This window comes from Felis catus, chromosome X (assembly GCF_018350175.1).
Source record: "Felis catus isolate Fca126 chromosome X, F.catus_Fca126_mat1.0, whole genome shotgun sequence".
Classification (NCBI taxonomy): domain Eukaryota; kingdom Metazoa; phylum Chordata; class Mammalia; order Carnivora; family Felidae; genus Felis; species Felis catus.
In genome coordinates, this window is record NC_058386.1 from 115,468,039 (window position 1) to 115,540,127 (window position 72,089).

The following is a 72,089-nucleotide window of genomic DNA, read 5'->3' on the forward strand; positions in this document are numbered from 1 at the left end:
ATCTACTTGTTTCTAATAAAATACCAGTTAGTGCCAGAGTGGAGCTAGGACGCAGTCTTTCCCAAGTTGCCTTGTCCTCAGTTGGCTTGTCCTAGCCGGCTACCAGAGGTGGTCACCTTTGGCTACCACCATGCAATTCAGACTTCTAGCACAATGATTCCTTTGGCAAGAAGAGGCATGGGTATTCTGATGCCGAAAGCAATCTTCGGCGCCCCCATCACAGTTTATTTCTACCCCTGACTAGTTATGTATCAACCTGTGCACTTAATTCTGGAATTCTAGAAGGGAAGACTCACATCTACAAAATCGTGCCAAACCCAGGCAAACTGTGATTGGCAACAGAAGGCAAAGTACTGCCGGCACATGTGGGTAAAGAGAGAATACCGTTTGGAGAACTGAGGGTAGTGGTGGCATCTGAGCTGATCATCCTTCAAGGATGAGAGTCACTCAGGGTGTGGTGACAATCCTATTTCATTTGGCATTTTGGCTTCCTGAGGCTTGATCATCTCACCAGAGCAAGAAGTTTGATTTTTGAGACACAGAGCTGCTAAGAGCTATGCTTTAAGAAGAATGCTCTTGAAGGTGAAGTACACTGGGGAAAGGGTAAGACTGGAGAAATCTTTTTCTGTTAACCCTCCAATCCTATCATACCCACTATCCCAATATGCCTCCATTTGGCTTACTTTCCGGACAAGTAAAAAAATCATAGCACTTAGACTCTGTTCCAACTAGCATCTGATTTTTGATTAGATGCTCACATTAGAACGTTCTTCAAGATTCTCATTTACCTGGATCCTGTGAGTCCAAGAGGAAAGATACAATCATGTAATATTAAAAAAAAGTATCAGGAAGATCAAAGTTCCTGGTTCGAGACTTCATCTTCCTCATCTATAAATATATTAACAATGTACAAAAGAATTATTGAAAATACAGTTCATGTAGATTTTCTGGGTGTGGAGTTCCTACTGTTTTTTGTTTGTGCTTTATTTGGATATTTTTTGGCATCTGTGGTTTGCTCTTTGTTATTAGATTTAATGGAGGTGAACAAAGGGTGGACAACCCAAAGAGATAATTACAGACATCTGTTATTCTGATTTGGGGAATCATTCTTGACATATCCCTTCCTCATATCAGAAGAAAAGCCTGAGCACAGGAAAAGCAAGATGTAAATTTGGCTTCTTCCCCCCAGGAGGAATAAGGTACTGCCCTCTAGCCTCCATTTCTATTTATAAAACATTGGAAAAAGTGTGACATTTGTTTAGAGACTGTTTCTGCAGTTTCTGTTGCCTGGCTCATTGTCTCAGCATCTCTTTCCTTCTCGGGAACATCTCCATCTTCTTGGAAGGAAACTGCTTCTTCCTCCCAGTCAAACCCAATAGTCCTAGTAGAGCATCCAAGTGTCCTTGGTCACAGAGGCAGGCACACAAGAGAGAACAGGGACATTAGGGCAGTCAGGAGGCAGTTGAGGTCTCAGTTCCAGCTGTTCTGACACCAGACATACCCTCTCATTTGGTTATGTGAACCACTGACATTCCCGTTTTGTATAATGTTAGACTTGAGTTTGTTATTTATACGAAGAATCTCACTCTCGGAAGAAGAAAACACTCTTAATCTGTTCACTCCTTTCCATTCCTACTGCCCAGTTAATATTCCTACGACCTCGTGTTTCTACTGTTAAAATAGTTTCCTGCCAAGCCTCCCCATGTTCACTGAAAAAGTGAATATTTAATTGTATTTCATTTTATTGCAGGTTTATCTTCATGGATGTGTGTCCCATACAGATGCATAAAGCCCCATTCTTAGAAGGGCCTTGTTCTTGGTTTAATGCTCTGCTGTTGGTATCTTAAAATTCTTAATTTTATCTTTGATCTTGTTTTCTGTACGTGGAGGGTGATGGGGCAATGAAGCTTGTACATGAGGAAGGGAGATGTGCTAGGCGTGAGCTCAGAACTACAGGCTCAGTGGGAGGTAGGCAGCGTGCTCGCCAAGCAGTTGGCATGGCCGCCTAGTGCAGTCCAGGGTGCCATGGATCCTCAGCAGGGTGACAGCTGGAACCTGAGCTCCTACTGGGGGCAGTGATGGTGGCGGCGGCAGCAGAAGCAGTAACGGTGATGGCAGCAGATGTGAATCAGGGAGAGAGGTATTCTACAGGGGTGAAGTGTGGGGACCAGAGGTGGGAGCTCAATTTGCCTATCTGTCCTCATAACCTGTCACTGTAGCATGTGCACAGATATTAATTCTCTGGCCTGAATGCCAGGACAGGAGTTGCCTGTGCTTAAGCAGCACATGTGAATAAATTATCATAGAATAAAAGCAGTTAGATATGTATTGTAGTAAACATTTCAGGAACTTATTAGAATTCTTCAAGGAGTTTAGAATTTCTGGTTTTGAAAACTGCAACACTGCAAAGCAAATATCCACAGGCTTGGAAATAGAAATCAAATTTATAGAACATATTTCACAGAAAAGAATATTTCCTTATGAAGACTTGGATCTTAATGTTTCGGTTTCTCTGGCTGAACAGTGAGGAATACAGTGATCTAGGGCGAAAATCCACAAAGTGTAAGTGTTTCCAGAGGGAAGATACTAAGATAACGAAAGGCCTGGACCGGTGCTGAAGAACAGTACTTTTTGCAAAGATGATGATGATGGAAATGTTCTCTTTATCAGTGCTTTCCAGTACAGTAGCTACTAGCCAAGTGTGGCTATCGAGCACTTGAAATGTGGCTAATATGACGGATGAAGTAAATATTTTAAATTTCAATTTCAATAGCTACAGGTGGCTAGTGCTAATGTAATGAACAGTAAAGGTCTAGACACCATGATATATGGGAATCTCCTGAAAAAAATAAATGTTTACTTTGCATAAGAAAGACTGGAGGAGAACATGTTGACTATTTGCAAACATCTGAAGGTTTGTCATGTGGTTGCTTGGGCAGCCTCATTGTGATTTCACAAAGCAGAAATAGAACTCATGAATAAATGGTTACACAGGGACCAGTTACTGACATTATATAAAGAACTTTCTAACAACCAGTGTGTCTAAAAACTTTAATGGGTGACTAGACTAGATGCCCCCTTCAAGGTCCCTTTCCTATGCTGTGAATCAATGATTATAAGATCTAAAGGTTGGGAATGATGTATTATGGAGAGAATTTCTTTCCAGCCAGATATCCATGTAATACTAAGGTCATTTAGGACACCCAGACTAGGTGGCCTTGTCTATTTTTCTATTAAATTCTGGGTGAAATATATTCTGTCAATCTCTGAGATTAATAGTTCTATTTTCTACTCACTGTTTTTGAGAAAATTCCATTACTAAAGTAATTTGTGGGGAAAAAGAACTAACTTTTCAAGACCTTTTCCTTGAGGCTATCAACATATACATTCCATGATTCCTTAACTTCCCAGTCTTCGTAGGTATCTAAGATTATGTCTCTAAAACATTGACAGGTAAACATTAAGAACGATGCAATTCCTAGGTTAGATAATAGTTGATGCGAATTACTTGAAGTAAGAGTGTAGTCTGACTAGATGGAAGCAGTTACCATAATCAATTTCTATGTTTACGTTTGTACAATCATGTCTTTTGTGGGATACTCAACTTAGGAAAAATTATAAAGTAAAATAATTACACATTTTATTTAACAATTAAAAGGCATCAACAAATCAAATGATTCAACAAGAAATATTTTACAGTGCATACTCTGATCCAAGCAATTGCAGACACTGGATATAGTGGGAGACGTGGCATGGTCTTTACACTCATAGAGCTTATAGTCCAGTGGAGGAGATAGATGAGTAAACTATCAATTACAGCTTGGAAATCAATGCTATGATGAGAGGGGGGCACAAAAGGGGTACGGGAGCATAGAGATGGGTGCCTAAACTAGCCTGGACTTGAGAAGGTGTGGGATGGGAACAGGATATGTTATTGAATGCTTTTCCGTATCGGTTTGGGTATGATTTTTCTCATTTAATCTGTCAATGCGGCATGCTTGTTCTAGACTTATCTGCCCTTACATCCATCCCTCACTTGTCCTCTGCCTTACGGTACACACAGGCTGAATCCTTGGGCTGGTCAACAAATGCTACCTGGGTTCTGCCAAAGGCAGACCAACAGAAGATTAGAAGGTAGGAGGATGGAGCAGCCAGAGTTTTCTCCTCCTTCCTCTGCATCAGCTGGTTTCCTCTTTAATGGCTACATATTTTCCACGGCTCCAGCCCCGTCAGGAGCCCCATGGCTCCAGATCCTGTTGAACCCAACACCAAGGCTCCAGAAACACTATCTCCTCTTCTCATTGTTCTTCCAGCCTAGAAGTGGGAATGACTTCTTTATGTTGCTGGTTATTGGATTCCTCGGATTGCCCCTGTTTAGCTTCGTCATCACTTATGTAACTAATTCCCTGAATTAAATCATTTCTGTGTTAAATGTCTACTATGGTTTCTGTTTTCCTGGATGATTCTTGACTGTTACATGTGTGGCCAATTATAGTGATAGATTTTCTAGTATTAAACTTCATCACATTCCTGGGACAAGGTCAATTCTTTTACCTGCCATTAAATAGGTTTCAGTTTCTCCTATAATTAATAACTAAAAGAAAACAAAACCCAAAATACCCTTGGATATTGAAACCTGCTCTAAATACCATTCTATGTCTCTCATCCTTTTCATATCCTACTCAAAAAGTTTTTACACTGCCTACTTTTTGTATATATTGAAAAAATTCCAATAATGCAATAGGGTGATATATTTAATTTACCTGTGTGATGCAGCCCAAGTGCTCCTCAGAGGGAAATATTATAGCATGAAATAAATGTCTTAGAAAAAAAATATTTAAAACATGTAAACCATTCAAGAAGCTAGGGAATCAACAGCATTAAAGCAAAAGAAATAAAGGGTAGGAAATAGTGAAGATAAATGCATAAATAACAGAATAGAAAATAGAGCCCCAAAACAAAGCCAGTTCTTTGGAAACTCTTATAAAATTAGACAAGTTTTGTAAATATCAGTTACTGAAGAGAAAGGCAGAAATAAACAATAGAACTTAAATTGTACAAAATATAGATGCAGAGGAGATTTAAATATTATAAAAGAACACAGCAAATATCTTTCCCTCAGGATAACCAAATGGTGGACAAGGGACAGCTTCTACATATAGAGGTATTTCAGTTAATAAGCTACGAAAGAATGAGAGAATGATCATTTTTCAACCCCTAAGGATTAATGGATAAACACGATGACCATTGATGACCCAGCATCAGCACAAGGACAAACAGCATCATGTACCTCCTAATGGAAGTGAACAGCATCACCTATGGAGTAGTCTTGCAAAACGAAAGACAAAAATTCAAAAAACATCTGCTCAAGCTTCTACTTCTAATTAGCAATGTAAAGAAATACAGGGCGCAAAGGAACACAGTCTCAAAGGACACCGAAGTGTTAGAGTCTGCAAAATCCAGACTACGGGAACCAGGACAAAACAGAAGACCTGTATTGTTACTGTGTAACAATAAAAATTGCAGCAAAAAAGAGGTGATGTGTAGGTGATATATAGACCTATAGACTAAAATGATTTAGGGGAAAAATGATCCTATTGGGGCACCAATTCAAGGAAACAGATTTTTAAAAAAGTATGTAAGGCCTTCAGTTAAGTGTGAGAGATAACTGGGTGTTTGATATCAATGACTTGTTTAATTTTGGGGTATTGTATTGGGTTTATATTTTGTAAGAGAGTCCTTATCTTTTAAAAATGCATCCTGAAATACTTAGAGAAGGAATGGTATGATGTCTTGGATTTGCTTCACATTATTCTAGCAACAGACATTGGGGGTGGGGGTCGGGGTAGGTGGGGGTATAATTTAGAACCAGATTGGCCATGCATTGGTGACTGTCGATGTTGAGTATCTGGCATATTGGGTATAGTATACTATTCTCTTTACTGATGTGTAGGTTTTAGGACTTCTGTAAGAAAGGTTTTATTATAAATATGCCATTCAATTTGAAACCTTAGTGAAATAGACTGCTTTTTAGGGAAACAATGGCCAAATTGGTTCACAAAGAAACAGAGAATTCTAACAAGTGCTACAGACTGAAACTATTCAAAGATCAGGCAACCCTTACATACTCCAGGTCAGGCAGTCTTGAAGGCCAGTTCTAGCAAATGGTCAGGGAGAAGTAATTCACTATCTCATGCAATCTCTTCTAAAGCACCCAAAATGATGGGCAATTATTCAACTACTTCTCCCAGGCTAGCTCTCCTTGATTCAAAAGCCAGATGAGGGCTCCCCATGAACATAACACGCGAGCTAAGCTCGCTCACATAGCAGTAAATATCTTAAACAGATTAATAGCATATTCAGCATAGCAGTGAATTAAATGAATAAACTGTGTCTTAGGAGCGAAAACATGATTTAACATTAGAAAATACTTTCCATTGTAATTCCCTACATTAACAAATTAAAGGAGTATATTCGTTTGCTAGGGCTGTCATAACAAATTACCACAGGCTGGGTGGCTTAAACAATAGGACTTCATTTCCTTATAATTCTGGAGCCTAAAAGTCCAAGATCAATGTGATGGCAGGGTTGGTTGCTTCTGAGGCCTCTTTTCTTGGCTTGCAGTTGGCTGTTTTCTCCCTGTGCCTTCAAATAATCTTTCCTTTATGCGTCATCTAAAGGATGACCTAACTTCTTCTCATGAGGACACCAGTCATGCTGAATTTGGGCTCACCCATATGACCTTGTTTTTACCTTAATTACCTCTTTAAAGGCGAGATCTCCAAATTCAGTCAAATGCTGAGTTACTAGGATTTAGGAACTCAACATACGAATTTTGGGGTATGTAATTCAGTCCATAACAGGAGAAAAGAAAACATTATTACATCAGTGGGTACAGAAATAAAAAACTTAGAAATTCAGCACAAGTTCATGGGAATTTTTTTTTTAAATCTTTTAGCAAGCTAAGATTACAAGGGAACTTCCCTTTCCTAAAATCTACAGCAAACATGCTTTCGTGTGAAATGTTAGAAGCATTTCCAGTAAGGTCTCAGAAAAGATAGAGGTATATGCTATCACCTCTACTGTTCAAAACTACACTGAAATGCAAAACCATAGCTGTGGATATATAAGTACGGAGTATGAATACTGAAAAGAAAGATACTATTTGGCGATATGATCACTTATGTAGAAAATTCTAAGGAATAAGCATGTGGAATATTCAAACGAATACGAAACCTCAGAAAGATAGTATAAGTTCACTCCAACAAACAGCCAGAGCCTTGTCACACAAAAACAGTAACTAATTAGAACATGTGATAGAAGACATCCCAACAGCCACAGGATCCAAAAATTACCTTAAACGAATCATCACAAAAATGTATGAGATCTTTACGGAAACAACTATAAAAGTTTACTGATAGATTCCGGTAAAATAAGTCCCAAACAAACAGAGAAGTATAGCATATTCATTGGTGGAATACACATCATAGTAAAGATGTCAATTCGTATTTACAGACTTAGCGTCTTACCTGTAGATGTCAAGATGACTACAGAGCTCGGGCTGCTGTCTTCTCCCAGAATGAAGCCCAGAAAACTACGGAAGGGAGGATAAAAACAAATATCAACAATAAAATCGAAACAACCAAACATGAGAAACCCCTGGGGGAGACTGAGGACTGTGTTGAATAGGTACTTATGTTTGGGGTGAGGAAGTTCTGGGCCTAAGCTGGGGAGACTTCGTAGCTTGTAATAACAGAAGGCAGATGGCAGGACAGGGAGGAGCAAACCTTTTCAACTTCTGCTCCTGCTTCATTGCAGAAATCTGAGACCGTGCCTCAGGGCACAAATGCCAGTAGCCCCCCCGGGGGGGGGCAATGTCAAGACGGCAGGGAAGATGGGGTTCACTGAGGCACTATGACTCCAGTCTCCTAATAATCATCTGAAACCATGCTAATGAGTAAGGACTCATCTTCAAAAAAATTAGTTTAGCAGAATATAAAGTATGAACTAAAAACGGAATAGTCAGTATCACAATGAATCACCCATAGTAAGGATAAGTATTTTTTCATGAAAAAAATATTACATAAACACTTTGGATAGATGAACAATGTATAATATATTTCTCGCTATGAATGACAGTTATAAAAAAAGAAAATCACTGCACTGGACAATGCAATAGCCTGGAACCTGAAACCATTCTCAAAGAGTTGCTGGCAGGCAGGGGCGATTTCTAATTTCCCTCATGGTATTTAACTGAGAAGCCAGGACACAAGGTGAGGACCCTTAAGAGAGAACTAAGGGGCCCACCCATTCCAGAACAGAGGGTATCCCACAGAATCCTGCTTTACTGCTGATGTGAGTCCTGGGAGACTCCGAGCAGGGGTCCCAGGCTGAGCAGCCCCCTCATTTCCAGCTTGAGGGTCTCGGGAAGGTGGAGGCCTTGGTCTGAGGGTGGCAGACATAGGTCAGCGAAGGCAGGAGTCCAGATCTCGCCAGGTGACAAGGTGAGGTCCTGAAGGAGGATTTGAGGGCCAGAAGAAGCCTGCCCTGTCTCTGTGGTTAGCCCTGGGATGCTCCAGGGCATGGTCACTGGATGTGCTCAGAAGGGAGCAGATGGTCTCCGCCAGACATCAAGGTGAGGACCCTGAGGGAGGACTACATAGCTTGGCCCCAAATAGAGGAAGCACCACAGAATCTAGTCCTTGACCTGCTTTCAGCCCTGGGAGGCCCTAGAGCTTGGTGGCCAAACGCGGTGTCTCCTGATGCCCCTACTAGGGCATCAGGGAAAAGTGAGAACCTTGATGTGAGGGGCCCAGCTTCATGTCAGGAGAAGGGAGGGGACCCAGGTTCTGCTAGGCATCCCGAGGATCTGGAGGGAGGACTGAGAAGACTACGTCCCCAGACCCAGGGCGACACACAGAAAGCCGCCCATGGTATCAGAATGGGAGGTTCCCGGCAGGTCGGGCAGGCAGAAGCGCTGCCTCCCTGACTTCCTCTTTCGAGAGAGGGAGTCTCAGGGAAATGGCCTTGGACTGAAGGCCGCATCAGGTCCGCAAAAGGGCTGACAGGCAAGCCCTATCAGTAGTAAATGTAAATACCTTGGACATGTCCCAGGGTATGTCTACAGCCTCAGATGGGAGGGTGGTGGCAGGGAGCTTACCCTGCGCCCGGCGTCAACGCTCCATCGCCCTGGAGCAGATGGCCATCGGTGCTTCCTCGCGTCCACCTTGAAGTTCTCGGGAAGGGGAGGGGCTTGTGCTGCAGCCAATGAGCTCAGCTCCAGAGAGGAGAGCGGCTCAGCCAGAGCCCAGAGCCAAGGCGAGGACCCCGAGCTAGGACTGAGGGGTTTTTCACCCCAGACATCGGGTCCTGGTCTCGGACGACCTGTGCGGTCATCCAGGGGAGACCCCAGGCAGGGTTCCCGTACGTGGCGCGGCTGGCCTTCCGTCTTGGGCGCGTGAGGGGCGTGAGGCTCGGCCTGACCGGAGCCCACTGCGGTCAGAAAAGAGAGGAATCGCGGGCTGCGCCAAGCTCGGAGGTGAGGACCCTGAGGGAGAGGCGGGAGGCTTCCCCCCCCCCCCCCCCCGCCCCGCGTAGGGAGCGGGGCCAGGCTGGGCCCTGCCAGTGCCGTTAGTTGTGGAAAGCCCCGAGCACGTGTGGTGGGCTGTGGCGTTTGGCGACCTTGGTCTTGGGCGTCTGGGGGACGCGAGGCTTCGTCTGGGGGGGCCCGACTCAGGTTCGGGGAGGGACGAGTGCCAGCCCTTGCCAGCGATGGATACGGACCCCGCGGGAGGAGTGAGGCGAGACCCCACCACAGATCACGGGGGCCCCCACTCCCATCCGGCTCTTACTATCGACCCTGAAAAGACGGGGCAAGGTCCCCGGATGTTCTGCTTCGCGACTTGTATCTGGGGAACCTGAGGGGCGGGGCTTCAGAGCAGCTAGGCGGGAGGCGCGGAGGCACCGCCCACTCGCGCATACGGAGCGTCTAGCCACGCCCCGCCCCTGCGGTCATCCCGGGGAGACCCCAGGCAGGGTCACCGTACGAGGCGCGGCTGGCCTTGCGTCTTGGGCGCGTGAGGGGCGTGAGGCTCGGCCTGACCGGAGCCCACTCCGGTCAGAAGAGAGAGGAATCGCGGGCTGCGCCAAGCTCGGAGGTGAGGACCCTGAGGGAGAGGCGGGAGGCTTCCCCCCCCCCCCGCCCCCGCGTAGGAAGGGGGTCAGGCTGGGCCCCACCGGTGCCGTTAGTTGTGGAAAGCCCCGAGCACGTGTGGTGGGCTGTGGCGTTTGGCGACCTTGGTCTTGGGCGTCTGGGGGACGCGAGGCTTGGCCTGGGGGTTGCGGACTTAGGGCACAGGGGGAGGAGGCCTGGGCTCTGCGAGGCTGCAGGGTGAGGAGTGAGGCGAGGGAGGGGGAGACGGCCCAGGGCCCTCCGAGCCAGCCGTCCTGGGGAAGCCCCAAAGTCGGATGGGCAGATACGGCGGGCGGTGATGTGCATTTTGGGGGTGCGGGGCCCCCCGACTCAGGGGCCAGCAGAGGGCCGGCCGCCGGGCAGCGGGTGAGGACCCGGGGCGGGCGGGGGGCCCGCACCTTCCCCCGCGGGGTCTGCGCGCCGGGGGCCTGTTCGCGGGGCGGGGGGACGCGGCCCCGGCCCGACAGGCGGCGAGGGGACGACGCTCCCGCCACGGAGTGCGTGTGCCGCCCCTGCCCGCGGCCCCGCGCGGGGCCCCGGATGTGGGGCGGCTGAGGGATGGGCGGCTCTTTGTGCCGAGGTGGCTGCGGCTCGGTAGTAGGCGAAGCCCGGGCCCCTGGCGGGCTTCGAGGGGCAGACCCGGGGGCAAGTGATCGGACCGTCCAGTGTGGACGCCGGGGGAGGGGCGCAGGGGGCCCAGAACCCCCTGCGCCTCCCGTCAGCCCCGAGGAGCCGGGCTGGACCGTGGAGCCCAGGTGGCGGTCCTTTACCGCCCCCCCCCGCCCCGGCTGCCGTCCCTGGCATCTCTAGGGGACAGTGGCCAGGGCTGAGGGACTGTCCCCAGGTCAGCAGGAGGGAGGGGATGCGGACCCTGTCAGGAGTAAATGTGACTATTTGCAGGCTTCGTGATGGGCCCCACTCAGTCCCCGCAGAGGGAGGACTCGGGCATCGGTGGTCAGATGGGGTGTCCCCTCCCTTCTAACAGGGAGTGGCGGGGCCTGTGTCACGGAAGTGAGGCCTTGTCTGAGGGAGCATTCTGAGTGCTTGAGGGAGCACAGAGGCGATGGCCCCCCTGCAGAGCAGAGGGGATTCGGCTCCTGCTGGGAGCCCTGGGAGACCCAGGGCAGGGGTGGCAGGATGGGGCTTCTATTTAGTTTTGCTTGAAGGTTGTCAGGGGAATGAAGGCGTAGGCCTGAAGGGGCAAGGGCAACTTCGCGGAGGGAGGAGTCCCAGGGCCCAGCGGGAGTCAGGTCAAGGACTCAGGGCACCCCCTTCCCCAGAGCAGACGGGACCCAGTGCTGTTCTGCCCTTGCTGGCAACACGGGAGCACCAGGGCGGTGGCTACTGGATGTGGCCGCCCCTCAGTATTTTCTGGTGCGGGGTCTCAGGGAGGTCGAAGACCTTGATCTGATGGGTGTAGCCCAAGGGCAGCAGGAAGAGTACTGCCCTCTGCCAGGTATCAAAGTGAGGACTCGGAGGGAGGATTTAGAGTATCTCTCATCCTGCAGAAAGGTGTCACAGAAACAGCCCTGCTGTCAGCCGTGGGAGGCCACACAGCAGGGTTGCCAAACGCAGCGTTTCCCGATTTCCACTTTGGAAGTCTGAGGGAAGTGGGGCTTTTTCTGAGGGTTGTAACATCAGGTTACTAGAGGGTACAGTCCCAGGCCCTGCCAGTCATTAACAAGAAGACTATGAGGGAGGATGGAGAGGACCTTCCACCTCAGATAGATGGGGTCTTGGCCTGCCTTGAAAATACCCCAAGAGAGGGGAGGCCTCAGCCCTGTCCCACCCCTCGTGTCCACCCCAGGAGTCCACAGGCAAGGTTGGCCAGATGTGGCATTTCCTTACGTTGTCTGGGGGAGTGTCTTACAGAGGTGAGGACCTTGGTCTCAGGAGGGGTGACGCAGCAGTTCAGAAGAGGAGGATTCCCAGGCCCTGTCAGGAGTCAATGTAAGGATCCTTGGTGTGAAGCCTGAAAGCCCCTCTCCTTGAAAAGAAGGACCCACAGAATCACAGCCCTGGGACGATCTGAGCAGGAGTAGCCAGGTGGGAGGAACTCTCACTTCTGCCACAGACCCTACCAGGAGTCAAGGGGATAGAGTGTCTTACAGAGGTGAGGTCTTGGTTGGAGGGGGAGACTTTAGGTCAGCGGAGGGTAGGACAGGCCTTGCTGGGAGTACAGATGAATACCTCGAGGGAGGATTGGGTGTCTTCCCCACACTGGAACAGACCCCCGGCAGGAGTGGCTGGATTTGGTGTCTTTTTACTTTTGTTTGGAGTATCCCAGGAAGGTGAGGAGCTTGGCCTGAGCTGGTGACATCAGCAGAGGGAAGAGTTCCAGGATCTGTGACGAGTCAAGGTAAGGTAAGGATCTTGAAGGAAGACTAAGAGTGCCCCCCAACCCAGACAGAAAGAGCCTCACGGAAACTCTACCTTGTCACCATTTATCCACTCTGGGAGGATCTGAGTAGGAATGCCCAGATGTGTTATACCCTCACTTCCTGCATGGGGGGGTGGAGGGGGTCTCTGGAAAGTGAGGCCTTGGTCTGAGAGGGTGATTTCAGAGGAAGTGAGCCCAGGCCCTACCAGGAAGAAAGAACACCCTGAGGAAAGACAGAGGGAAACCCCCTGCATCTGGGGCAGATGAGGCCTCGCCCCTGATGTCAGCAAGACCCTGGGAAAGTGTGGCTTGCTGTGATGTCTCTTCACTTTTGTTTTGAGGGACTTGGAACTGAGGTCCTTAGTCTGAGTGTGAAGGCAGGGGAACTGAAGAAGCCACATCAGATCAGAAGAGGGAGGAGTCCCAAGCTCTGCTAGGAGTTAAGGTAAGGGCCTTTGGTGAGGAACAAAAGTACTTCCCACCCCAGAAAGAAGAGATCCCATACGGTCTGGCTTTCTCCTATTCTCAGCCCTAGGATGACCCAAGCAGGGTTGCCTGTGCCCTCACTTTCTCCAAGGTGAGGGAGGTGTCGCAGAGAGGCGAGGTTATAGTCTAAGGGAGTGATGTTAAGTCAGCAGCAGGTAGTCTGGGCCATGCCAAGAGTAGCGATGAATGCCATGAGGAAGGATTGAGGTTAGCCTTACCACAGAACAGATGGGGACCAGCCCTTGCTGTCAGCACTGGAAGGACCTAGCCAAGGCGACAAGAGATGTTGCCTCTTCATTCTTGTGCAGGGCTTCTCAGGGAGGTGAGAACGTTGCTCTGAGGAGGAGCCACGTCAGGTCAGCAGAGGGAGGTGGCCCCGTTACTGCCAGGATTTAAGATAGGGACCCTGAGTGAGGACTGAAGGCACACCCAGCCCTGCCTGCCCCTGCTGTCTGCTCTGGGAGGCTCCAGCCAGAGTGAACAGATGTGGTGTGCCGCCACTCTCTTGGTGGTCTCAGGGAGGTGAAGGCTTGTTCTGAAGGGACCAGACTCAGGACAGCAGAGGGAGGAGTCACAGGCCCTATCAAGCATCAAACTGAGGAACGAGGGTAACACTCGCCTAGGAGGGAGGGATTCCCACAGACTTTGGCCAGCCTTTGCTGTCACCCAGGGAGGCCTTGGGCTCATAAGGTCAAATGTGTTCCTCTTTCATTTCCTTCTCATTGGTCTCAGGAAGGTGAGTTCCTGTGCGGAAAATTTTGCCTGAGGCTGGCAGAGGCAGGGAAGTCGGGGAGGGTTTGGCCAAGGTCAGGAGGCCAAGGTTGGGCAGGTCTTGTTAGGGAAAAGGTGAGAACCTTAGTGAGCACAGGGGGGGTCATCCACTGCAGGACAGTAGGGACCTCACAGAGCCTGTTCGGGGCTCCGGGAACAATGAGGTGAGGTCTTGGTGTGAGACACATGTCCTCAGTTCAGCAGAGCAGAGGAGGCCCAGGCAGTGCTAGGAGCCAAGGTGAGGTACACATCCTGAATGTCTATCAAGGACCCGCCTGTGTCAGAACAGAAGGGACCCCCCAGTGCTCGACTCCACCTGCCCAGTGTTGGCTCTGGAAGCCTTGAGCTGTGCCGGCTGGCTGCACCCTCAGGAATTTTCTCACATCCTCCTACAGGTTTCTAGGGGACGAACTGTCCAGGAAGACAGGAGCCCTGTGAGGCCCCAGAGCATCCCCCCGCCCCCGCCCCCAAAAGAGCCTGTAAGTTGGCCTTTGTCAGAGCTGCCAAGGATGTGTTTCTCTACTGAGACTGTTGATCCTCTCCCTCTGTCTCCAGGCCTGTGGCACCCTATCTCCCACCATCCCGCTCACACTTCTACTTGTTGCTGACAACCGGAGTCATGATGCTTCGCTCTCCAAAGCGTCCGCGGCTCACATTGGAACCAGACTTTCAGGCCCAAAATGAGATACAGGACCTGGCGGTGGCCGGTGTTCTCACAGCTGAGGAGGAGGATGAGGAGACTTCCTCCTCTTGCTCTTTCAATTTCTCCTATCCCTCCACCTCCTCCTCCCTGCCTTCCTCTCCTGTGATCCCGGTTTCCAAAGAGGAGAAGGAGGTGGAGGAGGAGGAGCCTGAGAAGGAGCCCGCCACAACATTGAGTCCTCCCCACAACCCTCAGAGCCCATGCTTCTTCTCCGTATCACGGAGCACATCAGAAGGAGGCTCCAATAGCCAAAAAGAAGAAGATACATGTTTCCCGCAGACCTCAATAGACACCGAATCTTCGCCCACAGACCCACTAGATGAGAAGGTAGCTGATTTAGTGAATTTCATGATCCTTAAGTACCGATTGCAGGAGCCTGTCACACAGGCAGAAATGCTGATGGTTATCATGAAAAGGTACAGGAAACATTTCCCTGTGATCTTTAAGAAAGCTTCTAAGTTTATGGAGGTGATCTTTGGCATTGATATGTGTGAGATGGACATTTCTGTCCCCTCCTATATCTTTGTCAACTCACTGGACCTCACTAGTGTTGAGGTGTCTAGTGACACCCACGGCATGCCTAAGAACGGTCTCCTGATAATCATCCTGGGTGTGATCTTCATAGAGGGCAATTGCATCCCTGAGGAAGACCTCTGGGATTTCCTGAATATTATGGGAGTGTATCCTGGGAGGGAGCATTTCATTTATGGGGAGCCCAGGAAGCTCATCACCATAGATTGGGTATATGAGAATTACCTAGAATACCAGCAGGTGCCTGACAGCAATCCTCCACGCTATGAATTCCTGTGGGGTCCCAGGGCCCATGCTGAAATCACCAAGGTGAAAGTTCTAGAATTTTTGGCTAAGATCAAAGGGATTGACCCCCTTTCCTTCTCATTTTGGTATGAGGAGGCTTTAAAATACGAGAAAGAGAGGGCTCGGGCCAGAATTGGATCTGGGGAAAGCACTACTGCTATGTTCATTGCACAGCATTGATCAGCAGTTCCGCCCCAACTGAAGAGGGAGCCCGAATATTCACTCTCTATTTGAAGGGGGCAGTCCTGGCTCTGAGTAGAGGGTCAGGGTCAAACTGGGGAGAACACAGTGTGCAACAACTTTGTGTTCCTGTTCTGCATAGATGATTTGGAAGTTTATCTTTTTTTACCTTTTGGTGTTTTTCAAATGCTGTTTCTTTTACTGGAAGGTTTTTTAGCTTTAGAATCTAAGTGTGTGAATGAATTTGTCACATATCTGTTGATGTTTCTCAGATTTAAGAATATGACTTTTGATATTTTACAAAATAAAATATCAAAATATCAAATATCACAATATCAAATATTGTGATCTGGGACAAGATAACAACACTGGAATGGAAATTTCCTTGGAAATGTGAAAGAAAATGGGGAAAAAATGGAATGTAAAAGGTGGTTCATTTTTGGATTCCCTTAACCACTAATTTATTGTTCTGTAAAATTAAAAGACATATACCTGGACTTGCTTGGCTTACTGAAGAAAGTAGGCATAATCTTAATAAATCTTATTAAATGAAAGATCCTGCTTACTGGCTCATTTATTTGCCAAATGTTAATTGGGTATTTTCTCCTTAGAAAGCACTGTATTGATAGTGGAAGTCACGCCCCTAATCATAAAACGGTAGGGGCTAGGAGCAGCAATCACCAGGAAGATGGTGAGATGTCTTCCAATACGTGAAGAACATGCGAAAACAAGGAGCGAGGAGGTGAGACTCCAGATGCAAGCAGTCAAGTAGAAATGCCCTGAGCCAAGGCAGTTTAGGAACCGTAGTTCCTCCTGTGTGTGGTAGCAGGGGCCGGACTCTCCGGTGGTGTGTCCTAGAGGTGACAGAAAAGCCTGGAATAGGAAACTGCCTAGTAGTCAATTTTGTATCATGGAGAAGTCAGAGGGAAATCTCCATCCGGGGCAGGTATGGAAGATGGCCTGAGCTCTTGTCCCAGTGCGGTTAGCACAGTGCAGTGACTAGGTGTTCTATCCATCGTCTGCGATGATTTCCTGAGCATAGGGTAATAGTCCCTTGAGGTGGTACCCAGAAGCCACTTGGCTGCCACTCTTCCCTGGCCTGAGAGAACCAGAGCCTACACCATTAAAATAACATTAAAGGTAGGTTTTATTTTTTAAAAATGTATTTATGTGTTGTATTTTGGAGTGTGCACGAGCAGGGGAGAGGCTCAGAGGGAGAGGGAGAGAGAGAATCTTCAGCAGAATCCGCGCTCAGCATGGGGCACGACGCAGGGCTCGATCCCACAAGCGTGGGATCATGACCTGAGCTGACATCAAGACTCAGATGCCCAACTGACTGAACCTCGCAAGTGCCCCTAAAGGTAGGTTATCTTGAGTGTAATTAAGCCAAATCTAAGCATATTTCGGTTTTGGGGGAGAGTGAAATGAAGGAAAATAGTGTTTTGGATGGATGAACAGCAAGAAGGGAAGAAAGGAGTTGGTCTTTGATTCAAAGTTTGGGAACTTGAGTTCTATCAGCTGAGAAAGGCTAACCCATAACCAAATTAATATATCCCCTAAGAGAAAAAATGTAATGAATTTTATCTGTGAAGCTGCACTTTTGCCTGATTTGATATTCTGTCTCCTATGGAGCTGTGTATCGTCTGAGATGTCCTGTATAAACACAAAATCCCAGAGGAGGGGCAGTAGGGTCTGGGGACAAAATAATATTAGAAATAGCTGCCATTTGTTAAAGATCCAATAAATGCCAGGCACCGTGCCAGCTACTTTCCTTCACATACATTCCAGCAGCCTTGCTTCATTGTCAAACCCATTTGACAGATGATGAATCGAAGGCTCATAGTGATCAGTAATATCCCCAAGATTATACCCAGCCCAGTGATGGAGCTGGGACCATAACTCTGGTCTGAGTTTATTTAGGGCCCACATTGTTTCCACTCCCCATAACCTGAGGCAGGTTTTCTGTTCCACGCCATTTCTCTTAGTACTTCATAATGGTTCTCAGGTGGCAAAAGAGGGACGATGTGACAAGGTACTAAAAGCAGGCCCCTAAAGAAGGAAGAGGAAATGAGAATAAAACATAATTTGGGAACTGATGGAGCTTCACTTATCTAGGGGACTCCTGCTCTGATCCCTCTGATACCTTCATAGCTGATTCTACCCAGGTCCTGGCATTTGTGTCCAGTCCCAGCAATTCCCTGAATTACAGCACCTTCCTCTGGGTCGTCCCATGTGTCCTCCCATTCAACTCTGAACCCTGGCCTACTGCCCAGCTTTTCACTGTCTCCTCTGACGGCTGTGCTCTGCTCCCAGTGGACACCCCTGGACCATCTGCCTTGCCCCTACCATAGGACATTCCTACCCCTGCAGAAGTCCCCTGGTTGTCCCAAACCACTCTGGAGCCCTGACTGCAACAGCCCCATGGACATAAAAGTTTGATTTTGACAAGTGTTGTTTAGATCCATCTGTAGTAAATTGCATGGTGACCGCCCCCCCCCCCCCCCCCCCCGCCAAAGATATATCCAAGCCCTGATCTCCTATCGAATTCCCCCTCTATCTGAAAGTGGAGCATTCCTATGATAACGTGGAGGAAAGACTACCATTAATTATATGGAAAACTTTTTTAGCATTCCCAGACCCCCAAAATCACCTCTCCTAGGCTTTTCTGATACCTTAGGACACATCTTGCTAGTAGATGCACAGAATAAATCAAGGTAAAGTACAGATGCTCAAAGACAACTTCAAAGTTATGGCAGATTGAGGCTGAGACGCTGAGTGTAGTTGCTGGGGGAAGGAGCTGGGGAGCACTGCCCTCTCTGCTCGGGGTGTGTACCTCCCCTGCAAGGGTTCGCTGCAGGACAAATGCTGGCATCTAGTTTTGCTTTTCACCTTTTTTTTTTTTTCTTAAAAGATTCTTTGGATTTCTTTCAGGTAGTAGAAACGGGTACTGACCTAGATCTTTCATGACAGTGAAGTGGCAGAGTGTGAACTTTTGAACAACGGGGCACACCTGTATGTGTGTATGTGGCCTTATTTGGAAGTAGCGGTTTTGCAAACGTGAATGCCTTTTAGGAATCTTGAGTTGTGATTCTCTTGGACTTAGGGTGGGCCCTAAAAACAGCGGCATGATAACGGACAGGAGAGTGAGATTTAAGCACACAGAGGACATGGAGGAGGGGCTGTGAAGAATGGAATCTGAAACTAGACTGAAGCATCTGGAAGGAAAGAATGTCAAGGATGGCTGGCAGTTGTCAGAAGCAAGGAGAGAGTCAGGAGACAGAGTTCTTCCTCCCAAGTCTGCAGAAGGAGCCCCCTTGCTGACACCTTCATCTTGGACTGTTAGCCCCCAGAACTACGAAAGAATACATTTCTGTTGTTTGAAGCCAGCCAGTTTGGGGTACATTTTTATGACAGCCCTAGGATCATCCCCGCTGGGTGTATTTAAAAACCTGTCAAAGTGTTTTCCCAATAGGCTTGTGAGTGGAGTCTGATGTGACACATAATCTACCGGTTATCGGGATATAACTCTGAAGTCAGAGTTTTTTTTAAAAAATGTTTATCATAGGAGAGGGGCAGAGAGAGAGGGAGAGAGAGAATCCCGAGCAGGCCCCCTACTGTCAGTGCAGAGCCCAGTGCGGGGCTCGATCCCACAAACCAGGAGATCATAACCTGAGCCGAAATCAAGAGTCAGACGCTTAACTGACTGAGCCACACAGGCGCCCCTGAAGTCAGATTACTTTTGAAACCACCATGATATTTGCGGTAAGATTTTAATGGGCTGCCTGTTTCTGACATTGTCCACTGAACACATACACAGATGAATAAGTTTACCCACGTGGTTAAAACCCAAAGCCTCAAAAAAAAAAAAAAAAAAAAAAAAAAAAAAAAAAAAAACTAAACACAAGCAAATCCCAAAGCCTCCCTCATAAATGGTAGATAAGGAAAGGCCATGGAAATCTCTGTGTAAGCAAACATCTACCGAGGCTAAATTCTTAAAATCCTCGGAGTCCTTCTAGGAAGTTAAGAACGGTTCCTTAGCAGACATACTAGCTCTGATTTAAAAAGAAAAAAACAATCACTGTTATGGACTCTATGTTTTGTGTTCTCCCCAAATTCATCCTTTGGAACCATAACGCCCAGTGGGGTAGTGTTAGGAGGTGGGGCCTTAGGGAGGTCATTAGGTTTCAATGGGATCACGATTGTGGGGCCTCCATGATGAGATTCGTGTCCTTATGAGAGAAGGAGACATGAGACCTCTTGGCCATGGGATGAGAAAAGGAGAAAATGGCTGGCTGCCTGGCTGCAAACCAGGTAGAAGGTCCTTACCAGATACCGAATCTGCCACCACCCTGGTCTTGGACTTTGTAGACCCGAGGACAGTAAGAAATTTCTGTTTAAACTACCCCGTTGATGGAATCTTATTAGAGCAGCCCACGCTGACTAAAACAACCATCCTTCCATTACTCCTTGTCTGTGTAGTGGCCCCACAGAAAAATCCTGGTTTGCAGTGTGCCAAAAGCTTTTCAGGATGTTACAGTTGTGTGGAAGGCAGCAGAGGCTCATAAATTAAGATTCCGACTCTGCATTACAAGGAAGGAGAAAATCCTCCGTCTGCTGAGATGATAGAAGTTATTGCAAAAGGCAGTCAGTTCGGAAGAGTGCTAGTGAGTGAAGAAGGGTGAGTCCTCCCCGCTAAGATTGAGAGCCTCCCTGGAAAACTAGATGTGACCCTGTATTTGAGAGCACCTGTCACATCATAGGCTCTTGCAAAAGCTGGTGAATTTCAAGGCAAACTTATTTTTCTCAGAAACTCCTCCAAGAATTGAAGAGGGTTGATGTCATAGCAAATTCCTTTTCCTTAAGCACCTCCTGGGTGTCAGCTTCTGGGAGACATCAGAAGTGCTCATCCACACCTTGTCTCTCTCTCCTTCCTGGGTGGCCCACCTGTCGTTTGCAGCAAACATGGGGACCCTATGTTGAGATATAGAGCCCCAAGATGGAAGCAGTCTGGATCCCTGAGTTACCTGAGAAAAGTCCCTGCCAACCCACATCAGAATTTATGTGAATGACGTGTTAAGCCGATCATATTTCAGGTTGTGTCGATTGCAACAGCTTGCAGGGTTTTTTTTAATTTTTTTTAACGTTTATTTATTTTTGAGACAGAGAGAGACGGAGCATGAGTGGGGGAGGGGCAGAGAGAGAGGGAGACACAGAATCCAAAGCAGGCTCCAGGCTCCGAGCCGTCAGCCCAGAGCCCGATGCGGGGCTCAAACCCACTGACCGTGAGATCGTGACCTGAGTTGAAGTCAGACGCTCAACCGACTGAGCCCCCCAGGCGCCCCAGCTTACAGTTATTTTAACTGATTAATACACACCTCCTATTTCTGGCCTTAGGCTTTTGAAAGTATTTTACTTACAAAGGTAGTCGTTCATACGTTCTTGTAAACAAAACTCCAAAAATCCAAATCAATCACAATTCTCCCTTTTACGAAGTTCCTCCAAAATTCAGCCCTCTTCTCAGAGTTAACCACAATTACCAATCTGGTGTGCATTATTTTCAAGCTTATTCTAGGCTATTCTAGGCTTTGTTTTCCTTTTAACATACTGGGTAGCGATGTGTATATTAACCTTCCAGTTACCTTTGCCACTTCATATAGTGAATGAAAGATCTTTCCATGGTAGCGCTTACTCCCTAGAATTCTAAAGTATGTACGTGCCATAAATAATTAAACACTTTTCGTCCTGATGGACACACAATTGTTTTCCATTGGCTGCTATGGTTAACAGAACTGAAATCAACATCTTTCTAAACATGAATTCTTGGGAAAATGAATTTGCTTTCTAATAAAAGAGACAAACCACTGAAGTTGGGTTAACATGCAAAGGTTATGAATATTTAAAACTTTTAATAAATATTGCCCAAATCGGGTTCCACCATGTTTTCTCACAAATTACTATATGTGAATATCCTATACGCTCACAAACATTTTACCAATCTTTTCAATTTTTATCAAAATTATGAGTGAAAAGTATTGTGTCAATTGTTATTTTAATTTGTGTCTCCCCTTTTCTCATTAGGTTAGGTAGGCAGAAAATTAATCTCTCATCCATGTAAAGCTGGATTTATGCAGTGATGTCCTGAGCAAAGAGATTCCTCTGGGCTTGATTAGAACCCCGAAAGGTCCGCAGGACATTTTTCTTTTACTTTGAAAAGCAAGGATTCGCCCAGAATGACCAGGAGCTGGGGGAGGGGACCAGACAGGACACCCTTAGTCAGTGAGGGGAACTGAAAGCATCGTGGGGAGAGCAAGGGTCAGAGTCCACACGAGAGACCGTATGCAAAACTGAGTGCAGGGGGCCTCTGGCAGGCTGGAAGTCGGGGCTCTGAGTGCGGAGTTCAGCATAGGGAGAAGCGTCCAGAAGGAGAGATGGTGGGGAACCTGGGTGGGTGGTACTGGACAATTTACTTGAATCGGCTTGGGCGATCTCAGAATCGTCCTCACTGGCTGGACATCTCAGTGAGGTCTGAGTAAATAGGTCAACTGGAGGAGTGGCCCCGCAGCATGCCAGGCACCAGCCCCTATCTTAGGGCCACCCTAAGTCTTGTCAGGAAGAGCATAGCTGCTCCCTGCGTCCTTTGGGTGAACAGCACTCTTGGGTACTCTAGTGGTCCAGTGCACCCTTGCTGGTGTCCCAGGGCTGAGAGCTGCCTTGGTGCCGGCTGGACACCAGAATGTGTTTCCCCTGTGCACGGTGGACCCCTCTGTGGAGGCTGGGGCTATGTGGGTGCGCAGGGGTGGTGACCGACGTGTGACAGTTGAGACAGACCAGAAATACTAATGAGCAGGGGAAGGGAGTGTGTGGCTGCAAGGAGGTGGGAAGTGGAGAGACAGTGCCCTGGGACTCATCACCTCGGTGACTCTGCAGGTAAAGGACTGGGTGTGGACATACGTTGAAACGGGTCCCCGTGTTGTCCCTGGCTCAGGCTGCCTCCCACAGATTCTGAGCTGTTGGCACATTAGAGGGCAGGTGTCCCATGACTAGGACTGTTGGTCTCCGTTGCCACCAGATAGAGGATTGGCCCAAGGGTGCAGACATTTGCATGATGTGGATGGAAACCCATGGAGATCACTGGGGGGTGAGGGGGTTTGTGGGGCCCTGTGCAGGAAGCATCGTGTACTACCCGTTGAGAGTTCCTCCACCTCTAAGATGATGTTTGTATGTAGGGAAGAGATGTCCTAAGTGACACTCCCAGTGAGAGTTTCCCAGGGGAATTCTAAAGTTATGTGAACAGCTGTAGCACTTTGGGTCTCTTCCATGCAGTCGGGAGGCCCAGGCAGGGGACACGCTCCACATTTTGAATCATCGAATGTGACCCTCTTGCATTTTGATCGATTCATTCGTGATCTCATTTAGTGATTTGGCAAATATTTATTGAGCACGTAATGAGTTAAAAACCCCAAGTAAACAGAGCAAAAGAAAGTGACAAGGCACTTGATTCGGGCTGCGGGCGGGAGAAGGTCAAAAGACGGATTTTAAGGAGATTCTGTGAAAGGGGGTGGGGAGTCTCTAATGCTTCTGAGTTCTGAAGGTTGCTGACTAGGCAGAAGCTGTTTGTCCTACCTGAGATCAAGGATAGAGGAGGGAAGTTTGTGGGGATTGGAGTTAGGGGTAGCAACGAGGAGGGGTGTGACAGAGAGGGTACGAGTGAGCCATGTTGATGGCAAGGTTGAGTGGGCCGTCCAGGTGAAGCTGTCCAGAGGGCAGTAGGAAACCTGGGTTGTACTACAAAGAGAGGGACTTGGGCAAGAGACCTGATCAGGCCACATCACTAGGGTCACGTGGTTGCAGCTAAAATCAAAGTTTAATAAATCCAGGAAAGACTTTAAAGGGAAAAAGTACTCACCAAGTATAAGGAAACAGGAGAACCTTTTCTGGTATATCTCTGGGTGAGTACTTCTAAAAATACGTACAGCTATACGTATTCGTGTATATACTTACATATACTTTTGTATATGACATACGCATACACACATATATGTAATGTACACACATGCGTATACATAGATATCCCCGTCTATTTGTGGCTGATCTTACATATACAGTGATAAGAGTTTTCAGTCGCATATCTGCTGCTTCAGGTCACTTCTCAGACTCTGCTCTTGGCACTGTTTGTGCAAATCTAAGCTCACACACTCCAGTACCCCCTCTTCTAATCAAGTGTGTTGGTTTCAGGGAGCTGTCAGCTCTACAGTAACTACAGTTGGTCATGGCGAACCAAGCAAGGGACTGGACGTTGAACTTGGGTCAGGGTACCTGGAGGCCATTTCTCCTTGATCCATTCTATATCTAACTGGTGGACAGTGGTCATCAGAATTTTAGACATGAGACTTCTCATTCCAACTGAAGCCTTCTACAGAAGTCCAATCCACAGATGCAAGGGTTGCAATCATCTCCTATTCACCCTGCTGCTGAGGGAGGGACTCCTGCCTTAGATCTTGGGGCTGGTTGAGCCCACGACCTCTGACAGTATGATGAGACTGACGGGTCATGTACTTACATCTCAGGGGAGGGGGACACAGCATGCCATGCAGGGCCACATGGGGGGTGCACTCAGGAAGAAAGTGAACAGTCCAGAAGGGGGGAGGTAGATGGATTTTGTAGAATCAGGACAGTGGGATGACCCCTGGCTCCCACAGCAGGATGTGACAGCCTTGCCTGAATCGTTTCGTGGGCTGGCAGGAACTGAAACCCAGTCAAAGATGAGTAAGAACTTGGCCTGGTTCTCTTTGGAAGGAGTATTTGGCTAGGAGACCTTCTCTGCAAGAGCAGAGTGGAGAGGAGGACAGGGAATTAGATTTTCAAGGCCTTCTCAATTTCCCAGATGTCAAGGCAGCACATGATATTGAGCCTTGGGGGCGCCTGGGTGGCTCGGTCGGTTAAGCATCTGACTCTTGATTTCGGCTCAGGTCATGATCTCACGGTTTGCGGGATTGAGACCCGCGATGGGCTCCGAGCTGAGCGTGGAGCCTACTTGAGATTCTCTCACCCTCTCTCTCTCTGCCCCTCCCCTGCTCGCTCTCTTTCCCTCTCTCTCTCTCAAAATAAAGAAAGAAAGAAATTTAAAAACTATTGAGCCTTAATCATAGGCCTTAATTTTAGGTCTCAACACCACAATGAGGAAGGCAGAACAGTCTGGCTGAGGCAAGGACTATAATCCCAGAGTCTTGCTGGCTCAGTACCTTTCCTTCTTCCTTGGGGACCGTGGCCCTGTCACCCAACCACAGAACTCTGGATTCCCTCTGAGCACTGCTGGGAAAGCCCTGTGCTAGAAGACTCTTCCTTGACCATGGACTGTCACGTCCCTGCTCAGTCACGTATCTGTGTGGACTCCATCCTGCCCAGTGCACCGAAACCCAGTTTTGCTGCCTGGTTTTCCAGCCTTGCCAGCAACTTGTGAGGCCCCAGCCTCCGTGTCCCCATACCTTCCCACCCCAGCTCGTCACGGCCCCACCCCTGACCAGACGCGTCGGCACACGCTGTCTTACACACTCATCAGTCTCGATTCTCAGCATGGGATTGGTTGCCATCCCTGTAACCCACTATCCCCCCCCCCCTTAGAATTCTGCTAGGATTTTTCACAGGCTCTTCCTGCTGACGCCAAGCCCTCTCTCTTCCTTCCTAGCCTTGCTTCGGACTCTCTTTTGCAAAGAGGCTCCTGCCAGTGCCTTTTCCTGGTAGCTTCTCAGCACCAAATAACATGGGGGAATCTTCTCTGATTTTGCACCCATGTTTCCTTCTTTCAAAAGTATTTTCAGTTCAAGTTCCAGCTCCCTCAACAAGAGCAGGGAGTTTTACTGATTTTACTTTCACCTGTTGCCTGAGCTCCCCCAACACGGCCCACAGTCCCCTTGCACTGTCAGTGAGGAGCCTGCTTGGGATTCTCTCTCTCCCCCTCTCTCTCGGACCCTCCCCGCCCTCTCTCTCTCGCTCAGAATACATAAATTTTAAAAAAATGTTTAAAGTGTACAATTCAGTGGCACTTAAAGCACAATCATCACCACTCTCTATTTTTAGGACTTTGATTCAATTAATTATACCCACAAAGACTCTATTTCCAAATGAGGTCACATCCGCAGATATCATGGTTAGTATTTGCACCTATCCTTTTAGGGGACACAATTCAACCCACAGCACAGGTCCAGTTTTTGAACTCAGCTGGGAAAGATCAGACTAATGTGTAATCTATGGTTAATATCGCCTCATTTCTGGGGCGCCTGGGTGGCTCAGTCAGTTAAATGTCTGATTCTAAGGTTTTGGCTCGGGTCATGATCTCAGTTGTGAGATCAAGCCCCATGTCGAGCTCTGCACTGGGTGTGGAGCCTGCTTAATATTCTCTCTCTCCATCTGCCCCTCCCCCAATCTTGTGTGCGTGTGTGCACACACGTGCACTCTTTCTCTCAAAAAAAAAAATATTGCCTGATTCCTAAGGCAAAATCCTTTGAATACCCTTTTTTTAAATTTTTTTTTATTTTAGGGGTGACTCAGTCATCAAGCATCTGACTTCGGCTCAGGTCACAATCTCACAGTTCATGAGCTCGAGTCCCACATTGGGTGAGCTTGATCAACCCACTTCAGGTGAACTTGAGCCCCACTTCAGATGAACATGAGCCCTGTTTTGGGTAAAACACGGGCCCTACTTCGGGTGTGTCCCGCTTCTCTCTCTCTTTCGCTCTCGCCCCCCTTGCCCCTCCTGAGATCCTCTCTCTCTCTGCCCCTTACTCACTTGCACCCCCCCCAAAGATTTTATTTTATTTTAGAGAGAGTGTGAGCAAGGGAGAGGGGCAAAAGGAGAGAGAGAGAGAGAGAGAGAGAGAGAGAGAGAGAGAATCTCAAGCGGGTTCTGCACTGAGTGTGGGGCTCCATTCCATGACCCTGGGATCATGACCTGAGCCAAAATTAAGAGTTGGATGTTCAACCAGCTGAGCCACCCAGGCACCCCAAATCCTTTGACTATTCTGATCAATGCTCGATTATTAGTTTCTCCACTCTGATGGGAACAAGAACAATTCCTAGCCCTGTGTGAGCTCTGGAGCTTTCTCTCTGTGCAGCTCTCTCTTCTCTGGTATTCTGTCCTTCAAATTCTGGACTCCTTGGACTCTTTGGCTGCCCAGCTCCATCTCAATCAACTCGAGGTGACTGCCAGGCTCCCCTCTTTGCCCTGTGACCTGCAGTCCCTCTCCAGGCTTGTTTCATTGCTTTCATCTCTGAGATCGTGGTCCTTTGTTGCGTGATGTCCGATAAACTGAAAATCATGGTTTCGTCTATTTTTGTCACTTTTTAGCTGTTTCAGATAAGAGTATCAATTTGGTCCCTATTAATCAATTTTGGGAGGAAGGAGGAGTCGTGTAATACAAACCTAAAATATCTGACGAATATCCTAATAATTCAAACATACTTAAATTAAAACCAAGGTTGAAAGACTGTTCATATAGACATACTTACAAACGATGGGGAGAATCCACAGGAAATAGCAACAATGTTTTCTTCTTGCTAGTGAAATTATAAGTGATATCTTTATTTTCTTATTGGTGGTTTCAATATTTTCCAACACTTCTGAACACATAAAAATTACCTTCATAATTATAAAATATAAACACTTTAAAATGTGATACAGACTACCAGAAATAAACACATATCCTCTACATGTTTTTTTTTTTTCAATATTGATCATATTCTTGCTGGACTCTGTTCAGCCTCTGGCATATTTACCACTTGCATAACTAGAAAGAAAAAAACTGAATTCCAATGAGTATACAGTGTGAGTCATCCAATTTGCCTCACACTTTCAAGTATAACACAGGTAATAATCTGTCTTGTTTTTTAAGCCTTTCCCTCCAGTAAGAGTGTTAACTTATATTTTAGAAAGGAAAATTATATTTATATATAAACCGTATTCTCCATGACATGATTGGATTCAGTATTGATATGAAGCACTGCATATAGGCAATATTGGTAGGAGGAATTATAACAATCATATTAATTATTATGAATGTTGTTTACATTTATCTTGTCAATGATTATAATAAACAAATTGTGGTATTTGAACATCTATTTTTCGGTCATAACTGCCATTAACTCAGAGTCATGCCTGAAAATGTACTTTTATTTAAACATTCCTTGATTTTCATAAGATTTACATAATGATAATCACTATATTCCTTCAGACTATTATTCAACACGTAGTTATTTAAGCTAACACAGGACTACCTTTCACAAAGTAAATTCAATGTAAAAAGAACTATGATTCATGGTTTTGTTAATATTTCTCTATTGTAAAAGTTATTTGCTTGGTTGTTAGCTGTATCTCATATATGCGTTACCTGCATTTATCATTCTTCCATTTTAACGATTTCGTTTACACATTGTCCTAACCAAGTTATTAATGCTTTCTTTCACATTCATGTATTATTTTTCTGCCTCAGAAATATTCTCACCACTGTATTATTCGTTCTTTGTTCTTTTCTTTTCCATTTTAGAAGAACCACACATGCTCTTTCCTCCTGTACGCATTGTTCTTTCTCTGTATTTTGGCCCATGGCCCTCTTTCTGAAACTCATCAATCCCTGAGTTCGACCAACTGATTTTGATTTGAAGTGTTTCTATAGATATTCAGTTGTAAAATATTTGCACTTTATTGTTTTCACCAGAATAAACTTTTAATATTTTTCTTTTTTCTTTTTTTAAAATGCAGATTCATATTTTCTAAAAACAATGGAGTAATAAAGTATGTAACTTGTTGATGCTGGCTTTTTCCACTCAGCAAGATGCCTTTGAGAATCATTCAATTGGTTTTGGGTGTCAATGGTTTATTCCTTTTTATTGCCGGGTAGTATTCCATTGTGTGGATGCACCATAGTTTCTTTATCCATTCATCTGTAGAAGGATATTTCTGGGTTGTTTTCAGGCTTTGGAAAACACGAATAGAGCTGTTATAAGCATTTGTGTATAGCCTTTGTTTGAACATAAGTTTTCCTTTCTCCCAAGAATGGGATTACTGAATCATATGGTAAATGTGAGTTTACAGGAAATTGCCAAATCATTTTCCACAATGGCTGTACCATTCCACATTTTCACCAGTAATGTACGAGAGTTATACTTGATAACACTATAGCACTTAGTAATGTACATATACATATTTAAATTTTTAGTCATTTTCAAAGGTGTATCATGGTATAAAATTGTGGTTTTAAAATGCATTTCTCTAATGGCTAATGATGTATAACAATTTTTCACTTATTCATTTGCCATTCATACGACCAGTTTGGTGAAGTGTCAGCTGATGCTTTTTGCCCATTTTTAAAACTGGGTTGTTTTCTAAGTTTTGAGTTTTGAGACCTCTGCTGAGTCTTGATGCAAGTCCTTTATTAGACATTCATTTGAAAACATCTTCTTCCAGACTGTAGCTTGATTTTTATTCTCCTAACAAGTGAGCCCCTCAGAGAAAAAAATTTTAATTTTGAAGATGCCAATTTATCATTTTTTTTCTTTTATAAGCCATGTTTTTTTTGTGTGTCACGTTTAAGACATCTTTGCCTCATTTTGGGTCATGAAGACTTTGGAGCTGAGAGCTGACCTTCCATCTCCCACGTGGCAGAGTAGGAGGTGCTCAGATTCCCCTTCAAAGGTAACATGGACAAGATGGGGTGGGTACTGACCCCCTTCCCTCTGCGTGATGCTGAGCCAGGCGGTCTCAAGCAAGGCTATTCAGGGCTCTACCTCCTCTCTCCCCTCCACTTCCCTTGTATCATTGGAGCCAGTGGTGAGCTGAGAATCTACCTTATCCTACTCAAAAGACAAAAAACAATCAAGAAATAGAATAACGAAAACAATTTTGGAAAAAAAGTAAGCCAGTGTGAAGTGTTTGTTAGTTTTTCACATTTGCCAGGAAGGTGTCAGCTCAGTGAAAGAGGGAGCTGAACTTCCACTCTGTCTGGAGTAAGGCTGTGTGTGTCAGCACCCCACTTTTGCTGGGGAGTTGTGGGTGGAGACCAGAGGGAAGCTGACCATGGACACCCACAGGCCCTGGTTGGGCATCTCAACAGGGGAATTGCTTGCTTACAAGAAAAAGAAACAGGATCGGGAGTTCATAATATAAGGTCCAAAATGTGCAGGGCAGAGTTGAAAGACACCTTTTCACACTAAGAACCAAGGAAATCACCATTTGAGTGAGAAAAGACAACGGGGAGATGCCAACACTAAGGTGAAAAGAGTGCCGGAATATCTGACAAGGATTTTAAATAAGGCTTCATAAAACTGGTTCAACAGGCAACTACAAATTCTCCATAAACAAAAGAAAACTAGACTTCAGGAAAGAAATAGAAGTTATGAAAAGAGCAGCAGGTAGGAGATCTAGAACTGAAAAATATAAAACTGGTACAAAAATCTTGCTGGATGGGCTCAGTAGTAGAGTGTCGATGACAGAGGATAGTATCAGTGAACTTGAAGAGATCAATAGAATTTACTGATCTGAAAGGCAGAGGGAAAATAGACCGACCTTGTAGATACAATCATCAAAATTCAGTCTGGAGACTTTTGCTTTTGAGAACATGGAGTAAATGTATTTTACCTCTTACTCCTGCTAAGAACAACTAAAAATCCTACATATTGTATTTAAAACAAATGTAAAAAGACACCAAAAGTTGGAAAGCCAGACTGGCTTGGGGACTAGCGATTGGAGGAACGGAAAAATGAGGAGTTCCCTTAGTTTCTTGTTGTCTTGTGTCATATATCCCAGACCTGGAGCTGAAGAAGCCAGCAATCAGGAAATGCCAATGGATATGGACCAAAGGAAAAAAAAATAAGTCCCAGCAAAAGCCTACTCTCTCTAGCTAAAAGACCAGGAAAGGAGCAACCTAGCAAGACAGAAATATTTTAGACAATAACCACTCTACTCCACAGAAACAATTGCAGCCCCATCCCACATACACCAGTCAAGGCCGAGTGGGAACACAGACTTCCACCTTCACCAGGTTGTAATGAGGCACTCCAACCACCTTGCCAGAGTGGCATCAGAGAAGGCCAAATGGATACTGGGGACCATCATCACCCTTGGGCATCAGCAGTGACGGTGGAGACCACTTGGGTGCCTGGAATTCTACCCCATCCTGTGGAGAGGATCTGAGGCTATGAACAGAATATGAATAGAAGCCAAAGTAGGAATCGAGACTTCTACCTCCACCTGTCAGCAAGAAAATGATGACATTCCCTCTTACCCTGCCGAACCAGTGTCAGAGAAAGCCAGCTAAAATAAAGGTCTAAACAAGATTCAGAGTCTCATAACATAACACACAAAATGCCCAGATGTCAACTGAAAATCATCATACCAAGCACTATGAAGATCTCAAACTGAATGAGAATGGCAACGACTGGAGGCCAACAACAAGGTGATAAAAGTATCAGAATTACCCAGCGAGGAATTTCAAGCAGCCATCATAACAGGAGTGCTGATTGGAAGGGGCACATGCACCCGGATAGCAGCACTATCAGCAATAGCCAAAGTATGCAAAAAGCCCCAATGTTCATCGACCGATGAATGGACACAGAAGATGTGGCATATATATACAATGGACTATTGGTGATTAACAAGAATGAAATCTTGCCATTTTAGAGTGTAATACGCTAAGCGAAATGAGTCGGTCAGAGAAAGACAAATATATAATGTGGAATTTAAGAAACAAAACAGATGAACATAGCGGAAGGGAAACAAAACTAACATAAAAACAGACAGGGAAACAAACCATAAGAGACTGTTAAATACAGAGAACAAACTGAGGCTTGCTGGCAGAGTGTTGGGTTGGGGGAAGGGCTAGAGGAGTGAGGGGCATTAAGGAGGACACTTGTTGGGATGTGCACTGGGTAGTATATGTGAGAATCACTAAATTTTGTTCCTGAAATTATTATTACACTATATGTTAACTAACTTGGATTTAACTGAAAAAAACAAAACAGCCGTCATAACAATTTTCAATAAGATATTATGAACATAGTTAAAACAAATTAAAAATAGCCTCAGAACAGAAACGTAGTTTCGGCAAGGAAATAAATGATGTAAAAAAGAAAACAAACAGAAATTTTATAACTGAGAAAATGAAAAAGCTAAAATAAAAATCCAGTGAATAGGCTAACAGCAAAATGGAGGAGACAGAGGAAACAATCCATGAACTAAAAGGATAAATTTGAACAAAGAAGGAACAGTAGAAATTTTCCAATCTGAACAACAAAGGAAAAATAGACTGAAAAACATAGACTAAATGACTTGTGGAAATATAACAAACGATCTAAATCCAAGTCATTGGAAACTCAGAATAAGAGAAAGTAGGGGCTGAAAAAATATGCAAAGAAGTAATTACTACAAACTTTTCAAATTTGGTAAAAGACATGATCCTACAGGTTTAAAAAGCTGAGGTGACCTCAAAGATCTAAATAGAGGCATACCATATTTATTGACCAGAAGACTCAACATAGTCAAGATGCCAATTCTCCCCCAAATTGATATACATGTTTAATATAATTACCATAAAAATCCCTACAAGAATTTTTTATAGATATAGACAAAATTATTGTCAAGTTTATATGGATTGGCAAAGGAAGTAAAATGACTAAAACAATTATAGAAAAAAATAAACTAGTTAGAATCAGTCAACCCCATTTTCAAGAATTGTTTTATAGCTACAGTAATAAACATTCTATGATATTGTTGAAGGGATAGACACATAGATCAATGGAATAGAATATACTATTCAAAAGTAAACTCATATAAGTATGCCAAGGTGATTTTTGACAAAGGTACAAAAGCAATTTAAGAGCCTTTTCAGCAAATAGTCCTGAAATCTTTGGACATCCAGAGGCAAAAAAAGGAACCTTGACCTAAATATCACAACTTTTACAAAAATTAACTCGAAACAGAATATGAACACAAATGTAAGATGAAAAACTATAAAACTATTAGAAAATAAATAGATCTTTGGGGTCTGGGGCTTGACAAAGAGTTCTTGGCCTTGACATGAGAAGCATGATGCATAAAAGGAAAAATGCATAAATTGAATTTCATCAAAATTAAAGCTTTTGCCCTGTGAATGGCCCTGTTAAGAAGATGAGAAGAGGGGCGCCTGGGTGGCGCAGTCAGTTAAGCGTCCGACTTCAGCTCAGGTCACGATCTCATAGTCCGCGAGTTCGAGCCCCGCGTCGGGCTCTGGGCTGATGGCTCAGAGCCTGGAGCCTGTTTCCGATTCTGTGTCTCCCTCTCTCTCTGCCCCTCCCCCGTTCATGCTCTGTCTCTCTCTGTCCCAAAAATGAATAAACGTTGAAAAAAAAAAAAAAGAAAGTGGGTAAGCAAAATGAAAAACATTTTACTACGTATATACAGATGGCCAATAAGCACATGAAAAGATGTGCTAGCCATTAGGGAAATTCAATTTAAACCATGCTAAGACATCATTACACAACTATCAGTCATGTATAAATTGATGGGAATGTAAAATGGTATAGGCACTCTAGAAAACAGTTAACACTCAGCAATAAAAAGGAATGAACTCTTGAAAAACGCAACAACTCGGATGGGTCTTTCTAGAATTTTGCTGAGTGAAACAACCAATCTCAAATGGTTGCATACTGCGTAATTCCATTTGTATATCATTCCTGAAATGGCAAATGTATAGAAATGGAGATCAGATTAATGACTGATAGGGATGATGGAGGGTTAGGGGCAGGAGGCAAGTAGATATAGCTATTACAAGGCACATGAAGAATTCTTGTGATGATGAAAATATTCTGTCTCTTCACTACATAATATAGTTTTGCAAGTTGATACTATTAGAGATACTGGGTAAATGTAAACATGACATCTTTGTATTATTTCTTAAAATTTCATGTGAATCTACAATTATCTCAAAATAAAAAGTTTAATAAAAACAAAAATCTAGTCTAAGAAATTTATATGAAAAATGGCCCTGGGGCACCTGGGTGGCTCAGTAGGTTAAGGATCGGACTCTTGGTTTTGGTTCAGGTCATGAGCTCGCGGTTTGTAAGTTCGAGCCCCACATCGGGCTCTGTGCTGACAGTGCGGAGCCTGCTTAGGATTCTCTCACTTTCCCTCTCTCTCTGCCCCTCCTGCACACACTCTCTCTCTCAAAATAAATAAATAAACTTAAAAAAAAAGAAAAATGGCCCTGTTTATTCAACAAATAATCTACAGGAGCGCCTAGGTGGCTCAGTGGGTTAAGCGTCTGACTTCGGCTCAGGTCATGATCTTGCGGTTTGTGAGTTCGAGCCCCACATGGGGCTCTGTGCTGACAGCTCAGAGCCCGGAGCCTGCTTCGGATTCTGTGTCTCCCTCTCTCTCTGCCCCTCCCCTGTTCATGCTCTGTCTCTCAATAATAAATAAACGTTAAAAAAAGAAACTACAAAGAAAAAAAGATGGAAGGGGGGGCCTGTATATTTAAAAGAATTTAAGAAACATATCGCCCAACTTGAATACTCAAAGCTCATTAAGATCCTGATATGAGCAAATAAACTTTAAAAATAATAAAAATAGGAAAAACTTGAACCCTTACTGTATATCAGATGGTATTAATGAATTAAAATTTTTAAGTGTGATAATGGCATAGTGGTTATGTTTAAAAATCAGTCTTTATATTTTGGAGATACACACAAATATTTATTAATTGATAGTCTGTCAGAGATTTGCTTCCAAATAATGTGGGTGATTAGAGTGGACGAAATTCTCAGATGGCCCCCACGAATGACATGCATGAATGACATCCACCCCTTGAGTGTGGGTACGAGCTGTGAATATGATAAGATTTGTTCCCAAGGTTACATGATGCTATATGGCATCAGAACGTCTTGAGATTTAATGAAGATACCTAATAAGCTGACTTTGAGTTAATAAAACGAGAGAATTGCCCAGTTGGGCCTGACATAATGAGGCTAGCCATGAAAAGGGACAAGAAGCAGCTGTCCTTGAAGAAGCAAACAACAGTGTTGTAAACTGCCTACGCAGAGGGCCACGTGCCACAGAGAGCGCTCGGTAGTAGATAAGAGAAGCCCCCGGCTGACAGCCAGCAAGAAAACAGGGACTTCAGTCCTACAACTACAAGGAATTGAAATGCGCCAGCAATCACGTAAGCCTGGCAGAGGGCCCCAAGCCCCACGTGAGACTCGAACTCCAGGCCATACTTTGCAGCTTGGTAAGACCATAAGCAGAGAACCCAGTTGCACTAGACTTCAGAGCTTCGGTGAGATCATAAATGAAGGCAGCTTGGAGCCTCTAAGAATGCTAACAAATCGCTCTGCGGCGATAGAAAACGAATGCAGGAGAATATAGACGAAACAAAATTGGCTCTGAGTTAACAGTAGTTGAAAATGAGTGATAAGTACATGGCTTCCATTGCACTAGTCTCCCTACTTTTATGTGTATTTGACATTTTCTTCAATAACGACTTTTAAACGTTCTCATGGGGTTTAGAGGCTGAATACTTGACTTGTAGGAGTTGGCAGAGATGGCATGGTCTGTATGGTTGACTGCCTTCCCTGAGAGGGTAGAAACTGAGCCCCAGTCCCCACACTTCTTCACAAAGAAGTGCACCTGGGAATCCCAAGGAAGACGGCAGAGTAGGAGGATTCTGGGCTCACCTCATCCCCCTGACAGACCTAGAGGACACTCGCGTCAGTGTAGGTAACCCAGAAAATGACCTGCAGACGAGCAGCACAGACTCTCCGCAGCTAAATGGAGACAAGAGGCCACACAGAAGAGGGTGGGAAAGGCAGAGACATGGTTGGGAGCCAAACTGACTCATGGGAGCGTCTGCAGGAGGGAGGGACACCATGGCTGTGGAGAGAGGAGAGGAGAGAAACTACACTGGGCACCGGAGGCACGGGAGGCCAGCACTGGGAAGAGGAATCCCCATAAAATGTGGTTTGAAGGCCAGAGGGCCTGGCTTTGGGAGTTTTTTACAGTCAGTGGGGCTTAACACCTGGAATTTAAAAATCAGTGGGCTTGGCTCTGAGAGAGCCGGGAGGGTGAGAAGAAATGGAATCCCTGTCCTTAAAGAGACAACACAGCAAACAGCCCAGCCGAGATACAGCTTAGAAGTAGCAGTTTGAAAAATGCATGGGATGCACGGGAAGGAGATATACTTAATAATATCAGAGTGTGGGCTGGAAGGTCAGGGAACTTTCAGAGCCTTCTTCAAGAACAAAAGAGCTAGTGGGTGCCATCTCCCTCCTCTCCCTCCTCTGCCCCCCCTCCCAGATATACAGACACCCGCACTCTCCACCTGCCTTGCGTACAGTGCACCCCACCACTGCACGCTTCGCCCCCTCCCACCTGGCCAGATTCCGCAAGAGATTTCTGGGCGGCTGCAGCCCTCTTTCTGCAGCGGACTAGCACAGACCTTGCCGGCACTGTTCTTCTGTGGACCTGCCCCCTCTGATTGCCCTTGACTGGAGCCCATCCAAAGTGCTTCCATAAGCCTGAGAGTGTGCAAGCAGCCCTGACACGGGTCGGCACCACTCCAAAGTGACTTCTGCTCCGGGGAGAGGGGAAGATAACTACACACACCAGTCTGACTATACGCCCCAGCGGTGGGCTTGGGGGCAGGCATCGAATCTGACTGAAGACCCTGCCCACCAATGAAAATTTCTTGAGGGACGATACAGGGAGACACCCCTGCAGTTTGGTGAAACCACAGCTATGTCAAAAACCTGGTCTGACTCAACTCAAGCCCTAGATGGCCACACACTGGCCCACTAACAGCGCTGGGCCCAAACCATGTTCACAACAGGCAAAGAGCCATTGCAGACACCTGGGCTGAGGGCAAACATGGCTCAGCCACAAAGTAGGGCACGTGCAACACACATAGAAGACATTTTTGAATTGCCAGGTTCTGGTGAACAGGGGACATTGCATTGCAGGGCACCACAAGACCTATTCTTCGTAAGGCCACTACTTTCAAGAGCAGGATGTATAGCTAACATTACTAACACATAGAAACAGACACAGATAGACAAAATGAGGAGACAGAGGAATATGTCCCAAATGAAAGAACAGGACAAAAGCGCAGCAAGAAACCTAAGCGAAACTGAAATAAGTAATATACTTGATAGAGGATTTAAAGTAATGCTCATAAAGATACTCCCTAGACTTGAGAAGAACGGATGGTCTCAATGAGACCATCAACAAAGAGATAGAAAACATAAAAAAAAATCAGATACGAAGAACTCAATAACTGATATAAAAAAGACACTAAAAGGAATCAAAGGTAGACTAGAGGAAGCAAAGGAATGGACCAGTGACCTGGAGGACCAAGTAATGGAAAGCAATCAAGCTAAACAGGAGAGGGGAAGAAAATGAAAATAAACTTAGGGAACACAGTGAGATCATCAAGCATAATGACTTTTGCATTAAAGGGGTCCCAGAAGAAGAGAGACAAAAGGGGGCAGAAAATTTGTTTGAGGAAGTGATAGCTGAAAACTGCAAATCTGGGAAAAGAAACAGAAATCTAGATCCAGGATGCACAGGGAGTCCCCACCGAAATTAACCCAAGGAGGTCCATGCCAAGACACATAATAATTAAAATGACAAAAAGTAGTGACAAGGAGAGAAATTTAAACACAGCAAAAACAGTTATGTACAAGAGAAATCCCCCGAGGCTAGCAACTGATTTTTCAGCAGAAAGTTTGAAGGCCTGAAGGGAGTGGCAGGATATATTCAAAGTGCTGAAAGAAGAAAAAAAAGCCTGCAACCACGAATACCTTATCCAACAAGGTTATCCCTCAGAATAGGAAAGATAGAGTTTCCCAGACAAACACAAGTAAAGGAGTTCATCACCACTAAAGCAGCCTGACAAGAAATGTTAAAGGGGACTCTGTGAGTAAAAGGAAAGTCCATAAGTAGGGTGAGAAAAGTAGAAAGCACTAAAGGAGTGAAATTAAGTTTGTCTGTAAAAATCGGCCAAGAGATTCACAGAATAAAAGGGTGTAAAGTAGGACACCATATACCAAAAACATGGGGCGGGGGGAGATGAGTAAAAATTTAGTGCTTTCAGGATGGGTTCAAACTTAAGAAACCATTAACTTAATATAGACAGCTGTATGCATAAGATTCTGTATATACACGTAGTGGTAAATACGAATCAAAAACCAATAATAGATATGCAAAAATTGTCAGAAAGGAATCCAAGTGTATCATTTAAGAAAGCCAGCCAAGTGTGAGAGAAGAGAGCAAGAGAGTAAAGGAACAGAGAAGAACGACAAAAACTACAATAAAACAAAGAACAAAATGGCAGTAAGTACATACCTATCAATAATTACTTGGAATATAAATGCACTAAACACTCCAGTCAAAAAACATAGGGTGACAGAACGGATAAATAAGCAAGACCCATCTATATGCTGCCTATAAGCTGTCATTTCACATGTCATTTCACATGCAGATTGCAAGCGAAAGGACAGAAAAGCATTTATCACGCAAACGGAAGTAAAAAGAAAACAAGGGTAGCAATACTGACAGGACAAAATAAACTTTAAAACAAAGACGGGAAGAAGAGACAGGGGCACCTGGGTGGCTCAGTCACTTAACTGACTTCAGCTCAGATCATGATCTCACGGCTTGTGGATTTGAGCCCCACATGGGGCTCTCTGCTGTCAGTGTAGAGCCTGCTTTGGATCCTCTGCCCCCTCTCTCTCTGCCCCTCCCCCACTCATGCTCTGTCTCTCTCAAATATAAATAAATAAAAATTTAAAAAAAGTAAAAAAAAAAAGAAGACACAAAGAAGGATGTTATGTAATCATAAAGGGAACATCCAACAAGAACATATAGCAATTGTAAATATTTGTGCACCCAACATGGGAGTACCCAAATACATAAATAAAGCAGCTAATAACAAACAGAAAGAAAGTAATCGATAGTAGTGCAATAATATTAGGGTACTTTAATACCCCACTTACATCAATGGATAGATTATCCAAACAGAAAATTAGCAAGGAAACGGTGGCTTTCAATGAAACATTGAACCAGATGGATCTAACAGATATATTCAGAAAATTCCATCCTAAAATAGCAGAATACATATTTTTTTCAAATGCACATGGAAAATTATTCAGAATAAATCACATGTTAGCCTGCAAAACAAGTCTCAACAAATTCAAAATATTGAAGTCATGCCATGCATCTTTTCTGACCACAACACTGTGAAACTAGAAATCAGTCACAAGAAAAAATATGCAAAGTACGCAAACACATGGAGGTTAAATAACATGCTGCTGAACAATGAGTGGGTCAACCAGGAAATCGAAGAGAAAATTAAAAAAATACATGAGACAAATGAAAATGAAAAACAATGGTCCAAAATCATTGGGATGCAGCAAAAGCTGTTCTTAGAGGGAAGTTTATAGCAATACAGGTCTACTTACAGAAGCAAGAAAAATCCCAAATAAACAAAGTAACCTTACACCTGAAGAGCTATAAAAAGAAGAATATAAACTCCAAAACCAGTAATAAAAATAAATAAAATAGAAACTAAAAACAAACAATAGAACAATAGAACAGATCAATGAAACCAGGAGCCGGTTCTTTGAAAAAAAATCAATTAAATTGATAAACCTCCATCCAGACTCATGAAAAAGAGAGATAAAGAGAGAGAGAGAGAGAGAGAGAGAGAGAGAGAGAGAGAGAAGATTTAAATAAACAAAATCAGAAGAGTAAGTAAGAAGAGAAATAACAACCGATACCACAGAAATACAAAGGATCATAGGAGAATATTATGAAAAATTGTATGCCAACAAATTGGACAACCTTGAAGAAATGGTTAAATTTCTAGAAACATATAAACCTACCAAAACTGAAACAGAAAGAAATAGACTATTTGAATAATACTCAAAAACTACCAACAAAGAAAGTCCAGGACCAGATGGCTTCACAAGTGAATTCTACTAAACATATAAAGAAGAGTTAATACCTGTTCTTCTCAAAGTATTCCAAAAAATAGAAGAGGAAGGAAATCTTCTAAATTCAACTTATAAGGCCACCATTACCCTGATACTAACACCTAATAAAGGTAGTACAAAGAAAAAAAAAGAGAAAGAACTACAGGCCAATGTTGCAATGAACCTAGATACAAAAATTCTCAACAAAAATTTAGCAAACCAAATCTAGCAATACCTTAAAAAAAATCATTCATCAAGGTCAAGTGGGATTTATTCCTGGGCTGCAAGTGTGGTCCAGTTTCCATGCATCAATCAACATGATACATCACATCAATAAGAGAAAGGATGAGATCTATATGATCATTTCCATAGATGCAAAAAAAAGCATTTGACAGAGTAAAATATTCATTCATGGTAAAAAAAAAAAAAAAAAAGCCACCCTCAGCAAAGCAGGTTTAGAGGGAACATACCTCAACATAATAAAAGCTATGCATGACAAACCCACCACTTACATCATTCTCAATGGTGTAAAAATTGAGTTTCCCCCCTAAGATCAGGAACAAGATAAGGAAGTCCACTCGCACCCCTTCTTTCAATACACTACTGAAAGTTCTAGCCGCAGTGATCAGAGAAGAAAAATAAATAAAAGGCATCCAAATTGGAAAGGAAGAAGTAAAACTTTCCATATTTGCAGATGACATGATACTATATAACCATAAAGATTCCACCAAAAACCTATTGGAATTGATAAATGAATTCAGTATACAAAATCAATATACAGAAATCTGTTGCATTTCTATACACTAATAATGAAGTAGCAGAAGGAAAAATTAAGAATACAATCCCATTTACAATTCTACCAAAGTAATAAGATACCTAGGAATAAACCTAACCAAGGCAGTGAAAGACCTGTACTCTGAAACTATAAAACACTGATGAAAGAAATTGAAGAGGGCACAAACAAATGGAAAGATATTCCATGCTCATGGATTGGAAGTACAAGTATTTGTAAAATATCTATACACCCCAAAGGAGTCTACACATTTATTGCAATCCCTATCAAAATACCCACAGCATTTTTTCACAAAACTAGAACAAATGATCCTGAAACATGCATGGAACCACAAAAGACCCCAAATAGCCAAAGTAATCTTGAAAAGGAGGAACAAAACTAGAGGTATCACAATCCTAAATTTCAAGATATACTACAAAGCTGTAGTATTTAACACAGTATGATACTAGCACAAAAGTAGATACATAGATCAATGGAACAGAATAGAAAACCCATAAGCAAACCCACAATTACATGGTCAGCTAATCTTCAACAAAGCAGAAAAGAATATGCAATGGGAAAATGTCTCTTCAACAAATCATACTGGGAAAACTGAGCAGCTCCATGCAAAAGAATGAAATTGGACCACATTCTTACACCATACACAAGAATAAACTCAAAATGTATTAAAAACCTGAATGTGAGACCTGAAACCATAAAAATCATAGAAGAGAGCATAGGAAGAAATTTTTCTGACATTGGCTTTAACAACTTTTTCTACATATGTTTCCAGAGGCAAGGGAAACAAAGAAAAAAATAAACTATTGGGACTACAACAAAATAAAAAATTTCTGTACAGGAAAGGAAGCAATCAACAAAACCAAAAGACAGCCTACTAAATGGGAGAAGATATTTGCAAATGATATACTTGATAAAGGGTTAGTATCCAAAATATATAAAGCACTTAGACAACTCAACATGCCCCAAAAAAGAAACAATCCATTTGAAAAATGATCAGAAGACGTACACAGACATTTCTCCAAAGAGGACATCCAGATGGCCAAAACACACATGAAAAGACCTTTAACATCACTCATCATCAGGGAAATGCACATCAAAACCACAATGTGACGCCACTTCACCCTTGTCAGAATGGCTAAAATCAAAACCACAACAAACAACAAGTGTTGAAGAGGATGAGAAAAAAAGGAAACTTGTGCACTGTTGGTGGGAATGCAAACTGGTGCAGCCCCTCTGAAAAACAGTATGGAGGCTCCTCCAAAAAAAAATGGAAATAGATCTACCATATGACCCAGTAATTCTACTACTGGGTATTTATTCAAAGAATATGAAAACACTAATTCAAAAGGATATATGCACCCCTATGTTTATTGCAGTATTATTTCCAAGACCAAATTATGGAAGCAACTCAAGTGCCCATCGATAAATGAATGGATAAAGAAGAGGTAATATATATATATATATATGTATATATATATATATATATATATATATATATATATCTCACATAAACACAATGGAATATTACTCAGCCAGAATGAAATCTCGCCATTTGCAATAATGTTGATGGATGTAGAGGTTATAATGCTAAGTGAAATAAGACAAATGCCATAAGATTTCATTTCTATATGGAATTTAAGAAACAAAACAAATGAACAAAGAAAAAAAGACAAACAAAAAAGCCAGACTCTTAACTATAGAGAACAAACTGGTGGTTACCATAGAGGAGGTCAGTGGGGGGAATGGGTGAAGTAGGTGAAAGGGATTAAGAGTTTATTTACCATGATGAGTACTGAGTAACATATAAGATTGTCACATCACTATATTGTACACCTGAAAATAATACAACGCTATTTAACTATACTGGAATTAAAAGAAAAGAGAAGTGGACCTGCTATTAATAGATGAATGGATAAAAAATATGTGATATAAATATACATATATATATATATATACACACTATATATATATATGTAAATATACACACACACAATGGGACATTATTCAGCCATAAAAAGGACAAGATCTTGCCATTTGTGACAACGTGGATGGGCCTAGAGGGTATTATGTTAAGTGAAATGAGAAAGAAAGATACCATATGATTTCACTTACATGTGAAATCTAAAAAACAGAACAAATGAATAAAAAAAAAACAAACAGAAAGCAGAAAAAAACCCACAAACACAAAGAACAAACTGATGATTGCCAGAGTGGAGGGTTGTGTGGGGATGGATGAAATGAATGAAAGGGAGTGATTAGATACTGTTTCCCATTTATGAAATGAGCAATTCCCAGGAATAAAAGGTACAGCATAGGGAATATGGTTAATGATATTGTAATAGCAATGTATGGTGACAGATGGTAGCTACATTTGTGGTGAACATAGCATAATGTATAAACTTGTTGAATCACTAGGTTGTACACGTGAAACTGATGTGACATTGTGTGTTGACTATACCTCAATAAAAACAAAAAAAGGAAGCAGAACTGATGTCCTCACCTAACACTCAGCTTGCCTGCTGCCTTTCTGGTCATTCTTTAGTTCTTTTCCAACCTAAAGTAACTGTAAAGTTTTGATATGGGAGTGTGTGTGTGTGTTTTGGGGCATATGTGTGTGTATATGTGTATGTATGAAACTGATAAATAAACCAGTAAAATGAAAAACTTAACAAAGTAAAAATCAAAATTTACTTTAACTTCAGGCATTGTTTAGATAGTTAAAAATCTGGAATTCTGTCTATAAATCTATAACTCACCTGTGTATAGGTAACCAAGTTGTCTGGTAGACAAAATGGAAGGGATTAGTATCTTACTTGGGTCTGCCAATATGTTAAACATGAAACTTTACGCCACCTAAACTTTGCTTCTTCCTTTTCTAAAGTTTTACCTGCGGTAAATGCTAACATTAGTTAGGAACCTTCCATTTTTCCTTATATAAATAAGACCAAAACTTCCTGCCTTGTCTACCTCCTTTGGGTTTTTTATGTATATTTACAATTGGCAGAAGGTGAAATTCTACATGCATCACTCCTTAAAATAGCAGAATTATTTCAGAATTACATCTAGAATGTATATCACAAAGTGACAGAGGTCAAGTTCCTTTCTAAAAAAAGTCAATCCATGGAAACACAGAAGAATGGAATCTATCCTAAGCAAGAATTGTCTCTCTGATAATTGTACCAAAAAAATCAAACAATTTGCATTATAAACAATGCATTACTTGTGGCCTGAGCAGCAGCAGCAGCAGCAGCAGCAGAAGTGGCTCAGGGACCTTTAACTTCCTCCCAAACATGTATCACTTTTCCTCAATTCACTGATGTGGATGGACAAATGATGCTTTCACAATCATGTGAATTGCTATGCAAGCAGAGCTTCCAATGCAATTCTTTAGGATACACTTATGACTTAGAGTGCCATCTCTTTTTTTTTTTTAATTTTTTTTTCAACGTTTATTTATTTTTGGGACAGAGAGAGAGCATGAACGGGGGAGGGGCAGAGAGAGAGAGAGGGAGACACAGAATCGGAAACAGGCTCCAGGCTCTGAGCCATCAGCCCAGAGCCTGACGCGGGGCTCGAACCCATGGACCGCGAGATTGTGACCTGGCTGAAGTCGGACGCTTAACCGACTGCGCCACCCAGGTGCCCCTGGAGTGCCATCTCTTAAATGTCTTCTAGGTGAAAATTTTGGAGTTGTCATTATTATTAAGAAAGCATACTAGGTCTCAGTAAGAAAGTGTATGAGGTCTCATCCAGTTTGACTAACAGAAGGCACATTCTGACATTGAGCCAAAGTTTACTTCGCTCTTGAATCTGCCCCTCGTCCTAGTCTTCTACCCATATGCGGACTGCTGGGAAGAAACAAACTGATCTTTCTGTCCCCAAAACTTTTGACATATCTTAAGTTCAAATCTCATATGTGTTCCAAAGAATTTTAAGTGTCCCTGAGAGGCATGCAAGAAATGGCAAGTTTGGGTACGGGCCAGGTAATTATTGTCTAGTTGCTTTAAGGTTGGACCACGCTTCTTGTACCCATTCCCCTCCAAATGAAGCTGGGAGCAATTAAGCTAATAATATAAACTTCTGAGAGAATCATCCATCACAGCAAGAAAATATAAAACACAGTCCTCCAGGGGCCAGGTTTATGGTAACAATACAGTTCATGCAGCCATAAACAACTCTACAAACATGTTAGGGAGTGTAAGGTTGATCTCCTTGGAGGACTATTAGGGTTGTTGTTTGAAGGTGATATATGACTATGACAGAAACCCCAGAAATCTCCTGAAGAAAACGATATCAGTTCAGGGCTACACTGAGGCTATAAGTATTTCATAGTATCATGCTGTGTCTGAAAAAACTTCTCGGATTTCTAGTACCCAGCCTCCCTTCTTATGTAACTTCCTCCACATAAATGTTCAGACATTTTGTAAATGGCTGATGCATTCAACACAGACAGCAAATGGAGCTGAAAACCAGGACTCCATCAACACGCCTAAATAAGGAAAAGAGGGTTTAAACTTCCAATTTTTACCTGTGTGAACCTGCCGGTATTGGCACTAGTGAGTACCAAAAATAAAAGCAATGTAGATAGAAAGAAAGTGAAGGAAAACCAAAAATACAAAACTTCACCTCGAAGCAATCACTGATTTGCCTTTCACCTCCTGTGGAAAAGAGCCCAAAGTCAAGAATCTCTTCCAGATCTGAGAGCTCATTTGTTTTTGTTAAATTTGCAATTTTTGAAAAGGGACCACCTTGCTTGGTACCAAGACACAGGGAGCATGGAAGTCCCCAGATGACACTTAATGATCCTCTCCTATTTATAGAGAAAGAAGAAAGAAAGAAAGAAAGAAAGAAAGAAAGAAAGAAAGAAAGAAAGAAAGAAAAGGGAAGGAAAGGAAAGGGAAGGGAAGGGAAGGGAAGGGAAGGGAAGGGAAGGGAAAGGAAAGGAAAGGTAGGGAAGGGAAGGGAAGGGAAAGGAAGGGAAAGGTAGGGAAGGGAAGGGAAGGGAAGGGAAGGAAAGGAAAGGAAAGGAAAGGAAAGGAAAGGAAAGGAAAGGAAAGGAAAGGAAAAGAATTAAGCTTATTGCTAATCATTCCCACACTAAGGACAGCTTAGGCATAAACAAGAAAGAATGCTTTAGAGTGGACATAAATTAGGTTTAAGAATATTTCATCTTTCTCAAACATTTACTGAGCACCTATCATGAATTAAGTGCTATGGTAGCACTAAATACATAAAGTCGCAATTCATACCGTTAAAGGGCTCACAAGCATAGAAGAGGCAGACATGTAAATTAGTTCTTGTAATACACCAAGAGAGTTGTTATAGTCTGAAGAAACCTAAAGTGCTAGGAGAGCACAGAAGAGATTTTTGGAGGATGGCATTACAGAAGAAATGATGTTGTTGCAGAATATTGACACATGGTTACAAGTTGGCCAGGAGAAGAGAGGACATTCCATGTGAAAAGAAGAGATTTGCAAAGGGTACAGAGGTCTGAAATAAAATAATGTGCTCAGGAAATACAACATGTAGTTTTGTCTGGTTTTGTCTGACGAGATGTATAAGATACATAAGTGGAAGGAGGCATAAGATATAGTTTTTAAAAAGCAAGAAAAAAGCATTGGGTGAAGCATATTGATGAAGCAGGAGAGAGGCACAAGAGAAGATTGAGGCTTTCTCCAGAAAGAGGCCCAGAAACACAGAGAAGAAATTGATGATCGTCAGAGGGGAGGAGAGTGGGGAGATGGGCAAATGGGTGAAGGGTAGCTGGAGGTGTAGGCTTCCAGTTATGAATAAGTCTTATTAATGAATAAGTCATGGGGATGAAAAGTACAGCCTAAGGAATATAGTCAATGGTATTGTAATAGTGTTGTATGGTGACAGATGGTAACTACACTTGTGGAGAGCATAACATAACGTATAAACTTGTCACATTGCTATGTTGTACATCTGAAACTAATGTAAACATTGTGTGTCGACTATACTTCAATTTAAGAAAAGAAAAAAAAGGAAACAATTGAAGAAAACAGGAAGACAAAGATTAAAGCTTTCTCTATCTCTTCTCCTTCTGAGCCTTCAATGAGAATTGCCCTAAACAGTCTATTTACCAAAATAGACTTTTTCTAGAATGTTCTTCAAACTCTTCCAGCTGCTGCCCATTGCCTAGTTCCAAAGCTGCTTCCTCGTTTTTAGGTGTTTGTTACAGCAGCAACCTCACTTCCAGTACCAATTTTCTGTTTTAGTCTGTTCAGGCTGCTATAACAAAATACCACAGACTGGATAGTTTATAAAAAACAAATCTATTTCTCACGGTTCTGGAGGCTAAAAGTCTGAGATCATGGCACCAGATGGTTGGATGAAGGCCCTCTTCTGGGTCACAGACATCTCCTCACATGGTGAAAAGGGGCAAGAGAGCGCTCGAGTCTCTTTTATAAGAACATTAATCTCATTCGTGAGGGCTCTGTTCACATGACCTAATCACCTCCCAAACGCTCCACTTATTAAGACCATCACATTGGACATTAGGATTTCAACATATAAATTTGTGTGGGGGGGGGCACAAACACTGAGATCACAGCACACTGTTTGCAGTGTGAACAACTGGAGGGTGGCAGCAGGAAAAATGAGGAGACCCGTTGGGGAACTATTTTAACAGGAAAGACGAGGGTTCATAGGAAGTTGAACTAGAGTGGTAGTGGGAATGGGAGAGTGGAAAGATTAGAGTACACTCCCCAACACTTTGTATGATCAGTCTTTTAATTTCAGCCATTTGGTAGGTGTTTATTTGTATATCATTGTGGCTTTATCTGTATTTTCCAAATTACCATGTTGAATATCTTTTCATGTGCTTATTGACCATTTATGAATCTTATTTGTTGATATGTCTCTTCAAATTTTTGACCTATTTTTATTGGATTAATTTTCTTTCTGTTTTTTTTTGGTTTTTTTTTTTTTGAGAGAGAGAAAGAGAACATGTGAGCAGGGGAGGGGGCACAAGGAGAGAGAGAGAAAGAATCTTAATCAGGCTGCATGCTCAGCACATAGCCTGATGTGGGGATTGATCCCACAACCCTGGAATCATGACCTGAGCCGAAATCAAGAGTCAGACACTCAACCAATTGAGCCATCCAGGTGCCCTGAGGGTTGTTAGTTTTCTTACTGTCGAATTTTGAAAGTACTCTATTCATACTGGATACAAGTCTTTGATTGGATATATGATTTTCCAATATTTTCTCCCAGGCCTTGGCTTATCTTTTCATTTTCTTTTCTTTTTTTTTTTTTTTTAATTTTTTTAACATTTATTTATTTTTGAGACAGAGAGAGTCAGAGCATGAACAGGGGAGGGTCAGAGAGAGAGGGAGACACAGAATCTGAAACAGGCTCCAGGCTCTGAGCTGTCACCACAGAGCCCGATGCGGGGCTTGAACTCACGGAGTGCGAGATCATGACCTGAGCTGAAGTCGGACACTTAACCGACTGAGCCACCCAGGCGCCCCATTATCTTTTCATTTTCTTAACAACGCTTAAGAGAGAAGATTTTTAAAATTTTGTTGAAGTCCAATCTATTAATTTATTCTTTATGCATTTGGTGTTTTGGTATCATATCTATGAAATTTCTGTCTAACCTAGAATCACAAAGATTTTCTTCCATGCTTTAGACTAGAAGTTACATAGTTTTAAGGTTTAACTTTAGGTTTATGTTTCATTTTGAATTAAATTTTGTATATGGTATGAGGTAAAGATTCAAGTTATTTCTTTTTTTAATTTTTCTTGTATATCCAATTGTTCCAACACCATTTATGGAAAAGGCCATCCTATCACTGCAGTATTGCATTTGGGCATTTGTTAAAAATTAGTTGTCCATATATGTATGGGTTTATTTATGAACTCTGTATTTTCTTCCATTGAACTAGTTGTCTATTGTTATGCCACTGCCATGCTGTATTGCTTAATATAGTTTTATAATAAACCTTAATATCAAGTAATATCTTACAACTTTGTTCTTTTTCAAAGTTGTTTTGGCTACTCTAAATCCTTCATATTTCCACATAAATTTTATAGTCAGCTTGTCAATAGCTACAAAATTTTTACTGGGAGTTGATTGGGTTTGCATTGAATGAACAGAAAAAGTAAGGAGGAATCAACATTTTAAAAATGTTGAGTCTTCCAATTCATAAATATGAAATACATTTCTATTTATATAGCTCTTTTTAAATTTCTCTCTTTAGTGCTTTATAGATTTATATGAACAGATACTTATGTATTTAGATTCATATTCAAACACCTAACATCTTAGTGCTACTGCAAATTTTATTTTTTTATTTCAAATTTTAATTTCCAGTTTTTCATTGCTGGTATGTAAGAATGCACTTGACTTTTGTATATTGTCCTTACATCACTTTGTATCCCAACTTTGCTGAACTCAGTTCTAGGGTATACATGTATATTTAGATTCCTTGGGATTACTGTGTAGACAGTCATGTCATCTGTGAATAGAGATAGGTTTATTTCTTCCTTGCCAATATGTATGCATTTTATTTCTTTTTCTTGCCTTATTGCACTGGCTGGGTCTTAATTTTATTTTTAAATAAAAAACTTAATATTTTATTCAGGGTTCTGGGATCAATTGTCAATGATACATTAGTAGGGTTTCTAAAAGTTACTGAATGATGAGGCACTATTATTCAAAAGGACTCTAACATTTCTTGGAGAAAGTTCCATTGCTGGTGATAGAATGAGGGTAAAACCATTGATATTCATCAGTGAGGCAGGAGTAGATAGTAAAGTATGTCCTCTGAATTGAAGATAAAAAGATGGCGATTTTGGGGCGCCTGGGTGGCTCAGTCGGTTGAGCGTCCGACTTTGCTCAGGTCACGATCTCACGGTCCGTGAGTTCGAGCCCCGCATCAGGCTCTGTGCCGACAGCTCAGAGCCTGGAGCCTGCTTCAGATTCTGTGTCTCCCTCTCTCTGGCCCTCCCCCCATTCATGCTCTGTCTCTCTCTGTCTCAAAAATAAATAAATGTTAAAAAAAAAAAGATGGCGATTTTTTTAGAAGGTAGTGTGGCATGGAAGTAATATTACACTTGTAAATATATCAGGCGATATTGCAGAACATCTATTATTTCATTTGGTGCTTAGAATAAGTCAAAGATATTGGTATTACTAACTTCTTTTTACATATGGGAAAACTAGAATTCAGGCAATAGAATGTTCTACTTAAGCTTACATGTACTTATGAGTTTTCATTCAATGCACTAAGAAGCACTGGACTATTTAGAGATTCTGATTTCTGAGTTGGGGAAACCCTGGCCTCTTCTGTAAGTGCTAGGACCAGTCTCTATAATGTGGTAGTTTTATATATTGTCCTAATGTGGTAGTTTTATATATTGTCCTACTGGTGTGTAAGAGTTAGAATAGAAGTTTCTGGCAAACTGTCCTCTTGCTTTTATGTAATCAATTGCACATCAGGAAGCTGTACTTTTTCTGACATCTTGACCCTTTAGACATGACGTGGTGAGTGCATGATTCTTTGATAGCTGAGCAGATAAATGATTTCCACTAAGTTGTTCCCTTGCCCTGACACTCTATGGTTCTTACTGCAAAGAAAGTTCAAGGACACAGAAGTGCTTCTGATGCATGAGGCTTTCAAACAGAGTCTAGGGACCCCAGGATTGGACTTGATCTTGCTAACAGGTATAGAAAATGCCACAGTTAGTGTGTTTCCATTTCCATTCAGGAAACCTCCAGATGCACTCTGGGTTAGTTTGTGTATGATTTATGTCTTTTCTACAGTAATGTTGGCTTCAAATAGAAGTCCAAGTATGTCTCTTTTTGGGAAAAGCCTTCATTGATCCCACCTTTCTTGTGTTCTGACCTCCTTTTGCATCTTTAGGACAGCATTTCTCACTGCTTTATGAAGGAGTTGTAGTAGAGATATTTAGGTTTTATATCTCCCCCCTCCCACTTCCCCACAAGGCCGTGTGTTTCTTGAGGACAGAGCCCCTGTCTTATTGATTACTGTATCACATATGTTGAGGAATGGGCTTTAGAACCAGAGTGGGCACTGAATAAATATTTGGTTAATAGAAGTGAAGAGTTTGAGTAGTTTTTTTTTTTTTTTTTGGTTCTAGATATATACAGCAAAATATCCTTTCAAGTTAGTTTCATTATTAGACTTATTTTCTGAATAGTTAAGCAGAGGATAGTATGAGACTTGGGTGGTAGATACCTCTAAACTATGCTTCTAGCTACCCTATATGGAGGGGAGAAGTTGGAATTGTCATTTTTTTCCAGTTGAGTTGCCTCTTGTTGGGGTATACTCCTTACAACTGATTGGACCATATAGTCAAGGTGCTCTATATGCCCGCAATAGGAACGGCAAGATAGGGCTTCAAAAAACTTATATTCTAGGTGGAGTATAAGAAAATAACCCAATAAACAAACAAAAACAAAACCACAGGTTGTTTTGATACGAAAGAAATGAACAGAGTGGTGCATAAGAGTGTGGTAGGGGAGAGGGGTGGCTGCTTTGAAAAGACTTCTCAGAAGAGGCCTTTCCAAAGACATGACATGTGTCCTGAGATTTAAATGATCAGAAAAGGGCCAGTCATATGAAGAGCTGAGAAGAGAGCACTCTAGGTAGAGGAATCAGCAAGCACAAAGATGCTGAGATAAGAAAGAGCTTTGCTGCTTTCAAAAACAAAAAGGAGGACGGCGTTGTTAAAATGAGAAGAAGAGAGGGATAAAGTGAGATAGAAAAACTAGCAGGGGCAGATCCTCTGAGGCCATGTAACCCATGAGAAAGACCAGGAACTGGATTCTGAGTGTAATGGGAGACCACTGAGGGGATTTTAGCAGGAAAATGACATGGTCTAATTTATGGTTGATAATTAACTGTTTGGCAATTAGACTCTCAGGTGTGAGGGGCAAGAGTGAAAACAAGCTGGTGAGACATAATAATGACTTGTATTATCCTGAAAGCAGTAAGTATGGAGAGAAGTGCATAAGTTCAGGGATATATTTTGAAGGTAAATTAACAAAAGTTGTTGTTGGATTGTATATAAATGATTAGGGAGTGGAAAGAATTAAGGATGGCCTCTTGATTCTTGGTTTGAGCCATTGAATGGATGGTAGTGCCATTTGCTAGAACATGTAAGACTGAGGAATGAGTAAGCATTAATTATGGAGTGAAAAATCAGGGTTTTGAATCATATTGAGTTTGGATATTCAATAGAGAACTGTGTGAAGATGTTAAGAATAAAACAATCTGAAGTTCGTAGAAAAGGTCAAAGCTGAAGCTGTAAATTTGGTATACAGGTGATAGTTAAAGCCGTGTGCTTGGGTGAGACTTTTTCAGGAATGAAGTACTTTTAGAGGAGAGTACCTTTCAATATTGGGACTCTTCAACAATGAAAGGATAAGAAGAGGAAAATAATACTGAGGCTTGGCCAGCTGGGTATGAAGAAAATCAGAAGGGTGCAATTTCCTGTGTGTTGTGAGATGAGAGTGTTTAAAGAAAGAGAGTGTTTAAGACAAACAGAGAAGCGTCCACTGGATTTGGAAACATGGGGGTCATCGGTTGCCTTAAGAAGCAGTTGAGAGAAGTCAAGTCAATTACTTCTAATTTCTCAAAGAAGAATAAGGTGAAGCCATCTGCCGTGAGTGTGTGACTGAGGCTGTAGTAGGTTTGAGGAAAGAAGGAAAGGTACAGAATGGATATGGTGAAAGCAAATTTATCGAGGGAAAGGTAGGATTGCTGGGCACTGTGGAGTGCCCATGTGAGGCTTATGACAAGAGATTTAAAGAGAATTTTCCCATGCAATATTCAGCTTTTAAGTTTTTCATGTGAGGAGATGATATATTTGGGTTCAACTAAGGTTGAGATTTCACTCCTTGCTTAGAGGATTAGAAGGGCGAGGGTATAAGAAAGAGAGTGATTATAGTGCTGGCTAATGGGATGTAATTTGGATAAAGAAGGGAGGATGCAAAAGTGGTGATGGGACTTGAAAATGCCATGGGGTTAATGGATTGGAGATTATAAATTGGTGGCAAAATTGTTGGACTTGGGGAACAGGAGGAAGGCTGCGAGGTTGAAATCAAGATTTCAGGAGTGGTGCAGTTATTTATAATGCTGAACTTGAGTATGTGTACATGAGAGTGAGTGGCTTGGGCAAGGTGGAGGAAGTTAAGAAGCTGTGAATCTAGTATTGCACATTCCATGTATGTGGTTACTAACATCACTAAACATGACTGGAACAGAATTGGAAATGATGTCAGACAGCCATAGCCCAAGTTTTTAATGAATGAAGAAGAGGCACTGGGAGGTAAGTAGTTGGCAGGGACTAGGAATGGTAGCGGGTGGTTTTGTCTGGTGGCATGGGCTTTAATGGAGCTTGGGATTTTGAAGAAAAGAGAAGACATGATTTTGAAGTAGCAGTGAGGAATAAGGCTGCTCCTGGATCTGGATTCTAGGATTATGACAGAAAAATATTCACCTTTGCCAGCTGCATGTCCTCATGGGACATCCGGGTCTCAATTAAGGTGAGGAGGGGGAGGAACGGTTCTAGGAAGAGGTCGAAGATGTAAGAGAATAGATTAAATAGGAAACAAGTTCCCAAGAGTTTAGAAAGGATAGGCAGGAGACTAAGTCAGATTAAGTAATACAGAAAAGAGTATAGAGAGGAAAGTCTAGATGAGAGAGGTAAACAGGATATGAAGCATTATGAAACCCTTCATTATTATTTTTTATGGGCTGGCGGGCAATACGTTCAAGTTACGGATCCTACTATTACAGTTAGTTCAATGGTTTGGTAGTTGTGTGTATAAGATTTGATGGCCTTGCAGGTAAGTAGGGCGTCCTGCAACTTATCATGTTGTAGCTATCCAGAGCAAGATGTCATATGATGGACACCCTCTTCCCCTAGTAAATAATTGAATCTTTCCAAAAAAATGGGGTGGGAGAGATTCTCTTTGCGTTTACGAGCATGGAGAAATGGCGGTGCTAATGTAGTGCCACTGAGATCTGCTGCATAATGTGCAGCTTCTGACCACTTGTCATGTGGTTTCTACTGAAAATGTATGACCCATCATAAGCCAAAGAGATATAAGGTAAACATTCTGCTTGTAGGCATTGGCTCCATTCCTTCAGAAATAGAGCCAAACCCCGCTCAGGTGGAGTTGTCTTCGGTGGTTCGGCAGTACGTTCATCGCAGGGACACGTAAGTGTTGCTCTGGGATTACAAGAAAAACAGGTTGCATGTTACCCTCCATCACCGCATGGCTGGATGGCCATTGTTATACGATCCTTTATTAGTAGTAGTATTTAATTATTTTCTTTGCTCTATTTTTTAATTTTTTAATTTAAATTTTAGTTAACATACAATGCAATATTGGTTTCCGGGCTGGAATTCCGTGATTCATCACTTACCTACAACACCCAGTGCTCATCACAGCACTCCTTAGTACCCATCCCTCATCTAGCCCATCCCCCACCCACCTCCCTCCATTAACCCTCAGTTTGTTCTCTTTGAGTCTCTTGTGGTTTGTTTTCCTCTCTTCCCCTTTTTCCTCTCCTTCCCATACGTTCATCTGTATTGTTTCTTAAATTCCACATGAGTGAAAAAAAATATATATATATGTTTGTATATATAACTTATATACATACATATATATACACACACATATATATTATAAAGGGTTATACCACGCTTTGTAATAGGATTCCTACTTCCCATTCTAGGGTGCCAACTACCTTCATTCTTCTTTCCACTTATTTTCCCACCCTACCTTTAGTCTCACTTTCTTCTTCTAGAACTGGGAAGGGCTTTCATTTTGGGCCATATGAGAAGTACTTTCTTTAACTCTGCCAGGTTTCTTATGGTGGGATTGGATCTGTCTTCACCATCTCCTGGACAGCCATTGGCTGATTGTGATCATTCCTTTACTTTGACAGCTCTACCTCTGGTTTCCATTCTGACGTTTAAGTACATGTCTATTTTATTTTATTTTATTTTATTTTATTTTATTTTATTTATTATTTTTTTTTAATGTGTATTTTTGAGAGGGAGAGCTCTAGACAGAGCACGAGCAAGGAAGGGGCAGAGAGAGAGACACACACAGAATCTGAAGCAGGCTCCGGGCTCTGAGCTGTCATCACCGAGCCTGACGCGGGGCTCGAACTCATGAACTGTGAGATCGTGACCTGGGCTGAAGTCGGACGCTTAACCGACTGAGCCGCCCAGGCGCCCCTAAGTACATCTGTTAAGTAGGCATGAATAAAGAAAGGTGCACAAATCATAAGCATGCAATTCAATAAATTTTTTACAGTGTAAATACACTATTCATGTATCAATCATATCAAGCACCCCTCAGACCCTCTTTATAGTCCTTCCCTGTGACTATGCCTCTCTTAACAAAGTAATTACTATCCTGAATTTTATACTGCTGTCAGTGTCCCTTTTGCTCCACTCCCAGTGTTCTCACTAGGCTTAATGAAGTTTGGCTATGTCTACCCAATTTGGAGTCTCCATATGGAAAGTAAGACTATATTGTAGACTTTCTGATCTTAGATATTTGAAGCACTTCATCCGGCAGTCCAAAGTCAATATTCTTAATCTGAATGGATCCAGTTATGAAACCTATAAAAATAAGAAAAATTTCTCGTGTAATACTTGGGCAGCAAGAGAGACATTCTGGTGTTGGTGGGATATGTTTAGGCATAGTTATTGAAATGGTGTGTTACTGTGAGAATCGTCCAAGTGTCTAAAGTCTGGCTTCAAGTGTTATATAAGTGAATTTCAAGGGTTTGTGAGTTTGACCAGGGTCTAGATAAGTTGTTTATGGGGACAAGGTCTTTCTTTGTGCTTAGTGGGTATAGATGCTACATTTCCATTTAACATTCTCCACCGTCTTGTACCTCATGTTCCAATGAATTCCAAGATTATTTTTCTCCTCACATTCACACATGATACCATGTTTCCATCTCATCTCCCCCCCATTCCTACCATTATATCTCTGATCTCAGGTCCTACTGCTCTGCCTCTTTTTCACTCTGCTCCAACATCAAACATGGCAGGACGGCTCCCATCTTGGCTATTTACACATGCTGTTCCCTCTGCATGGAACCCCCCCTCCAGATATACAAATAGCTCACCCCCTCACTTCTTTAAAGTTTTTACTTGTCACTTTCTCTCGAAGTCTTTTTTTGATGTTTCTAATATGTGAATTCTCATTCCAGACATTTGTTTTTCCTTTCTGTGCTTTATTTTTCTCCCCGTGAGTGCATGAAAATGTGTCTGTTTTTGTTTATTGTTGTATGTCTCACATCTAGAACGGTGCTTGACACATAGTGCATATCAATATCAGAAGATGGGACCACCCTGTTGTAGCAACTTTGTCTCTAACTAAGCCCAGGCTGACAAGGTCAGTTCTAGTAGACCAGTGCTGCTTCGTGACATCTAGTTTTGTATATAAATGAATGAGTTACTATCAGTCCATAGTAGAAAAGGTACGCCATTCATCAGTTTTTCAAACCTAGTTATTAGTGCTCGCTTTAACACCAATAATCATTCATTCAGTTCCCTGTTGCTGGACATACGGATTGTTTTCAATCTTTGATGCTATAAATACTGTGGCAATAAACATCTTTGTATTATAGCATTTGTTTCACTTCTGTTATATTCATTTTGGTATTCCCGGTATACCAAAGATAGTTTTGTGCTGATAAAAGCCAGTACATAATTGTTGGTTGCATTGAATTAAACCTGACTGGCTAGAAATGCTTATTATCTTATAGTCAGTTACCATTTTCTATTCTCCCTTTTCCGCCAATGTTAGGTCACCCAATCGTCAAGACTTGGCGATATGCCTTCCGTTCAGCAGTAATAATTTTTGAGCGTATGTTATATGTCAAACACTGTTCTAGGCACTGTGGATACAGTTTTGAAAAAAACGGCCTGGATTTCTACCCTCATGGAGCTTACAGTCAAGCAGGGAAAAAGTCCTTAACCAGACATGTATGATGATGTTTAATTTTATATGTCAACTTGGCTAGCCTATAGTGCAACATTGTTCAGTCAATTACCAGTGCAGATGGTGCTACAGAAGTTTCCTTTTTTTTTTTTTTTTAAGATGATGTGATTCACATATAACTTAGTATACATTGAGTAAAGCAGATTGTTCTCCATGGTGTGGGTGGGCCTCATCAAATCAACTGAAGGCCTTGAGAGAACAGAGACCGAGGGTTCCCCAAGGAGGAGGAATTATTCTCAAGACTGCAACACAGACACCTTGTCTGTGTTTCCAGCCTGCAGAATTCAGACTCAAAACTCCAATCTCAACTCCTAACCTGATTTCCAGCTTGCTGGCCTAGTGATCTCTAGCACAACATGTATGTAATTATTTAGATATAAACTATGATAAGTGCCATGAATTGTATGTGTATAATTGGGACCTAATTTAGATCAGCAGTCGGAGGATGCCTCTTTAAAGAAGTAACTTAAAAAAAAAATCTGATAGATACATAGAAGTTTTGTGGGCAAAGAAGGCAGATTTATGAAAGGAGAGGTAACTCAAAATGTGAACACTCTATAATGAAAGAGATTGGTTCATTTATGATGGAGTGTGGTGGGTTTTTTTTTTTATTTTTTTTCAACGTTTTTTATTTTTTATTTTTGGGACAGAGAGAGACAGAGCATGAACGGGGGAGGGGCAGAGAGAGAGGGAGACACAGAATCGGAAACAGGCTCCAGGCTCCGAGCCATCAGCCCAGAGCCCGACGCGGGGCTCGAACTCACGGACCTCGAGATTGCGACCTGGCTGAAGTCAGACGCTTAACCGACTGCACCACCCAGGCGTCCCTATGATGGAGTGTGTTGAATGAGCATGTGAGCGGCGTAAGAAGAGGCTGGAGAGGCAAGCAGGGGCAACTATGCAAAACCAAGTAAGTCATGACTGTGGCCTTTCCCTGAAGGCACTTTGTAGAAGTCTGGCCTTGGGAAAGTCAGTTAATCTTCCCGAGCCCCTGTTTCCTGATTTGTAACACGGGGGGGCGGGGGGAGAGAATAAAACCTCCCCTAGGTAAGAAGTCAATCCCATAATGTATGTAAAAGACCTAGCCCAGTGCTTGGCACAGAATAAGCGCTCAAGCCACGGATACTGTTATTCTCTGCCCATTTAAATCCTACCCAGTCTTTAAGATGCAATTCAATACCCGTGTTCTCCCTGTGGACTTTCTTGACAAGTCCGGTATGCCCTGATCGTTTTCTCCTCTGAAATCAAATTGTGCCAAGAGTCTTTTTGAAGGTCCCTCTTTATTGTTTCAAATCTATGTTATCTCCTCTAGCTTATTTCTAAGTGGTCCAAGGACAGAACTTATGTCTACCAATTTTCTGTCAGCTCTGTTTCACCACAGTAATTTGGTTAAATGGCTGGTTACTTGTACTTTTGGTTGCTTTTCTCACAGGGGATTTCCTTCACTGTATCACTTATCCTCTTTGGTGCCAGGCATACCTTTGCAATAGGGTCACCTGGGGTTAGAGGCACATTTAGAGACCTGGGAGGTGAGTAAAACCTAATCGGCTCACATGGGAGACAGAAGCCAGGGCCTTCACCTTGAGCGCAAGGAAACATATGAATGGCCCTTCAGGACATGACAGAAGCATTTTGGATTGTTTGTCATACTTTTGTAACTTACACCCCAAGACATCAGTCAGACTTACTTTCGACCTTCTTATCTTTCATTCCTTTTGTTTTGTTTTGTTTTGTTTTACTTTCCCCAGAAGATCTGATTTAAAAAAAAGATCTGTTTGCGCCTCATTTTCTCCATGCTGTCTTTTATGGAGTCGTTTTGTATGAATATCAAGAAGGAAGAGTAGAGGTCAGTGATTCAGATTTATTATTATAAACATTGAATTCGTTAACTCGTGAGCAAACGTTAAAGAAGCTCAGCTTCCTGTCTTTCAGTAAAGGAAGAGAAAGAATTCCCCTTTTCAGCCTACTTGTCACTTGCTCATTCCCAGGCTATTTCTGAATGCCAAGACCAACCTGTGGGAAATCCTTAAGTGTTACTGGCTCTCATTCTCAGCAGGGCTGGGAGATAGGTTCCTATGTACGTGATACTTCCTTCAGCTACTAGGGGAATTGTTTTTTATGTTAACCAGCATATTTCCAAACTTTAACAGCATACCAAAAAGCCTTGAAGTAGTAACTTATCCCTCTTCCTATTTGTATATAGCAAATATTTCATACTAGGTTGAACACCGAATGTGGAAACTGGAAAACCACACAATAGCCAATTTTAAGTTGAAGAGTTAGATGCATTTCAATTGCTTAAAGGAATGATCTGATTAGCAGTTGTTATCACTGAAGTTGCAGTTCAATTTAATATGGCACATGCTCAATAAAGCCAAGCATCTCCTTTTCTTAGAGGGATGTTTATTTGCACTGGTTTCTACTGCAAGCAACTCTGAATCCTCAGGTAAGAAACATCAAGAGCCACACATCGCCTCATAAGTCAACTAGTGTCTGTTTGTTGTGTTGGTTGAAATGATGTGGCTTTTCAAGCCGGAATTTCATCAACATTATTGAGTGATTGTTCTTGTGATTAAAAAAAAAAGATTTAGATTATTTAAAATAAGGGCAAAAAATCAATTAAGTGGGTCATACGAACATGAACAAATGGCGTCTCAAGGCAGCATCTACATTCTGAGTAGAATATTAACATGAGGTGGCTTCCACTTTGAGTCAATGGGGACCTTCTCAGTGAGAAGAGAGACCGATTGATCAAGAACGAAGTAAAGCTCTCATAGCCATGTTTCTGGGCTAGGAATCAGAGCACCTGAATTTGACCCCCAGATCTACCCACTCACTAGCTTGCCTGACCAGAGGATAAAGTCATTTATTTTTTGGGGGGGATCTCTGTTTTCCATGGGAATTATTAACATTTTGAGTATTAAGGGAAATGATAGATATGTGAAAACACCCGGCTTCAATCTTTCCATATAGTTCTTTACTAACCAGAAACGCACTTTGAGATGATTATCTTCGTCAGCTCTAAAACTTCACCTTATTTTAATATTTTCATGTGTTCTCCCTCATGGCCATTCTGAAGAATATAAACGGAGAATAATTTGGGTGTCACCCTAAATCTTTAGAGTTTCCTTTTTGTTTATTTGTTTGTTTTTCTGTGGCAGAGAGATGGAGTTTGTCTGTGGTTATAGCAGAGGCAAAAATCTGGTCACTTACTTATTTGGTCATTAATTTCCTCTGTTTCTGCCAACCACATCTTTTATTAAAACAAACTCACTGGCTTATGCCTTACCTATCTTTAGGGACATTCTGATATTTCCTTCGTAGTGCTGAGAGAGAAGCACTTGGCCTTTTTATATGTCCAATATCATACTTGCTACCCCTCTGGGCATTTAATAAATGTGTGTATTATCATCTCCATTTCTATTAGTAAGAGTCTTCCGTGTGTCGCTAAGTTTTCTCTTAGGTCATGAATAATCTACATTATATAGCCTCTTCCTAGAATGACTCTGTTACCCTGCTGCAGCCAGGATATATTTTACGCTTTATCTGGCCTTTCTAGATCCTCATAGGTTTGCTCACATTTATATTACCAAAATGATTTTCACACTAAAATGCTAGCACCGTGTCCGTAGCTAATCCATGACTGACTTGACCGTTATTGTGAATGTGCTTGGCATCTGCAATTTCTGATATAGTTTAAAAATATGAATATCGCTTTGCTCCCAATAACCATTTTAGATCTTCCACAAGGCACCTAGCTTTCCCCTATCTGCATGCTAATTATTTAATAGATCCAGTTATTGCCTCCTAAAGTAGTTTGCTTAACAGGAACAACATATCATATTTCCATATAAAGTGCTTATAAAAATAAGATGGAATAGAATGTTTCCAGAGGAGAATGATTATGGGGTTGAGCTTTTCAACGACGCAGTATTAATTTATAAAATTATTTCAATATATTTCAAATTATTAACACTGCATTGAAAATGTTGTTGGCTACTGGCTGGAACTTGTCATAAAATGTCTCATTCATACAGCAATTTCATTTCATACGCTTTTGTTAAAATAGTCATTTATTAAACTTGGACAGGGGAATGTCTGCCTAGGGTATTTTTTTCCTAGTTCTATTATTTTTTCTTCCAAGTTTTTATTTGAATTCCAGTTACTTAACATACAGTGCAATGTTAGTTTCAGGTGTAGAATTTTTTTTAATATTTTTATTTTGAAAGAGAAAGAGAGAGAGAGAGAGAATCCCAAGCAAGTTCTGAGGGACTTGATCCCACAAACCATGAGATCATGACCTGAGCCAAAATCCAAGAGTTGAACAATTTAGTGACTCATCACTTACATACAACACCTAGCGCTCATCACAACAAGCACCTTCCTTAACACCCATCACCTATTTAACCCATTTTCCTGCCCATCTCCCCTCTAGTAACCCTCAATTTGTTCTCTGTACTTGAGTCTGTTTCTTGGTTTGCCTCTTTTTTCCCCCACTATGTTCATTTGTTTCTTCAATTCCATGTATGAGTGAAATCATATGGTATTTGTCTTTCTCTAACTGACTCATTTCACTTAGGATAATACTCTCTAGCTCCATCCATGTCGTAGCAAATGGCAAGATTTCATTCTTTATTATGGCCGAGTAATATTCCACTATATATATATTCTTTTATAATATATATACTATATTTTCTTTGTCCATTCATCAGTTGATGGACATTTGGGCTCTTTCCATCTTTTGGCTGTTGTTGATAATGCTGCTATAAACATTGGGGTGTATGGATCCCTTTGAATCAGTATTTTTGCATCCTTTGAGTAAACACCTAGTAGTGCAATTGCTGGGTTGCAGGGTAGTTCTATTTTTAACTTTTTAAGGAGCCCCCCCCACCTCCAGACTGTTTTCTGGAGGGGCTGCACCAGTTTGCATGCCCACCAACAACGTAAGAGGGTTTCCCTTTTTCCACATCCTCCCCAACATGTGTTATTTCCTGTGTTGTTAATTTTAGCCGTTCTGACTGGCATGAGGTGATATCTCATTGTACTTTTTGACTTGCATTTTACTGATGAGGAGTGATGTTGAGAATCTTTTTCTATGTGTCTGTTAGCCATCTGAATGTCTTTTTTTGGAAAAATGTCTATTCCTGTCTTCTGCCCATTTTTTAATTTGTTAATTTTTATTTGTTTTTTGGGTGTTGGGTTTTATAAGTTCCTTATAAGATTTTGGATACTAACCTTTTATCAGATGTGTCATTTGTAAATATCTTCTTCCATACCATAGGTTGCCTTTTAGTTTTGATTGTTTCTTTCACTGTGCAGAAGGTTTTTATTTTGATAAAGTCCCAATACTTTATTTTTTCACTTGTTTCCCTGGCCTCGGGAGACATATCTAGTAAGAAGTTGCTATGGTCCACATCAAAGAAATGACTTCCTGTGTTCTCCTGTAGGATTTTGATGATTTCCTGTCTCACATGTAGGTTTTTCATCCATTTTGAATTTATTTGTGTGTATCATGTAACAAAGTGGTCCAGTTTCATTTTTTGCATGTTGCTGTCCAGTTTTCCCAACACCATTTGTTGAAGAGACTTCCCCCCCTCCATTGGATATTCCTTCTTGATTTGTTGAAGATTAATTGACCATATAGTTGTGGGTTCATTTCTGAGCTTTCTATTCTCTTCCATTGATCTACATGTCTGTTTTTGTGCCAGTAACATACTGTTTTGGTCACTACAGCTTGGTAATAAAACCTAAAGTCCAGAATTGTGATGCTTCTAGCTTTGCTTTGCTTTTTCAAGATTGTTTTGGCTATTTGGAGTCTTTTGTGGTTTCATACAAATTTTAGGATTGTTTGTTCTAGCCCTGTGAAAAATGTTGGTGGTGTTTTGATAGGGATCGCATTAACTGTGTCGACTGTTTTGGGTAGTGTGGACATTTTAACAGTATTTGTTCTTCCCATCCATGAGCATGGATCGTTTTTTCCATTTCTTTGTGTCATCTTCAATGACTTTCATCAGTGTTTTATAGTTTTCAGAGTACACATCTTTCACCTCGTTTGTTAGGTTTACTCCTAGGTATCTTATAGTTTTGGGTGCAGTTGTAAATGGGATCAATTCATTGATTTCTCTTTCTGCTGCTTCTTTATTGATGTATAGAAATGTGACAGATTTCTGTACGTTGAGTTTTGAATCCTGTGACTTTACTGAATTCATGTTATCAGTGATAGCAATTTTTTGGTGAAGTCTTTTGGGTTTTCTGTATAGAGTATCATGTTATCTGCAAATAGTGAAGGTTTGACTTCTTCCTTGCTGATTGGATGCCTTTATTTCTTTTTGCTGTCTGATTTCTGAGGCTAAGACTTCCAGTATTATGTTAAATAACAGTGGTGAGAGTGGACATCCCTGTCCTGACCGTGGAGGAAAGGTTCTCAGTTTTTCCCCATTAAAGATGATGTTCTCAGTTTTTCCCCACTGAGGACGATATTAGCTGTGGGTTTTTCATATATGGCCTTTATTATGTTGAGGTATGTTCCCTCTAACAGTACTTGGTTTTGGGTTTTTATCATGCATAGAAGTTGCTCTTTGTCAAATGCTTTCTCTGCATCTATTAATGGATCATAGGGTTCTTGTCCTTTTTCTTATTGATGTGATGTATTGTGCTGATTGATTTGTGGATATTGAGCCACACTTGCAGCCCAGGAATAAATCCCACTTGTATCATGGTGAATGATTATTTTAATGTATTGTTGGATTTGATTTCCTGGTATTTTATTGAGAATTTTTGCATCCATGTTCATCAGTGATATTGCTCTGTACTTCTGTTTTTTAATGAAGTCTTCGTCTGTTTTTGGAATCAGAGTAGTGCTGGTAATATAGAATAAATTTGGAAGTTTTTATTTTTGGGAATAGTTTGAGAAGAATTGGTATTAACTCTTTTTTAAATGTTTGGTGGAAATCACCTGTGAAACCATCTGGCCCTGAGCTTTTGTTTATTGGGAGGTTTTTGCTTACTGATTCAATTTCTTTGCTGATTATCCATCTATTCAAGTTTTCTATTTCTTCCTGTTTCAGTCTTGGTAGTTTATATGTTTCTAGGAATTTATCCATTTCTTCCAAGTTTTCCAATTTGTTGGCATAAGATTTTTCATAGTATTCTCTTATAATTATTTGTATTGCTGTGGTATTGGTTGTTATTTCTCCTTTCTCATTAGTGATTTTATTTATTTGGGTCTCTTTTCTTTTTAATAAGTCTGGCTAAGGGTTTATCAATTTCTCTAATTTTCTCAAAGAACAAGCTCCTGGTTTCATTGATGTGTTCAATTGTTTTTCTCGTTTCTGTACCATTTATTTCTGCTCTAATCTTTATTATTTCCCTTTTCTGCTGGCATTAGGCTTCATTTGTTGTTCTTTTTCTAACTCTGTTAACTGTAAAGTAGGTTGTTTATTTGAGATTTTTCTTGGTTCTTGAGGTAAGCCTGTATTATATATACTTCCCTCTTAGGACTGCTTTTACTGCATTCCAAAGGTTTTGGATTGTCGTGCTTTCATTTTCATTTGTTTCCATGTATTTTTTTTTTAATTTCCTCTTTGATTTCCCAGTTGACCCATTCATTTTTTAGTAGGATATTGTTTAACCTCCATGTATTTGTGGTTTTTCCAATTTTTTTCTTGTAGTTGACTTCAAGTTTCATACTGTTGTGGTCAGAAAATATTCATGGTGTGATTTCAGTCTTTTTGTACTTGTTGAGGCCTGATTAGTGACCTAGCATGTGATCTATTCTGGACAATCCCATGTGCACTTGAAAAGAGTGTGTTTTCTCCCTCTTTAGTATGAAATGTTCTGAATATATCTGTTAAGTCCATCTGGTCCAGTGTGTCATTCAAAATCATTGCTTCCTTGCTGATTTTCTGCTAAGAATACTTATCCATTGATAAAGTCCCTATTATTGTATTATTATCAATGAGTTCCTTTATGTTTGTTATTAATTGTTTTATATATTTGGATGTTCATGTTGGGGGCATAAATATTTACAATTGTTAGGTCTTTTTGTTGGATAGTCCCCTTTATTACAATATAGTGGTCTTCATCTCTTGTTATAGTCTCTGGTTTACAATATAATGTGTCACAGAGCGCCTGGGTGGCTCAGTCGTTTAAGTGTCTGACTCTTGATTTTGGGTCAGGTCATGATCTCACAGTCATGAGATTGAGCCCTTCATTGGGTCTGCACTGAGCATGGACCCTGCTTGGGATTCCCTCCCTCTCTCTCTCTCCCCCCTCTCCCCCTCACGTGCTCTCTGTCTCTGTCTTAATAAATAAATAAACATCAAAAAATAAAATCTAGTATGTCTGATATGAGTATTATATCTGGCTTCCTTTTGACATCCATTTGCATGAGAACTGATTCTCCATTCCCTCACTTTCAATCTGTATGTGTCTTTAGGTCTAAAATGAGTCTCCTGTATGCAGCATATCAATGGGTCATGATTTTTATCCATTATGACACCACATGTCTTTTGATTGGAGCATTGAGTCCATTTACATTCAGAGGAATTACTGACAGATATGTATTTAGTGCCATTTTACTATTTGTTTTGTTGTTTCTGGAGATTTTTTCTGTTCCTTTCTCTTATCGCTTTTGGTCTTTCCTTTCCACTCAAAGAGTCCCCTTTAATGTTTCTTGTAGGACTGGTTTAGCAGTCACAAACTCCTTCGGTTTCTGTTTGTCTGAGAAACTCTTTATCTCTTCTTCTATTCTGAATGACAACCTTGCTGGATAGAGTATTCTTGGCTGCAGATTTTCCCCATTCAGCACATTGAACATATCATGCCACTCCCTTCGGGCCTGCCAAGTTCTGTTGAGAGATCTGCAACTAGCCTTATGGGGCTTCCTTTGTAATTTAGGGACTTCTTTTGTCTTGCTGCTTCTAGGATTTTTTCTTTATTGGTATATTTTGCGAATTTTACTACAATATGTCTTGCTGTCGGCCTGCTTTTGTTGATTTTGATGGGAGTTCTCTGTGCCTCCCGGATTTGGATGTCTGTTTCCTTCTCCGGATTACAGAAGTTCTCAGCTACTATTTCCTCAAATACAATTTCTGCCCCCTTTTCTCTCTCTTCTTCTGGGACTCCTATAATACAAATGTTATTACATTTGATAGAGTCACTGAGTTTCCTAAGTCTGTTCTTGTGCTCCACAGTTCTTCTTTCTCTCTATTGTTCAACCTCATTATTTTACCTTCTGTATCACTTATCCATTCCTCGGATTCTTCTATCTTTGTGTTCATTACGTCTGTCTGTTTTGAATCTCATCTATTGTATTTTTCATTTCTGACTGATTGTTTTTTAACTAACTCTCTTATCTCTGTGGTAAGGGCCTCTCTGAAGTCTTCCATTTTTTTTCTTCAGTCCATTGAGTATCCTTATGATTGTTCCTTTAAATTCCCCATGAGGCATATTATTTATACCCGTTTTGATTAGATCTCTGGCCATGACCCTTTCTTGTTTTATTTGGGATGAATTCCTCTGTCTTTGCATTTCGTCTAAGCTTCTATCGTCTCTGTGTTATAAAAGCCTGTTTTGTTTCCTGTTCCTGAGTGTAATGGCTTCGTGAAGAAGTCACATAATGTCCAGGGCCTGGTGCTACAGGGAGTACCTCTGGTGTGTGCCGTGTGCGCTCTACTGCTGTGTTTTGGTTGTTCCATCCTTCAGGCCAGTAGTCTGCAAAGGCTCTCCTTGCCTGCAGTTGGCAGTGTTTGGACCTTGGTCAGAGAGTGATGAGTTTTAACTAAGCGTGCTCTGGTCTACTTGTTAAATGAGACCTGATGTTACTTCCACTAGAACTGAAGCCTTGTGGAACTCTGGCTGGGAGACATGGTGTGTGTGGGGGTTTCTGCTGGACTTTTCAGGATGGGGCCCGTTGTGCTGGAACTTAGGCACACTTGCCAGAGAAGGGCAGTCCTGGCAGAGCGCAGGGGTGGGGCTTGGTAGAAGCAGGATAGACAGCCGGTGGCTCAGTGCTGTTTACTGAAGGGGATTCTGTGTTTATGCTGAAGGGCATAAGTGGGGCCCCTTTGTCCCAAGAGAGGGGTCTTTGTCCCGAGAGAGGGGCCTCAGTGCTTATTGTCTCAGGGAAGCCCTCCCAGAAGAATGAGTAATCTCCTCCCAGGCATTTTTCAGATCACCATTTTCACCCTATCTCTGTATTACTTGCCTTCCCGGAGCCGTGCAGTGAACTTTGGGCCCTATCCCAGCCAAGCCACTGACTTTTAAAACTCCAAACTTTAGGGACCTGTGCTCATCTTCAGTGGGAGGGTCTTGCCGCATGGAGATTGATGCAGGATTGACCAAGAAGGACAGTCGTGCCAGAGCGAAGGGGCATGGGACCTGCAGCAAGCAGGCTAAGTGGCCAGCGTCAGAGTGAGCCACCCTCAGCAGGTGGTTCTGTGTCTATGCCAAGGGGTGGGGGAGGGGAGTGGTGTCTTCTGGCTGTTTCCACACCTCTCACTGATGGGCTCCAAGGATAGCAAACAACCTCTCCCTTGTGAGCCTTGGGCTCAGATTGAGCCATTTGCTCCTGGGTTGCTTGCCTGCCTCTCCTCCAAGAGTAGGGCAGTGGCCTCAGGGCTCTATCCCATCCAAGCCTGCGGGACCTTTAAAACTCTAGTCTTCAAGCCTCGCTGCTTTCAAGAACTCACGAAAATCAGCCCTTCTCATTTCTCCGCCAATGGCTTTGGGGAGTGTTATCCCTGTGCAGTTCCCCATGTGCTTTTCACTTTGTCACCTTTCTCCTTCCCCTCTGCAGCACCCATGACCCTTTTCTCCCCCAAACCGCATCTCCACACTTGTACCTTCCTCTTCTCTCCTTCTGGTTGTGTAGTCTGTTCTGTCAGTCCTCAGGTGGATTTCTTGGGTATTCAGAATGATTTGAGAGTTATTTCTCTGTGTTCAAAGGATGTGGCAAGCCTAGGGTCCTCCTCCTACGCCAGCATCTTAGCTCCCCCTCGGATATGCTTTCAAAGTCTTCCCTTTGACTTTGTGCCCCTAGATCCAAAAATATTTCCTCGATGTCATTGCGTTCTATATTTATTTATAATACAGTAAATAACTGCCATTTTTGAAGGAAAATAATTTAGATGTCTGATTTGGATCTTAAATACAAGCCTCTCTGCAAAGTGATGTTTCTTTCTCTGTTGAAGGACCAGCAACCAGTCGATCCCTTCACAGACCTTTCTGGAGTACTCCATTGTTGGGAAGCGTGTTGTAGTTTCAGGGTTCTCTGGGAGATGCAGCCAAGGGGTAGCCATGGAATATCACAGACACAAATCTATCTCTATAGGTATCAGAGGGGATTCGTAACATGGACTTGTCTCATCACATCTTGGTACTCATTGAGTACTTGAGCTGAATCATTTTATTTCTGACAACCCACCCACTTCTATATATGTGCTAATCTATTTGTACTTCAAGTGCTATATGCTGAAAGTACTATTACAGAATTTTGCAAACAGCTAATGTTCTTTAGTAAAAGCAATTGTTTCTGAGCGATAGAATGGACTTTAAAACTAGGGCAAACACCCAGTCCACCAAAGATTTGTCGGGTAGTACTGTTTTACAACCAAATCGAGAATCTAGCTCATCTCTATCTCTAGAAAGGACTAGGAAGCATCTGAGGATTTGGCAAGTCTTTGGTGGTAGTAGTCGGGGTGAAGGTCTCAGGTTGAGGGGACAATATGATGCAGGAAAGCTGAAAGCTACGCATGGTCTTGGGAGGGAAAGAGGCTCATTGCATAGATTAGGAGGATACGTTTTTGTCAGGTGATTTGAGACAGTGAAGCTGATTCATTTACTGACGTTCTTAGAACTGGAAATCTGTACTTTGGAAATATTGTTTATCCCCATTTGTATTTTGTATCTGTATTTTATGTCAGTTTAATTTCTATATTTTCATGGCATATAGTAAAACTCTTGGATAATGTCACCCTGTTCAGCTCTACAAAATGGATTCTTGTCTAAATGTAGGCTGGCATTTTAATAAGGGAGTCTTGTCGGGAAATAAAACAAGAAGGAAGGCATTAGGGGCTGACAACCTTTTCATTCTGTGAATTCTCTGGGGCCTCTTGTTTTGGAATTCAGGGACATCTTTGTGCTGTTTGAAAAGGAAGGCCATCTTTACTTACGATAAAGTGTTCGTAGGTAGGAACCTGTTATCTCCTTGACCATGCTCCAGTCACACAGGAAAGTCCAGGTTAGACTTCATTTTTTTAAAAATATAATTTATTGTCAAATCGGCTAACTTAGAGTATGTGAAGTGTGCTCTTGGTTTTTTGGATAGATTCCCGTGGTTCATCACTTCCATACAACACCTAGTGCCCACCCCCACAGGCACCCTCCTCAATGCCCATCTCCCATTTTCCCCTCTCCCCCATCCCCCATCAACCCTCAGTTTGTTCTCTGGGTTTAAGAGTCTCTGATGGTTTGCCTCCCTCCCTCTCTGTTTGTAACTGGTTTTTTCCCCTTCCCCTCCCCCATGGTCCTCTGTTAAGTTTCTCAAGTTCCACATAGGAGTGAAAACATATGATATCTGTCTTTCTGTGACTTATTTCACTCCACAAAATACCTCCCAGTTCCATCCATGTTGCTGCAAATGGCAGGATTTCATTGGGGCCAGAGTAGAGCAGGGACTACATGCATGCAATTCACTCATTTATTATTTACCAAGTATTGATTGAGCGCCAGGTACTGTTTCAGGTTCAGGGGATATTGGGAAATAAGAAAGGCAGCCCCTGCCCTCACAGACAACAATAAGGTACTTTACTTTGATTTACAAATCATCATTTGAAAAGGACTGGCAAAGGAGCACCAAGAAAGGTACCCTTGACTAAGAATAGTACCATTAACTGCCTGCTAGGGAGTCCCAAAGTCCCCTATCATACATTTAGTTCAGCAGACATTTATCAAGTGTCAGCTCCATGTTAGGCCTTGTTCTAGAAACTAGAGATCCGGATGAATGAGTCCTTCGAGAGTTATCAGGGGAGACCTCTATCAAAACCCATGTATTATCTGGGATGGAGAATATGTTTACTATCAATTTAGAGCATTTCAACATGAATCAGATGATTAGTCCCTGGCTAATGCTGGGCCCTCATCAAATGATATACAAGACAAGGGCAAGTTTCCTTTATTAGCAGCAGCGTCAGGTGGGAGGTGTGGGGATGCTACAGTCCTAAAGTGGGGCAGGCTACATATCAAACTTGGAAGGGGAAATATCTTCTTAGGGTATTATCTCCACATATTTCTTTTGAAAAACCCAGTACAAAATGAAAATACAGAGCCCCTTACTCAAGAGGCAGGAAAAAGTAACATTAAAGGAAGAAAAATATAAAGCTTTTCCCTTTAAAAAATATTTGATTACTTATGAAACATAATAGGATACATTAGTAAGGACATAACCTTTCAAAATGCAAATAATAATATTTGGGGGTCATAATTTTATAAATACGGTAAATGATAATGATGATAATACTTGATCCATATGGGTATCACAAGACTTCTTGTTCACGTTTCTGCAAATTTATTAATTATGTCATCAAAATTTATACTTTTGACAGCGTTACTTTCAATTTGTATAATTGAAAGAATCATCAATTGCTCTCGGCCAATGCAAGACTGCAAGTAAGTTTTGATGATTTTTCGTTTTGAGAAGGATCTTTCTGCTGACGCAACTGTTACCAGAGACATTAAGAGTATTTTTCTCGGCCGTGACAACTTGGAATACATTTTTAATGAATCATTTCAAAATACAAATTTTAGTGCATCTAGAGCTGATGACTCTCATGAGAGAAGTTCTTCTAAAAAGATGTAACTTATCATACAAAAGATAGAAGGAGAAAGAAAAGAGAGAGGCACACACACACCCACACACGCACACACAATGCTGTCTTTACAGAGATAGGCCTGCATTAAACTCCTGACTCCTGTCTTCCTAGATGGGCAACCACAACCAAATCACTTAAACTCCATAATCCTGCATTTTCTTTTCTGTCAAATGGGAATAATTATGGCACACAAGTCTTTGTTGTAGCAATCAACAAATACTTCTTGAGAACCCCTTCTGTATCTGGCACTGTTGTAGGTGCCGGAGACAAAATAGTACTTTGCTCGTGGGTCTACATTCTTGTAAGGGAAGACACAAAGTAAACAAAATATGTAAGAAAAGATTTAGTATATCATATGGAGTAAGTGTTGTAGGAAAAAAAAAACATGGAAGGTTAGGGAGTACTGAGGTAGAGGGAAGAAAGTAATTTTAAGTAGAGTGGTCAGGGCAGGTTTCTCTGATTAGCTATGATTTGAGCAAAAATCCCTTGAGGGGAAAGGCCATGCAGATTCTTGGAAAAGCACCCGCCAACGTGAGAGCACAGGAAGTGCAAAGGCCAGAAAGAGGAAGAGGAAGGGAATAGTATGGAGGGCAGTTTGGTAGATCATGTGGGCAGCCTCGGCTACTGTCAAGGCTTGGGCTTTTACTCTGGGATTGGGAGCCATAGAGGGTTTTGCATAGCGTAGTGACATGGCATGATTTGGGTTTTCATAGGAAGACTCTGGCTTCTGTGTTGAGAAATAAATTGCGGGAGGGAAAAGGTGGAAGAGAAACAGTATTGAAGGGGGTTAAAAGTGGGCCTGTCTCAGGTATACTTGGATGGCAGCATGACAAGACTTTCCGACAGACTAGATGAGGGGTATGAGAGAGAGTGCAGTTGAGGGGCCTTCATGACTTTTGGCCCGAGCAACAGAAAGCTGCAATGAGACAATGCACACAAAATGCTCAACACAGTGCCTGGCACATAGTTGGTGCCTCATCAGTTGCTGTCATAACCAGATGACCTTCAGAATTCACCAGCCAATGCATACAAAATAGATCACATCACTGCACCAACTTACGTGTCTCTCACTCTGCTCCACCAGCTTGGCTCACCAGTCAACCCCCCCCCCCCCCCCCCCACGTAAATTGACATTTAAGGCAAAAGCCCTAGATCGATTGTCAGGAACCCAGGATCCTAGTTCAATGCCACCACCGGCCTGTTGTGTGATCCCAGGCAGGCCCCTTAATTACACAGCAACCAGGGGTATTTATTGACACAGTGGAATCTAATAATGTCTGCACTACCGAGCTCACAAGGTGGTGGGGCCAAGGCAAAACCAAACGGCCAATCATAATTTACGTAAAACTGTACTCATTGTAGCAGTGGTAAAGAAATGCCAGATTATTAAGTGGGAATGTTCATTATAATGCTACTTCTGTGAAGATTTTAATTTCATATGGGAAAGATTGGGGCTGTAACTCTCCTGGTTTTCTTAGAATACCATACTTGAAGGCACTCTGATGGATAATCTTAGCGCTAAGCACCTACCATCTTCCATGGTGTGAAGCCAGGATTCAAAACTAGGTCTGACTCTAGAACCCACTCCTTTAGCCATCAGGCTCTACCGACATTTCTGACTAATCTTGGGAGAGGTTGTACTCCTCAGTGTCTCCCTTGAGAAACCATAGCGCACTGATGTGTGTGCACGTGCAAAGCACGGCACGCAGTCCCACAGCACGTTACGGCTTCAAAGTACTTTCACACACATAATCTCATTTAATTTTACCTTAGTTGAGTTTCTATTCTGTGTCAGGCACTGTTTCAGGCCTGAACACGGAATGACGGATAAGATGGTACCCCTGACCTCAAGGTACTCATAAAGAGGTGAGGGAAACAGAGT

General features: G+C 42.3%; 1 protein-coding gene across 18 annotated transcripts; it reads left to right on the forward strand.

Moving 5' to 3' along the window:
• The first annotated feature begins 9,411 nt into the window (after positions 1–9,411).
• LOC101086956 (melanoma-associated antigen 10-like) lies at positions 9,412–16,082 on the forward strand. Of its 18 annotated transcripts, none has more exons than XM_045050585.1 (5): positions 9,412–9,538; positions 12,065–12,142; positions 12,472–12,551; positions 12,914–13,017; positions 14,385–16,082. In XM_045050585.1, the coding sequence occupies exon 5, from the start codon at positions 14,449–14,451 to the stop codon at positions 15,526–15,528; it is 1,080 nt and encodes a 359-aa protein (XP_044906520.1). In that variant the 5' UTR covers positions 9,412–9,538; positions 12,065–12,142; positions 12,472–12,551; positions 12,914–13,017; positions 14,385–14,448; the 3' UTR covers positions 15,529–16,082. The 18 variants fall into 18 exon arrangements, with proteins under 18 accessions (XP_044906520.1, XP_019679956.2, XP_044906511.1 ...); XM_019824397.3 differs by having other exon boundaries at positions 12,480–12,551; XM_045050586.1 differs by lacking the exon at positions 9,412–9,538 and adding an exon at positions 9,822–10,157 and having other exon boundaries at positions 12,055–12,142.
• The last annotated feature ends 56,007 nt before the right edge of the window (positions 16,083–72,089 follow it).

What these genes read in the sequence shown, in the direction of transcription:
- LOC101086956 (XM_045050576.1), top strand. Translation starts at nt 14,449, where the DNA reads ATGATGCTTCGCTCTCCAAAGCGTCCGCGGCTCACATTGGAACCAGAC.